A 72,089-nucleotide genomic window follows, 5' to 3' on the forward strand; every position below is an offset into this window, starting at 1 on the left:
AAATTAAAGGGGGGATATTCTTTATAAACATTTCGCCGCTAACTTTTAATTTGAAAAATTGAAATCTCTCTCTCTCTCTCTCTCTCTCTCTCTCTCTCTATATATATATATATATATATATATATATATATATATATATACTATATATATATATATATATATACTTTATATATAATCCAAATAGAAAGAGTTGATATCACACAGTCAAAATAATTCAATAAAAAAGCAGGAAAATATACAGTTCCAAAATATATTTAAATCACTAGCTTTCTGGATTTTAACATCCATCCTCAGGTGAATACAAATTAATAATGAATGAATAAATATATATATATATAGAGAGAGAGAGATTTCAATTTTTCAAATTATTCATTATTAATTTGTATTCACCTGAGGATGGCGCTAGTGATTTAAATATATTTTGGAACTGTATATTTTCCTGCTTTTTTATTGAATTATATAATATATATATATATATACATATATATATATATATATATATACATGTATATATATGTGAACATTGACTACCTTTCAAAATGGGAATATTTTAGATAAGATTCAGTTTTATGGTAAATTTTCCGGATAGAACAGATTTCGGCCAAAACCGTACCTTGTTCTTTGTTATCTAGAATATCCACATATAAATTATTATGATTTCAGGGGAATCTAAAGGAAATTCGTTTTGATTAAAATCAAGTACAACGTTGATTTTTAACAACGAAGAATCACAGTTTGTTAGTATTCTGTTCGTTATAACATGTTGAAATAGGAATATAAATGAAGTCTCACGAGATTCGGCGTGACTGTATTTCGGAATATATCTAAAGTACATCATAATGATTTAATTTCTGTAAATATAGTTAGTTACCATTCAATTGTTTCGGCCTTTCCAGCACGCGGAATTTACCGGAAACGCCCAAGAAGTTGCATTTGTTTGTATCCTATAACTATGTCCCTCGGCAGTACACAGTACGTCCAATATAATAACTGTAATCATTTTCTCAGCTGCAGCATATTTTATTTATCACACACATACATCTTTAAATTAATTGTCATCACACACTTGTATCTGTTAATTTAAAATTACATAAACATGTATGTAAAACTATCACAGTTATGCTTTGAAATCAGCTAATCTTTTTCAGTTTATAAATTTGTGCAATCATTCAGTCAGGTTCAATCATTGTGCATTTACAGTAAAGTTAAGAAAAGTAAAAAGTGAATAGTATATATACTGCAGTACTTATAATTTATTGCTGACCATAATATTGAATCACATTTACATACTAAAAATAAATAATCTCATGAAAAATGTACAGTGTAAATGCATTGAAAATAAAGTTTCGTATGGAAACATCTAGTCATTTAATCCTCTTGCGAAAAGTCGAAAATACATGTTCGATGATAATAAGGACGATTTTTCTTCTCTTTATGAGTAGCATTCGTCTTTTGTGGATCGTTCAAAGTGGCCGATTGGTGAAAACTGGAAACAAGTTTGTTCATTTATCTTCGGATCTCTAACAGTTGGTCACCCCAGCAAATATGAAGAACCCCAACACCCAATCGGAAGTCCTCGAATGTCTCGCGCACTCGACATAGATCTCGGATGTAATACGATGGCATCCATGAGCGAATTTGATGCATTGCTGTGACGTCACAATTGACAATGCATCAAATTCGCTCATGGATGCCATCTATTACATCCGAGATCTATGTTGAGTGCACGAGACATTCGAGGACTTCCGATTGCCTCAACACCAGCTAAACAGAGAAACGTCCTGATCAGGGTTCCGCTTACGTTTTGAAGGGGCGAAATTCATAGCTGGATTACTTACGGAACCGGAACTCGTGTCATTCTATACGAACCATTCCGTCCTTCGTTCATATTCTTAGAGTGACACTGCTGGTCTTCTGATACACAGAATATGTCCCCGAGTTTTGAAAGCACACGCCCACATCAGAAAACTCAAGAGAAAAAACGAAACTCGAAAAAAAAAAAACGTGTCCATTTAGGGATCAAACATAAAATTTTCAAGAGGCTTGCGTCGTAGATGTTTACAAAGTTTCTGAATGTCCAAGCTCATTAGAGACTTTTGAATGCCAAGCTGCAGGCCACAAAAAGAGCGGCGAGCAATCCTTGCGCTTTCAGGGATGAACTGCCACCTGAAGTAAAAATCAATAAATTAATTGGTGATTTCTCGATCTATGTACGAAATAATACGAGACAATGGCGTAGGAACTACTGGCATTAACATTCACTTTTAAAGTTAAAATCTTTAATCAACCATGCTTTTAAATTTCTTATACCATAAGTAAAAGTAAATTAATCTTACAGCGAAATTCGTTGGCTGGAGGGGTCTTCACCCTCAGCCCCTAGTATAATAATTCTAAAGAGTATTCGTTATTTTCCGATAATTAAGTTAATCTTATCTTTTCCCTCCAAAGATTTAAAACACCCCGTCCCCTTTGGTAAAATCCTGGATCCGTCACTGTGAACGAATTATGGCTGTCTACTTACTGAGCTGGATGTTCAGGGTATACTCCATGGCTCTCTCGTAGCCGTCATAAGCGGCCTCGCACCTGATTTCCTGGTTCTGGTCGCTACCAGTTAGAGACAATGCCATGGAGCTCACGGCATCTCCGTATCCTAAAACAACACAGCACATTAAAATCTTAATCTTATCTTGACTTTATTTCAGTTTTCAGATATTTGTTATGGGTTGTATAGCCCGTTTCCCAGCTAGTTCTTCGTCTTCTTTAATCGCGACTAGACTCACCACTAGATCTGACATTGGTTGTGTAGTAATAAGCGTTTTGCGTCAGTTCCATTTGGGTTGGGCCTTTGAACCACTTGAGATAGGGTGGTGGATTTCCGTAAGTGGCACGACAGGTGATGTTGACCACATTTCCTGATTGTGGTGAGTTTTCCCAATATACGGATACATTATTGGGTAGGACTAAAGTAGGAAGAAATTATCATATCAGAAAAAATAATATCAGTAGACAAATTATTTTTTTAAAATTTCAAAATTATTTCCCGTCGAATCCTATACTAACCGATGATACACATAAAATGACAGAAATATCCCATAGCGAGCAAAAAAAAAAAAAAAAAAAAAAAATACTTTATAATAAAGTGGCAATTTGTCATGGATATATTAGCTGTCTCTTAAACATCTAAAGAAACTTTAATGGTACTTACTGACAGGAGTGAAGGATATTTCGCGGGTCACTGAGCCGATGGCGCACTGATAAAGGCCCTCATCCGTGGAGGCCACGTTGGAAATGGTCAAGTTAGCTGTGCCGGATATAGTATATTTATTCTGGATAGAAGTCACAATGTTGGTGCCGAATGTCAAAGAGTCGTAACCATTTCCAGAGCTCTGCTTCTGTAGGTTTAAATATATTTTTACTTTTAGTACTTTCGTGCCTTTGATTGTATGCTATTATGGATGGAGTACAATGCTTATTTTTTCGTGCAAATAACATTAGTATCGTTTTCATTAGAATTAATTTTGTAATTTGTTTACTTTTTTCCAAGACACGCTGTCTGATCCCAAGTTGGTTGCGATGCAGGCGAGCGTTCCGGTCGATCCAATTGCGGCAGAGGTGTTGAATGGTTCAATGACAAATGTTACGCACTGGCTCACTGCAAAATGAGGGGTAAAATTGTCATTTGCTTTGAGGATATAAGATAATTCAGATTTTCATGATTTTTTTTTACCAGTTATCATTTACATCTCCGAAAAAAAGTTTTGTCTCATCCACATAAAAAAGAAATACATCCCTGGTTTTTATATATATATATATATATATATATATATATATATATATATATATATATATATACTAAATAAGGCCTTTTGATGAAAAAAAAAATGAATTTTTATTTTTAGAACCGTTCAGTCAAAGACGTTTAGCAGATGAAAATTCGAAATTAAAAATGTGTTAATTTTAAATAAATTTTGTAAACTTACCGCCAATAAGAGAGGCTACGAGAACCAAACTTCCAATCATTTCGAAAATTTCTTAAGTTTAAGCTCGTTGTAGACCAAGAGTATGTTTAAGGTGCGCTGACCACAGAGTGCTAAATAGTTTGGGATGCGGCAATATATATATATATTCTCGTTTCCCTGGTGACACAGTGTATCTTGTTTCGAGGCGTCCCACGTAATATCTATGTCCCCCAATCATATTAAATCAGGTATATACATATTCGACAAGGCAGCTAGTTATCATTTTTGTGACATATAATCCCCCAATAATTAGCTTCTAATTTTTTGAGATTATTCCACTTCAGTTAAAATTCGTATTGTTTACTTTGAGTAACGCAAGTCTATTGTATACCAGGAGATCGTTACAATTTTCATTAATTAGCTTTCCGGAAGACAAGCTGTCTCTCTTTTGGACTTAATCTATATATTCATATATATATTAGTATATGTATGACGGTACTCGATGACATTTGTTAAATCTGATCGCATTTCACAAATATTCGAATTATTGCGCCTGCAGGTTTGAAAAGATATTTTAAAATGCTTATGAAAAGGTATATTGTATGCATGGTCATTTGTGTGTGTGTGCGTGCGTGTGCGTAAATCTCACAAATCCTAAAAAGAATACAAAATTGCGAACAGCCTCTGGGAACATTATAGGTGGGTTCAGGTGTCTAGGAGAAGTATGTATTTATCTATTTAAATTGCATGTCAAGTTTTTTTTTAATCAGGAAAAACCTGCAGTATGTCAAACAAAATATCCAAATAGATATATCATTTAATCTGTTTATTGGTTGTTGTTGTTTTTAAATATCAATCCAATGCGGGGGGAAAAAAATTCAAGAAATCTATGGAGTCATTCCAATAGGCGGATATAACACCATGCATAGAAATAAACTGCAAAATGTGTAATCAAAGTCAATAATTGTTCATAATCCCTTTTTGTAATTAATTCATATATTCATTTAAAAATTGATTAAACTAGATATAGATTTTGGAAGTAATATAAATCGAATAATCTATCAGGACATTATGCTGAACGTATCACATGGGGCATATACAGTTTGCACGGAGGACCCTTGCACACATACAGGTTTTATTTATTGATCAATTACAAAAACATACATTGATGAATGGCACTTCGCATCAAGTTGGTGAAGTTGTATATGAATGGCAAATTCTCGAATAAAAGTAAAACAACACACAAAGCAAAACGAAACTTACTAGTCGAGTATAATGTTCGCCTATTTGCATTTCTAAAGAACTGCATTACATTTTTAACCATCAGACAGGATTTTAAAAAATGTGTCTCAGATATGGCGTGTTCAATACGGCGGCGTAGAAAGGCCAAATAAAAAAATATATTATTCGTTCGGACGAATTAGTAATTCGTTCGGACGAATTACCCATTTGTTCGGACAAAATAGAAATTCGTTGCAATATTATACAAATCTTGATTTATATGCGAAAATCTTGATATATATTTAAAAATCTAATTATTCATATATGAAAATCTTGATTTTTATTTGAACACACACACACACACACTAACACACACACACACTAAGATTTTCGAATATAGATCAAGAGTTATATAATATTGCAATCTTTTACACGGCATATTCAAACACAGTCTGAACATTAGAACTATGTTTGGTTTTTTTCGGCATTATTTATTTATAATTCCAATCTTATTTATTACAATTGTTTTGATTGGACAAAAATAAAGCTGAACAAGAGTTTACACATCAATAAATCCGAAAACGCGATGTATTCATACACGCCCGAAAACAAACAACATAGTGCGGGGAAACTATTCAAATTTTTGCAATTGTTAATAAGGTGAATGAATTGGAATTATAAGAATCAAACATTCTTTTTGAAGAATTTATCGATGTGTAAACTCCGGACATTTTACTCACAAACTTAACATAGAAGTGCTTCGCACTTTTATTCAGTTTGTGAGTAAAATGTCCGGAGTTTACCCATCGATAAATTCTTCCAAAAGAATGTTTAATCCTATAATAACTAAGTTTCCTTTATATCCGTGTATAAAAATGTCTCATTTGTACAAAGAAATTCATTGCACTAAATCATATAAAGCATAGGAATGAATTGCCTCAATATACATTAATATTTCAATGTGTGTATTCTGCTCAATTTATAATATTTACATTCACTGAAACTTTTCCCTTATATTTCTTTTGAAAATAACATTGCTTTCATCATACAATGAATGCATGTTTGCTGCAAACTAGTTCGATCCAGTTTTTTTAGTACCACCTGTCTGTGTAAATCATTACCAAATACTGAGCGTCATCAAGGTCAATTGACTGTTCCGTTTAATTAACTTATCGAATGGGTCAACCATATGATATTTTAGTACTTAAATCTGGTTTATATTTTTAAAGCATACATCCAATAAAATGTCTTTCTTTGTTGTTTCATTGGGTGATGAAGGTAGCAAGCATTGCAGAAAATATAAAATTAAATAAACCGCTCACGCGGGTTATGAATTTTTTGTTTTATCTCCAATGCTTGCTACCTTCATCACTCGATGAAACAACAAGTTTGATTGAAATCCATTGCTTGTCATTTGCAACTATGAAGACACATTCTATTTCAATCTTCAAACTATTTCAAACTTCGTGGCCTATATTGTGGCATTGTTCCGCTGTAAAATGGCTGAAATATTGCCAAAAACGGCGTAAAAAATCAACCAATCAATTGTGGCATTGTTGATATTGTTTTCTGGTGATCCCCCCATTTTATCTGAATTTAGAATAATAAAGTATATCTATCCGACGATGGGCTAGGTATGAAAAAGAAGAATTTGACACATTGTCAGAATGGATTAAAAGTGTAGGAAGAATATTAGCCTCATCAAAACAAAAGTACGTACCATCTATCCTTCTGTGTTTAGTAAATCAGAAGTGATAAAATAATTTGATAGGTTACGTGAGTAATATGTTTTAGTTCCAGCTTACAAAGCTTGTAACAACATTGTCTTTGTTTGTAAGGTTCATTACCACAACTGTGTTTTAAACGAACTTGGCATTAATTCCACTTTTGGTAATCGTACTTATACTCCAACTGCCCTTTCAAAAGATGAAATTCTTCAAAACCATGTTTACAAAATGGAGGTGACAGATGAAAACAATAAAAAAAAATTATCTATGTGTGCACACGTGCTTTACGACGTTGTCACCTTGTCTGCAAGGCGTAAATCACGTATCACAGCATATCTTTCATAATTCCACGTTTCCACTTTTGTTTTGATATTGTACTCAATTTTGCTGAGTTTGTTCAGTTTATTCCAGCACATACTGTCCTTTATCGTTATTTGGGTAAGGTACATGATCGATTATCTCTAGAAGTTGATCGCAAACCCCAAAACTTTCTCCGAAAATCGCCCGTCTTTGTTTTTGTTTTTTTTAGACAACATGTTATGACAAAGGCAACAACAAGAGCTAGACACGAGGGCTGCCATTACTCAAACCAAACTGTATATATATGGCGCGATTTTATTGGATGCCTTGGAAAGTGAAAGCGTGATATTTTGAAGGCTTAGAAATGCGACTAAGTCCGCCAAGGGGGAGATGAGAGTAAGTGAATCGGACACTTGGCTTGCGAAGATATGATCCCGTTTTACAAACCAACGAAACATTCTCTACCCAGAATTCCGTGCGCTACGAGCACTACACAAGTGAAGCTTGCGTAACACACCCTCTGGTGAGAGAATTCCCAATATCTAAATCCTGTTTATAAAGTTTGTTGCTTATTTGACAATATCTATTCACCGGTCGCTGTCCCCCCCCCCCCTTTTTTTTTTTTTTTTAGTAATTAAGGTGTTCACTTCGGTCCTTCAGATGAGACCACAAGGACTGAGGTCCTGTGTCACAGCAGGTGTGGCACGATAAACGATAAAGATCTCTCCCTGCTCAAAGGCCGTAAGCGCCGAGCATAGGCCTAAATTTTGCAGCCCTTCACCGGCAATGTTGACGTCTCCATATGAGTGAAATATTTTCGAGAGGGACGTTAAACAATATACAATCACTCAATCGTGACCTGCAGGTCATGTATTGAAGCCCCGCCCGTTTCTTGGTCGTGGATGACGGAGATCGTAAAAACAGGTAACCTTAACATGCATGTATTTGTCAAAACGAACGTGTCCACGAGATCGATGAATCCTCGATTTACTCAACGCCTTTATCGTTATCTCGTGATAGCAAACCTGTGTAGATAGCTAAAATGGCGTCTCCTGCAACTCTCAGAGATTTGAAGCAGGTAGTGAGAGACGGAATGAGTACAGTTTTGTTTTGTTTTGGTTACAAAACAGGGATAGTTGATGCCTTCATAGAAATACAACAACCCTGCACTGCAGAGGAACTCAGTCAGAAGTCGGGGAAAAAGTTACGGTAAGTAGCAATTCAACGTCGTGCGCTTGATAATGCATTGCATAACAGGTATGTTATGTTATATTTTTTATGTTAAATGTTGATAAAGACGCCGTTGTTTTCTTTATTACCACGTGAGAAGTAGGCGAAGACAATACATACATGATAAGAATAAAACTGACCCAAGATGTCCGGCAATTAAATTACTAGTAGTCAAGATTGAACTTGGATCTATTCCTTTCATCTGGGATGAACTCCAGTAGTTTACGTTGCGTAAGTTACAGCACCATGGGAGATACATTAACCAGGTTAGTTTGAAAACATCGCGGTCGCGGTAGCTCAGTGGTAGAACGTTCGCCTCGTAACCGCCGCGTCCAAGCTAAGACGTTAACGTACTAGTAGGTAGAGATAGCTCCTTCAGCAAACGCTCGGCATTTAGAAGTGATAATCACGGAACAGTCGCGGCAGGCGGTGGCACGATAAAGAACCGTCACTACTACGACATAGGTCTAAAGTTATGGTGTCCGGATAGGCCCATGTGCAAAAGCGTAAAAGCACGTTTCTTAAAACGTATTATCACGCTAACACACAACATGCCGTCGCGCTAATACACAACACGCCGTCGCGCTGTCACGCTAACACGCCGTCGCGCTATCACAAAACACGCCGTCGCACTTATCACGCTAACACACAACACGCCATCGCGCTGTCAATCTAACACGCTATCGCGCTAATTCACAATCAAACGCGATTTACTATGCAAAATCGCGACGGCGTGTTGTGTGTTAGCCTGGCAGCACGACGGCGTGCTGTGTATTAGCGCAATAGCGCGACAATGTGTTATCGTGAAAGCGCGACGGCGTGTTGTGTGATAGAGCGACGATGTGTTGTGTGTTAGCGTAATAAGAAACGCGTTAAATTACGCTTTTGCACATGGCCCTATCCGGACACCATATAAAGTATAAAGTATAGTTTATTAACCTCCCTATAAAATGAATACACTCTATCATATTGCCCGACAGCCAGTCGTACGTGCAGGACGCCGCCATTTATTTCATATAATTACAAGTAACACAAAAACCGATTGCTTTGCATTTAGCTTTGTACAAATGACAAGCTAAGAAAATTGTGCATGAAAATATTGTAACTCGACAACATACATGTAATATTCTCCCGCAAAAAACATCAGGGCCGGCCAGAAAAAAAACTAGAATTAAAATGATGATATTTTACCAATGAAAAACTCTAGAAAACCTGTGGCCATTGCCAAGTACCAATGGATGTAGGGAATTTATGTACGGACCTCACAAAATACTAATTATATAAACATAATATACACTGAAATGCACTAACTTTTTCGGTACAAAAACATCAGAATTATTTACTGGTATCTATCATGCACGGTCTATGTTTTACATGATGCTTTCTTCCTAACTTACGGCAGTCAATTATGGTATTGAATAGCATACGTTCAAGGGGGAAAAAAGTCACATTGATAAATATGTTTTTCTTATGCAACATCAACACCGTATAATATGCTTATCTGATAAATGCGTTCGTATTGTTACTAATTTATATTTGTGTATATATAAATTCGGTCTCGCACAAAAAACTTTCATAATTATATAATCGACCGCCTCCATACGGCTGCTAACAAACAAGACGTTATCAAATGCTTTATAATGCGGAGTTTTAGCAGGAGGCATAATATCTATATTTTTCACGGAGAACGGAACTACATTTCATCTAATTGTAGGGTTGTAGAAGGGGGAGGGGGTGACAAAGCCGTATTTGACATTCATGTCTGTCCAAGTTATGATCCGATTAATACCGAGAATTTTAAAAGTGATATGTTAAAAAACCCAAACACCCTGAAGTAAATGCACGATGAATATTGAATATCGTTTTGGTATGCTCAAGCTAACAGCCCGTTGGATCCCCAAATCCCTTCTCGATGAGCAAATGGCAACCAGAGCATCAGTATGCAGCGCCTTTTGTTGAAGCGTTTTAGGTTAAAAGATGATTTTCTTTTGACGTTTCTTTTAACAGATACCTACAAGAATGGCTGAGCGGCATGATAGGAGCAGGAATCGTCAAACTTCACGAGGGCGAAAAATACTCTCTTCCGTACGAGGAATCTGTATTACGACAATGGGGTCACGTTTCCACTGTCCTTCCGGTTTTGTTTGAGCTATTTCCCAAACTGGAAAGTGTCATGTCAATGGATGGACCGAAAGGTTTGTTTGAATTAACATGAACACGCACGCGCACACACATGCACGCGCGCACACACACACACGCTCGCGCGCGCACACATACACACACGCGCGCGCGCGCACGCACACACACACACACACACACACACACACAGAGTAAATACCGTATAAGCAGAATATTTAGCGAGGGTTTAATTTTGGCATTATTAGCGAGAGTAATGAGATCGCAGAAATTGAATATCGCTAACAATTCATTCCATATCGGAGGTAATAGTCATCTTTCCTTGAATTATAAAGTCGCTAAAATTTAATCTCGCAAAATATATAAACCCATTCTTATTGAAAAATTGCTATTTAAAGTGTCTCCAGGGCCGTAAATTACATGGAGTCGGAGGAGGCAGCTGCCTCCTCCAACTTTTGAGCCAAAAAAAATTAAAATTTAAAGTTCATTAGAATTTATGTTGTTTCCAATAACTAAGAACATGATACCTCCCTTAAAAAGCATTCCAAATCTTTCTTTTAGAATGAGTTAGTCAAGTAACATCTTAGAAGGCCCTAGAATCAAGGATTTTGCACGAAACGTGTTCAGTGTGCACAAAATGTGCTCAGCGTCTGGGGGCCTGGGCGGCCCCCAGACCCCCTCCTAATTTCCTGCCTCCTCCAAATTGAAGGTTAATTTACGGCCCTGGTCTCACAAAAATTTCCACTCACACGGTATTCTGACCCAGTTGGTTAACGTTAGCGATAGCCTAGTGGTTAGTAGTTTGTTTAATCGCCCATAAAATCATCAACTTGATATACAGTCCTCAGATTTAGCATTATTTTGACCACCTTTGCTAACTTGAGGCCACAAAGAGGATTTATAAAGAAAAGTTGTTTAAATTACATTGATTAATGCCGGGCAAATTTCAAGCAAACTTGACACAAATTATCTATGAGTGAAGGAAAATCAATTTTGATATGCCCCCTTCAAAGAATAGGGCATATTTTTTAAATCTTTGTAAAAAAAAAAAAAAAAAAAAACACACACCATGTTTTTCTATTAATATCTTGAGAGTTCTTTGCTTGACCAGTAAAATTCAAGCACAGGTTTGCCTTAAAAATTTATGACACCTATTGCATTTAAGGTCAGAAGATCAAGGTCACCAGGTAAATTCGGTATTGTCTGATCAATATTTTTTAGAGCATTTCGACAGAAAGTCATTAAACTTGTTGACACAAGTTGACGATGACAAATATTGCACTTAGGGGCTGAATATATCTTTTTTTTCTTTCTTTTTCTTATTTTTTTCATTTTGTCATCTGCAGGTTATGGATATTATAAACCAATTCTCCAGTGGTTGGACACGTACCGCTCAACTGAATTCCTTAAGGTTTGGAACCAAAGTTTGCTGATTCCAGTACTGGAATTAAAACAAGGTTTAATTAACTGTCTTTCATTAACAAATCACTATCAGAATATATAACAGATACGTTTCATATGAAGTCTGAAGCATTGAAACATAGATTTTATATGATGTCTGGAACATTCAAATATATATTTTATATGATGTTTGGAACATTCAAATATATATTTTATATGAAGTCTGGAGCATTGAAATATATATTTTATATGAAGTCTAAAGCATTGAAATATACCGGTATATCTTATATGAAGTCTGGAGCATTGAAATATATATCTCATATGAGTCTGGAGCATTGAAATATATATTTTATATGGAGTCTGGGGCATTGAAATATATATCTTATATGAAGTCTGGAGCATTGAAATATATATCTTATATGAAGTCTAAAGCATTGAAATATACCGGTATATCTTATATGAAGTCTGGAGCATTGAAATATATATCTTATATAAAGTCTGGAGCATTGAAATATATATTTTATATGAAGTCTAAAGCATTGAAATATACCGGTATATCTTATATGAAGTCTGGAGCATTGAAATATATATTTTATATGATGTCTGGAGCATTGAAATATATATTTTGTATGAAGTCTGAAGCATTGAAATATATATCTTATATGAAGTCTGGAGCATTGAAATATATATTTTATATGAAGTCTAAAGCATTGAAATATGCCGGTATATCTTATATGAAGTCTAAAGCATTGAAATATACCGGTATATCTTATATGAAGTCTGGAGCATTGAAATATATATTTTATATGATGTCTGGAGCATTGTATCTATTAGATTGACTTTCTCTGATGTGTTTGACAGAGAAGGATTTTACGTTGTTGGATATTGGGTGTGGTTATGGGAAGCACACCATGGAGGTGGCCAAACTGTATCCCAGCTGCACTATATACGGGATCGACACGGACCAAGTCTCCATAGACCAAGCCAAAGAGGCACTTTCACAAGGTGGTCCTCAGAACATCCAGTATAGTTGCATGAATGCGGCCGAACTTCCACCGGATTGGACAGACAAATTTGATTTCGTCATAATGAACGACGTTCTCCACGATGCACACGGTGTAGACGACATTCTGAAGGAGTTTAAGCGAGTTCTCAAACCAGATGGTTACGGAGCAGTGTTTGACCCACCTGTGTCATCGTACCCCGAAAAGCAAGCTAACGACAAAACGGCACAATTCTTTATGCCTCTCAGCCTTTTCTCGTGCCTTCCAGTGAGCTCTTTGGGTGATGGTAATGGTCTGGGTATTGGTTGGGGTTACGAAAGTCGGAAAGAGAAGATTGAAGAGCACGGATTCAAATTGATCAAGAGTGGCGATAACGACATTGACACTGTACAAGAGGGCATTGTCTTCCACAAGTAAAGATCAACATTCGTAAAATATAACAGCCTAAAGTGACTTTACGCAAACGGATTCCTTGGGTTTTTTCTATGTGGACTATAACACAGTGCCACATATATCAGTGTTATACTTGATTATTCAGTATTATGAACTTAAACAGAATTAACAGAGCAAGTATACTGATATAAAGGTTGACATTATATATTCACCTATACCACAGTATCATACCTGATTATTTAGCTATAGCTGTATGAACTTAAACAGAATTAACAGAGAAATTGTAATAATATAAAGGTTTACATTATATATTCATCGAGAATATGAATATGAAATAATTTGCAAAATAAAATAACCGGTGCATTTACCCTTTTGGAACATGTAACCACCCCATTCGTTGTATACCATTGCAGTGTTTAAAATGGGTTAATTGTGCCTGTATTTTGTACCGTACGAAGATTTACAAAGATGTCCCTTGCATTAACCTTTTTTCTATCATTTCGGTTAATATAACTGAAAGCGCTAAAAATAGGACAATATATTCGTTATACTTTCATGTAAATTTGATTGGTTTAGAAACATTTGTTGAAAAGCACTATTACACCACTGCGTGCATGAACCACGCCTTCCGAATAACAGTACATAGCAAGCATGACAACGGGTAACAATTATAAAAATTGTTAACTGCGCAGAATGATTGCGCGTACGGTTCAAACATTCAGTATAAGAAGAAGAAAAAACCAACCAACCAAACAAAAACAAGAAAGAAACTAACATGTTTTGTATAGTGATGTGAAATTATCACCCCATGAAAAACCATTTTTGAACAAGCGACTTCGCCTCGGTCAACAGTGGTTTTTTTCGCAGGGTGACAATTTCATATGTTACCCTACAAAACATATAATATTCCTATAGTAATATTCAGGCGTCACTATATATACTTCTGCTACCAGCACCATGGAAAACTACCTGTTACAGGTATCAATCAGGCGGTGCCTTGAATTGGATTTTGCAGAATGCACTAGATACAGGATCGGTGCAACCCTGCTCAGTATTATGGAGCGCCAAATTAACATAAACTCAAATAATTGAAGATATCTTCAATTATTTAAAGATATCATCAATTCATTTGATGCGCGCAACAATTTGATTAAAGATCTCTTCAAATAATTAATGATATCTTCAATTCTGAATTATTGCTCGCATTAATTAAATTGATGATAGCATTAATTCTTCAGCTGAATTGATGCTCTCTTTAATTGAATTAATGATCTCTTCAAATGAATTAATGATATCAGCAATTGAATTGATGCGCGCTACAATTCAATTGAAGAGAGCAATAATTGATATAATGCGCGCATTAAATCAATTGATGCGAGCAATAATTGAATTGATGCGCACATTAATTCATTTGATGAGAGCAATAATGGATTTAATGCGCGCATTAATTCAATTATTGATCTCTTCAATTGAATTAATGATATATTTAATTCATTTGAAAAGGGCAATAATTCTTTTAGAGAGAGCAACTATATAATTAAAGATATCTTCAATTCAACATATCCACAATTGAATTAATGATCTCTTTAATTGAATTGTTGCTCTCTTTAAAAGAATTGATGCACACATTAATTCCTTATACAATAGCATTGTAAATAATTAAAGATATCTTCAATTGAATGCGCGCATTAAATCAATTATTGCTCTCATTGATTCAATTGATGCGCGCATTAATTCAATTGATGAGAGCAATAATTGAATTGAAGCGCGCATTAATTCATTTGATGAGAGCAATTATTGATTTTATGCGCGCATTAATTCAATTAAAGAGAGCAATAATTGAATTGATGATATCTTCAAATAATTGAAGATATCTTCAATTATTTGAGTTTATGTTAATTTGACGCTCCATACAGTATACGTGTTGGATCCTGTCGATTTTTTTCGAGTGTATAAAAAGCTTCCAAGATGTATCAGATTCGCCAAACAGTACACCAAGATACTTATAAGATTATGGATAATTTCTCCAATATCCCTCTATACAGGTACCCTTTATGTGGATTCAGTGCTTTTAAAGACATTAAATAGTGAACTTGGACTTGCATGTTCGAATGCTCTATGGATGAATAATGACAAATCGTATTATAAATTACGTTTACTGAATCCGAATAACGTAGGTAATCTTTGAATAAAAAGATAAGATATCTCTTCTTGCATTAACCAATCTCAAGTGACCTTTTCAGGTAAATAATCACATCTAATCAAGATTTTATACTCACCTGTATCTTGAATCATAATTATTGCATAAGTACAGTATAAGACCGTGTTTTTCTTTACCCCCTTTCCCGTATACGTTAAACTTATCAGACATGAGATAATATAAAAGGGTAAGGAATGATTTGCTTTCCGTACACGGTCAGCTAGCTGTTCAGCTGCATATTTAAGCTTACAATTACAAGTGAAAACAGTTCCCATATATGTATATTCATGTGGGAGATGAATTATTGAGTGATTATGATTCCACGCACAAGTACTCTGAAGTTGAAATAAAAAATATGCTAGAGTTCCTCATTGACAATATCTTCGTGGTCTTTGGTGATCAGGTCTTCCAACAGTGTGTTGGAATTCCCATGGGCACGAATTGTGCTCCTTTGTTAGCTGACCTCTTTTTATATTCATATGAAGCAGAATTTATTCAAAAACTTCTACGTGAGAAGAAAAAATATCTCGCTGTGACCTTCAATTCGACTTTTAGATATATCGATGACGTTTTGTCTATTAACAACGATAGCTTTCATTCATATGTCGATTTGATATATCCCTGTGAGCTGGAAATAAAGGACACCACAGAGTCGTCCACTTCTGCTTCATACTTAGATATTTTATTGAAAGTAGACATTAACGGCAAACTAACAACTCAACTGTATGACAAACGGGATGATTTCAGCTTCTCCATCGTCAACTTCCCACATTTATGTAGCAATATTCCATTATCACCTGCATATGGTGTTTATATATCTCAACTGATTCGATATGCAAGAGCTTGTTCTGGGTATAATCAGTTTTTAAATCGAGGTAAGCTACTGACAAACAAGTTGATGGTACAGGGATTTCAACAGTCTCGATTGAAGTCAGCATTTCGCAAATTCTATGGTCGTTATAACGATCTAGTTCATCAATACAACCTCGCATTGGGTCAAATGCTGTCTGACGTGTTTCATACCGATTGTTAAGCCGTTCTTGGCACACTGATTTTGACTGCGGATAACTCCGTTTACCTGATCAGGATATGGGGCTCACGGCGGGTGTGACCGGTCAACAGGGGATGCTTACTCCTCCTAGGCACCTGATCCCACCTCTGGTGTGTCCAGGGGTCCGTGTTTGCCCAACTATCTATTTTGTATTGCTTGTAGGAGTTATGAGATTGATCACTGTTCGTTATATTCACCTTGCATACAATGTGGAGCTGTGTCATTTTTCTTATTTGAAAAAAAAAATCATTACATTAGTTTTTATCAAGGTTAACAGTTAATTTGTCCTTCGTGCAATATACTGAAAAACAGACTATCGAGGTTTGAAGGCCTTTTATGGTTGAGAGAAGAATTAAGTCATCTGCAAAGAATGAATGACCAACTTCGACATTTTGAAGTCCAGGTGGGTTTGTGTTAAAATTCATAAGTTGTGTCAGTGAGTAGAAATATCCATAAATATATTGAAGAGGGACGGGGAAAGGTGATCACCTTGCCTGATCCCTCACGTAGCCACAAATGGTTCACTATATCTAGATTACTCTTTGCAGCAATGTCTAGTGTTGGAATACATCCGTTTTATGAGATTGTAAAATTTTTCACCTATGACTTTTTGTATGGTTTCGTCAACATATTTAATTCATGTTTCCCTGGCCCAGGCCTAGGATGTAACTAATTAATTGTGTCACATATTGTAAATATATCATATTTTTTAAAAATATCTTTGAAAATATGTTCTTTTAGTTTCGTTCAAACTTCAAAATCCTGTATCGTATATTCGCTACATGGGGTGGGGGTGTTAATCAACCAGTTCAAGCATACATTCTTGCCATTCTCAAGGGGGTGGGTGGGGTGGATGGGTCATCCAATGCTTTGTTACTTTGCACGTAAAAATAAGGAAAAATTAAACTTGTCAACAACAAAATGGGAGATTGGATCAGTCTCTCCTCCCCCATTCTATGTGCCTGCGTAGAAAAATAAGATTTCCATATCGGTCCATAAGATAAACCACACCTTAAATTTTGAATAGAAAGACGCACGAGTTTTATGATCAATATTTTTTTTAAAGAAGCGGACAGACACAGTCTACATCTTAGATTATTCCTTAATCTCCACTTCTCTAATAAGAAGAATGGCAAGCTGAGCTGAGACCAATTCTCCTATCCAGTTGATTCTAGAAGATCTATATTTCACAAAATCCCAGTGTATACATTAAACAAATAATATAAATAATGTGAGATATGAGTGCTTTACAAGACTTTATTTGAGGGCCGAACTTAAAGGGACTGCTTCACGTTTTTTGATCTTTTTTTTTTCGCTTAAATATAACCCATTTAAAATTGACAACTAAAATTTGGACCTTCCTAATGCAAGGCTAATCAATATTCTAGCCTTAAAACTCTGTTATGTGAACATGTTTATGTCTACAAACAAACTAGTGAAATGTTTATTTTGCAATTTAAAGCATCCAGATTTTGCATAAACACAAGTTAAAAATTCAAATAGCATAGGCCTATTTTACCTAAAGAATACTTGAAATGTACATCAAAAACTTAGATTGATAACCACTTTTGTAAACAACAAACTCTCTGAAATGAGCTTCTGTCAGAATGTATAAACTTCAGCTTTTGTTAGACCTTTCAAACACATTAGCCTGTAGATTTTGATAGGTAAAAGTGAAAAACAATCGTTTAAAAAAGGCACTGAAAAGTGAGCGGAAACATAACAGTACGAGTTATTTGAGAAGGGTCAAGGACGTAGGCAATCTCTACCCAGAGTTATCGTTCCTTACAGTGAGAGCAAGGAACGACAACTTTGGGACGTAGAGGGAAAATCCTCTAGACTTTAGATCTAACGAATGGAAAGACTCTGATGATTCCGAATGCAAAGTGTAAACATGGCAGGGAATGAGAAAAAAGATATTGAACTTACTTTTGAAATAGCTGGAAATGAAGACTCGCAAGTGTCTGATGAACCACTAACTTATATCATTGAAACTATTGGCAGCAGCAGCAGCAACGAAGTCAATATGGAAACCAATGACTCGCATTCGGAGGTATTTTTAGATCATGATCTTGTATTTGGTTATCAATTTATTGCCATTGATTTTGGCCTAATGAATGCTCTGCCTCATACTTGCCTCAAATCAAGACAAGAGTAGACCAATGGTAAGGTGGCAGACGGACCGTGGATATCTGAATAAGCTCAGTCAGTGGACTAGTGGGAAGATCACCAGGGCCCCGTTTTACAAAACAACTTACGACAAAGTCGCAAGTCTTAAATTGTATTGCACACTTATTAGTTTAAATGAGGGGATTAAAACGTTTCTGTAACTTAATTTTCAACATTATTTTTTTCACTGTTTTACATTGAGCGAATCATCTTACAATAAACGAGAGAATTCCAGTATGTAAAGTTGGCCGTAAGTCGTAAGTTCTTTTGTAAAATGCACCCCTGAATAGTAATACATACTGATATGTACAGGGGTCACAGATTCAATCTCCAATCCAGCCACGCGGTCTTTCTTTTTTTTAAAGAAATAATTTCTTTTCCTATTGCATAGTGATAACTACTGACATTTAACTTTTGTGTAAAAATTGATAAAACTGGTATACTAGTTTAGTATGGTCATTGTTAGTTTTATACAAGCGGCTCGTAGATTTACCCCAAAACACCCCAAAAATACCCAAGAACACCCAAAAACATAATTAAAAGACCCAAAAACAAAATTTAAAATAAAATAATTCCAATGTTATTTATTACAATTGTTTTGATTGGACAAAAATAAAGCTGAACAAGAGTTTATACATCAATAAATCCGAAAACGCGATGTATTCATACACACCTGAAAACAAATAACATAATGCGGGGAAACTATTCAAATTTTTGCAATTGTTAATAAAGTGAATGAATTGGAATTATAAGAATCAAACATTCTTTTTGAAGAATTTATCGATGTGTAAACTCCGGACATTTTACTCACAAACTTAACATAAAAGTGCTTCGCACTTTTATTCAGTTTGTGAGTAAAATGTCTGGAGTTTACACATCGATAAATTCTTTAAAAGAATGTTTAATCCTATAATATTGGTTAAAACTATGTTATTTACGCTGAAAACTGAACAATTTCGCCGTATATTATTTGAAATGGTATCAATATACATAAAAGAGTTATTTCAAGATCGATAACTCGGTTAATTTTCCCTGCTCATCGGAGTCACATGACATATAAATGTATATTTTATATTTAAATAAAATTAAACAAAAAAACAAAAACAAAAGAAGAAAAAAAAATTAGATTTTAACTGATATTTAAAAAAAAAAAGAGGAAAATTCATATTTAATCAATGATCGATATTATAGGCTAAATTATTACATCAAAGGAAAGCAATTAAACTTTAATTACTGGAGACCATTGCAAAGCAGATATGAGTAGATTGTAAAATAAACATAATTTGAAAGTAAAGAAGACTCATGATTGTGCAATCGGCGGCATCAAATAATTCACTGTTTTGATCATTTACGAAATATTCATATTGTTTGTTTTACACCAAATGCTATTGGTTAAATTATTTATTGGTTAAAATTTTTACTAAAAAATTCAATTTTTCTTTAATATATGAACGATATTGGTTATTTACTGTGCTGTTCTATGATATTTTTGGGTGTTTTGGGGTGTTTTGGGGTATTCTTGGGTGTTTTGGGGTAAATCTATGTTCCCTATACAAGTATCAAATACAAAACTGAATTTTTACAAACAGGTAGGTCTAGGACTGGTTCAGCTCAGACTACCTGTTACATAAGGGTTTGTGTAGTTTGATGTACATAACAAAGTTGGGGTTTTTTTTTTATAAGTGTTGTTATAATTCAATTTCTCAGCTGCCATGTTTCACTATTTCAGAATGTACAGTTTGTAGAAGTACCAGCTGACCAACTAGCTAACTTAGGACTGCTCGCAACAATATCATCTGACCAATCTAGAGATGACTCTAATCAAATTATTCAGTTGACCGCAGCTGATGATCTACAGAACATCAGTATAGCTACAGAACCAGGAACCTCTGGATTTCAGTTAGTGCAGGGTGGAGGTGAAAGTGATTTCGTTATGCCGGGAATAGAACCAACTCTGCAATACTTGACAGGTTGTTAATTATATACTGTGTCTCTCAAAGGATGCAGTACAAATCTAGATACATCACAGTGATCACACACATCCATGTTTAAGAATTAATGTAGTTCCACCCTCCAGTGATGTCATAAGATTTCGCAAAGTCAATGATTTAATAAGATTTATGCATGCATGACAAGAACATAAATTTTGTTGGAGTTATTTTAAATAGCTGATGCAAAAAGTTTTGTTAACCATAAAATATTTCAAAAAGTCTAAGTTATATATATGAATGACCAATTATATATTTAAAAATATTGAATCCAAGGGCAATAACTCTGTTTTCATCAAATTGTTTATCAAGTCCATTAATTTATGCAATAAATTTCCTTTATTTTTCACAAACATTTTGTATATTTAAGAAACAGTTTCATAAAAAATTTTTGAATACTATTATATCGTTTTAACCAGTTCTTGTGAAATTTTGATAATGCTGTTTAAGAAAACTTGAAAATTTCTGATGTTGATACAGGTATATGTGTACTAATTGATAAAAAAAATTATTAATATCACAACACACTTATTCTATCATTTTTTATTTGTTACTAAGATATATTATTTGAAGAATAAAAAATCAAATATAAGATTGAACTTATAATTCTAGAAGGGTGGAATTACCTTAAAAGTACTGGAAATTCATTCCTTCTTCTTACCATTTATTCATTTAGCTTATGTTTTTTAAAAGGCATATTGCCAGTTAGAAGGTACATGCATTTATATATTATTGTATATATACAAATTATTTGATATTTAGTTTGTAGTCATTTTTAATTTACTTTGTTCAGAAATTAAAGCAATGTAAAATTTTGCTTTATGAGAATAAAAATGTTTCTTGAATTTTCAGGAAAGATAAGTTTTGCAGAGTTCAGTCAGCTGATGGAATCTGGAGAACCTGATGCTACTGTTGAACTAGATAATGTTATACAGACAATAGAAGTAACAGATGTTGTGACAGATGTAAAAATGCCTGAAGAGGATGCACAGGAGGAGGAGGAGGAGCCAGAGGACAGCACCAGCCAATCAGAGGACACCGATAGCTTATCTCCTAAAAAGAAAACCCGTACGTTCAATTCAAACTTTGCTTCCCATTTGTTTACATAGTCAATTGTGACACACTTGTTTGAATTATTAACATTAGATATATAATGTTAAAATACTGTATAAATACGATGTAATCTTAGCATTAATTCAACATTAGGCACAGTATGCAATTTCCGAAATGCCCAATACCTCTTTCCCTTTGTTGAAGTCTTGCATATTGGGAGACACAAAATTTATTTATTATATACATGCAATGGATGCAAATGCTTAAATTACTGTGTTCATATGATTACCATCATATCAGGTATGCAACCACCTTAACTGCTTAACTGCTTAACTTAATCCTTTTGTATATAGTATATACAATAAAATATGTTCAAATCAATCAAATCAACTGCAAGGAAACACAAATTTAGTACATTTATGAGTTTTTGAGAATAAAATACCTCAAATAAAAATCGAAATTTGAACCACCTTTCTTTGTTAAAAATATTGATTGTGTTGATATATACTTTCATAACTTTTATCTTTATCTACATAATCAATCTATGATAACAGTGTGCGAAACTAACTTTAAAGTCCTATAGACTTTCGGTCCATAATCATTTTATTTCCTATAGACCACAACAAATTCCTATAGACCGAAATTTATCATGCAATATTCATTGTTATTTAAAAATAAATAATAGACACAAATTCGGTTTGGTAATTTGTTCATTGTTTAATTATATTTTTTTTCAATTTCATGCACGTCAAGCTTTTCAATTAGAATTTCGTTTTCTTTTTCATTTTGTTCCAGCTCAGTTTCACTGCCTGATTCTTCATCTAAGTCACATTTACTACGTTTCATTTTCTCATGATTTTCTGCGACTTAAGCCTTGCTGGAACTTGTTGTACTGACCGCTTTCTGTTTGATTCAAGTGCATGCACCTTCCACATATTTTTAAAACTGTTCAAAAAGGACATTCCGAATTTGCACGAAAATAGCGTACATTGAAGTCAATATCAAATTGACATCCCCCCTATTGAAAATGGAATAATCTGATTCAAATGATTTGTAATTACATTGTGGAACATTTTATTACAGCTAAGGGGTGAACAGAAACATCAGGATACTACATATAAACTGGTCCAACTTCTCATACATGTTTAATAAGCGGCTGGGAGCCAGTTTTTTACTCAGAATTCCTCTAGACAAGTCGGTCTATAGCTATTTTGATCGTTATAGACCAACTCAATTTTCTATAGACATTGTCTATCGGTCCATGGTTAATTTCGCACACTGGATAAGCATATAAACCCATTGGCAGTACCCTCCGAAGTGTTCAATAAAATAGTAAACATTCCTCCATCACAGAAGAGCTGATATCTCAGAAATTGTGTATAGGCTGTGCAAAGTACGTTATATGATCAGAGACAAAAAAAGTCACTAATTCTCATAGAAAGTTCTAAGAAAATATATAGTGTCAGATCATTTCATTGCAAAGCTTAAGTGAGCTTTTCTGATTGCAATTTTTCATCTTTCACCCCCCCCCCCCCTTTCAATTTCAAAAGGAGATGATAAAGAAATAATAGGTTTGGACGTACGTTGAATCTTAAGAAAAACTACCAGGAATGCAAAACAAGGCCAAAAAGATTATATGTGAATCCTAGTACCGTGGTACATACTTCTCAGAAATAGGGTAGGTAGGTTGGATTCTTTTATCTTATTTTTTGTAGATGAAGTAGGGCCATTGAAAAGGTCTTTAACTCCAGTGATATTTACTGATAAATGAAAAATATGTGTGATGCTATGTTACTTTTAAAATATTAACGTGTAAATTGAATGTTACTCAAAACTGTGATCCATGTGTATACTTTTCAGTGTCTTATATTTCCTAACATAACCAACATTTGTGGGGGGAACTAAGGGCAGGTAATATTATTATGATAATTGGATCCTGATCTCGAGCTTAGAAAATTACTGTCAGGGATGGAAATAAAAATAGGGTCGGGTGGGAAACCAGAACCACACAGTTATCTGTTTTACCTCTGATAATGAAATTGAATTTTTAAAAAACACAGCATTTTCCATAGCCAAGTCAGGGTCACAATGAGGGACTTCAGTTTTTTGTGGGAATGCATAAGAAAAAGTTGATAGATATCCTCTTCTCCAGAGCGCCAAGGGTTAGAATCTGTCGAATTGATGTTTATGCATCTTTGGGTAAATAAAGTTTGTTTACACCATAACCCCTAGGGCAAATTCAACTACTCAGGTGAGTAATGTGGGCCATGGGCCTCTTGTCTTACTTTTGACATTGAAAGAATACATAAAACTACAGAAGAGATTTTTACATATCTTTGCAGGTAAAAGAAAAAAGGTAAGATTTGTAATAAAACTCAGCTGCTATGCATTTTCTACAAATTATACTAACATAAAAATATTAGTTTTATTAATAAACTTTTTCATACATTCAATTACTTCATTAAGGAATGATTTTAATTCCCTTCCCTGTAAATACATGAACTCAAAATTGTGTCCAAAAGACAGGAAACTGACTAGATGTCTTCATATTTGTGCAGCCATTATCCAGTCATTTGGATTTTCTTGATCCAATTTTCAAAAATCTTCTCTACAACTGCACGTCAGTAAGAAAAACTAAATGCGTAGTTATGTAGAGCGTGATGGCCTGTACTGAAATTGTAAATTTCATGATCCTTAGGGTAGAGGTTCTGACACCAGGGCAGGGCCACACGTGGCATATAATGTTAATGTATAAAACATTTAGGTAACATATTCTTTAAAATGCTATTGATGCTAATTTTAAACTGAATAGTTATTTAGAAGGAGCCCTTCACCAAAATTGTAAATTTTATGATCCCAGGAGTAGGGGGTTTTGGTTCCAAAATGGGACCAAAATGATCGTAGTGATTATGAAAGACCTTGTCGTTAATTTTGTTGATACTGTCCAAAAACTAAGAGATGTAAAAGGGGGTATACCAACAATGTGAAGCAACCGGGTTCTGACTTTTGGCCGGGTCCAAAACAGTCATGTAGAGTTAATGTAACATATACATGTATTGTGTAAAATCATGAGTATAAGTACATTGTACAGTATTAGTACATTGTACAGTGTGATTACATTGTACAATGTGAGTACATTGTAAAAATGAAAATTATTTGACAGTGAATTGTGAATTATCTAAAAATGAAATATTTTCTGAACTATGCATGGTCCTATGGCATAGTTTGAGTTTTGGTCTACTTAATATGTACAGGTACATGGACAGGCTTTCTGTTTCAGAAATATAATGATTTACCCATACATCTCGAGGGTATGATGGGAGAAGCTAATCTCAAATTTGCAAAAGGAGATCATGAGGAAGCCATTTCAATTTGCATGGAAATCATCAGAATGGGTAATTTTGTCATTTTCTTACTCTGCTTAATGCTTCACGAAATGTAGGCAGGCATGAAGCATTGCAGTTCATACTGTCATGTATGTATATTACTTGAAAGATGAGATATGAATGAATCCCCTTGTGTGACTATTAATTTGCCACATCTGTCTAGGATGTGAATTTGTGATAGAAAGGTGATGAATGTGAAAGACTTTCACTTAATGCTGATGACAAAAGAATTGCTGCTTTGATTCAATAATGAATGCTTTAATTAAGTGTTACTATTCTGTCCTTGAATCAAAATGGAATTTTAAGAATTCAAAGTGTAAAGAAGTACTCAATACGCCGGTTCCAAGATACATCAGAGGTTTTTTTTCCTTTGGAGAACTCCCATACATAGTAAGTAAAGTGTGAAACAAGTTTTTTTTACATGCGGGAGTGGGACAAATATTCATCACTGCATATTTTGAAAGTTCTCAGTAAGTTTATCATACGCTGTCTCATCACCTGAATTCAACTGATACACAAACTAAGTAAGTGATAAGTATTCAGATAGTAAATAGATACATGGGATTTTATTATATCACATTATTTCGTTGGTCGTAGTATCATATCCAGAATATTACTTGCAAATATGACATTGTTTTTAAGTTTCTACTTTGATAAAACATTTCTTTTGATAGTATTTTGTATTTCCTACATTTACATATTTAAACAGAAGCCGCTTTTAATACATTTTATCGTCTTCCTCACTGACCAGTGATTTTTCAACATTTTTCAAAAGGGTCCTGTGGCTTTCGAATTGGGAAAAATTGTCAGCATTTTGATCAAATTGGGAAAACCTAGTTATTATTGTAAATATGCTATATATATCATATCAAACAAGAAATCAAACACAAATTGATGTCATTCTTCTTTTATTTTACATATATAACTTTCTTTTCTTTAAGCTCTTAAAATTTTCAACTATTCTTTCTAAATCATCTAGAATTGATGCATCTTTGTCATATCGTACATAAACTATTCACATTGAACTTTATTCTTAACAAATACATTTTTCACCAGTTTTTATTATTGGTAAAAGTGCAAGTTAAATTGGGAAAAAATTAGTAATTTTTAGGAGGGGAAAGGGCCTATATTCGAACCTAAAATGGGTCTTAAAAAATCACTGCTGACTGTCCTACTTAGGCATTCAGTGTTCCACAAAATGTACCTCCTACACAGAAGAGCTCTTATTTTGAAACTGGCATATTGACATCTGTGCAATTTTTTTATCGTTTCCGTATATACATGTAGAGGCTTTTATAGGAGTGTTCTAGTCATCGATTTATTTATTTTTTAGCTCCTGAGGCATACATGCCTTTCCAGACCCTGGGCATGATTTATGAAGACCAAGGGGATCTCAAGAAATCTCTTCAGGTTCTACTAATTTTCTCTTAAAAATATTCATTAGAAAATATACCATTTTTATGAAAAGCTTGGCTAATTAAATATTCAGGAAACAAAAATATTATTTAATGTTTCGAAAACTAGATTGAAAAAATCTGCAAGATGCATGGATTCATATCTGAAACAAAAAGCTGAATATTGATGTGATATACAGTTGAACTTGGGTATCTTGAACACCGATATCTCGGATACCATAGATAAGTCGAAGTGATTCGGAAGTCCCAATCACTTATTCTTTAAGTATTTTACCCTCAATGTTTCAAATCCTCTGATATCTCAAAGTTTTTTCTCGGGGCCCACAGAGTTCGAGATTCATGTAATGAAGTTTGACTGAATATAGATATTGATTATTTTGCCCACAGTATAGTTTAATTGCGGCCTACTTGAACCCGGTGGACCGTGACGGCTGGATTAGACTGGCTGAGCTGAGTCTGGAGCTGCAGGACAAACAGCAGGCCATCATCTGTTATTCTAAAGGTACAGATACTGACTTATTTAGAGAAATGAAAGACACCAGGGTAACAATATTTATCTATTTGAAATCAGATACTGTATAACAGGTTAATATCGCAGTCGGAAAACATCACGATTTTTTTAATTTAGCAACAAATCGCAGTCAGTTTAATTTGGTTTAATTCGCTGAAAAAACAAATCATAATATCCAGAACCCGATTTCTTATCAATATGAAAGATAATTTCACTGAATGTTAAATTCACAGAAATTTTGTTTCAGCGAATATAGCGAAAATTAACTCCGTGAGTTAATTTCCTGCTATACAGTATTGGATAAGGCTGATAGTGTTCCATTTCAGATGGAGTAAATTTTTACAATTATCTTGCACAATACAAATTCGTACATCTAAATTATAATGGGAGGGGGGGGGGGGGGTCCAGTGTGGTTCATTTTCCCTGTACTGGTTCTTTGTATCATTACATCTACCTGTTGAAAAACATTTACATGCTCTGAATAGAAATCGTTTTCACCATGCAGCAATCCGAGCGGATCCTCAGAATCCCAGTAATCTTGACATATTCTGGAACAGAAGTCATTTGTATGAGGAGTTAGGGGAGAAGAAAAGAGCCCTAGAGGGATACAAAGCCATGATGAAAATTGCACCCCCGAAGGATGGAGATCGGTATATGGAACTCGCTAGGACAATTACAAAGGTAAAGATAAGTATTGACATCACAAAAAGTTCACGTACCATAAATGAGCCTTGAATCGGGAGATAAATACATATACACATTTTGCGTATATATATGGATGTATGTGTGTATATGCAGTGATTCATTTTGAAAATGGTTATCATGAGTCCAGCGGACTCCCCTTGATTACAATAATGAGTCCCATGCTAAAATCAATGAGTCCAAATTTCATTATTTCAAACAAACAGCCTGACAATCACAGGTATAAACAAACCAAGTTAAGGAAGAAGCTTAGTGTTGTCACCCCCTTCTAGAGAATGAATATTTCGCTTTTTATTACAAGCCATCATTTGCAGAAAATGCTTGTTCGTAGCTAGTTCATATTGCAAAATGATTTTCAGGTGCTTAAAGTTGAATGATGGAAGTTTTTATTCCTAGCTACTTTGTTCATGCCATTTAGTTTTTTTTTGTTCTGTGCAAATGCTGCAGTAAATAATTTTTTCTCCATTTTCTTCATTTTTCTCAAATCTTAGCCAAGAATAAAGTGTAAGTCATTTTTGACGACATTTTTTTCACCTTGTGAATTTTCTCAACCTCTACTTTGTTTTCAGGACTGACGTTTGATTTCGGGGACTCCGCGTTTGTTTTTTACCCGTATATAGTTACTGACAATATTATCATTCACATCACTTTGCAAAACTGTTGTTAACTTTCCCTGATTAGGAAGTTTTAAAACATTGCAAAAATCGATGGAATCGGATTATATGCGAGGAAATTCTAGTTCCCAGTTTTGTTTACCCGCCATAATGCCTTATATATCATTTGGTTTCATTGGTTAATGCAATGCGAGTTGACCAATGAAATATCAATATTCTTAATTCGGAATATCTTGGGTGTGTAGTACGTTCTGGAGCTTAGATTTCATACTAATTACCGGGGGAAAATGAAAACATTTTCATATAATTTCGAATGTTCATGCGTCCGCCGGGATGCACCGTTATTGAAATCATGCGTCCTGAGCAAATTCAATGCGTAATTTACGCAGGACGCACACCAAAATGAATCACTGTATATGTATATGTGTATATATGTGGATGTGTATATACGTGTAGCTGCAAAACTGTAGCTCTCTGAGAAAATAATGAGAAAGATGACCTGTCCCAATATTTTCTCAGAGAGCTACAGTTCTGCAGCAAATATATGTCTAGATGTATATGTGATATATCAGTTTGATATAAAATGTGATTGTTGAATAAACATTACAAATAAAAAAAATACATATGCACATTAACTGTTTTAAAAAAAAAAAAAGCAAGCATTCTGTAAGTATCATATAGCAATACATATCCCCTACCAGTCCCAAGTCATCTGCATGATATTCTGCGGGAATAATCTTATGCCAACGGTTCATAGATAATATGATAGAAATAAATGAATAATAAAAAAAGATAGGAAAATAGAATTTGATAAGTCTATGCATATTTCCAGGACCATGTCTGGTCTGAGATTTTAATTTTATCGCTTTTTTCATTTCTTTAATTTTAATACTCAAAACCTGTCAACATGCAATCGAAGATGTCTTTATTGTCACATGAAATAAGGCTTCATTCATATCCTCAGTTCTGTTGCTGTGTTAGGAAAAGCATCACCTTCAGTATTCCACTGAAGCATATCAAAATCAGCATTTTCACTTTTATTTAGCATCTTTAACATTTACAACTTTCTACCCATGCTTCTGTTGCCTCTTGATGTCCAGATCTTTTGTGTGTTTGAATAAAAAGTCAAAACATTTATAATCAGATATTTTTGGATGAGTGGGTGATATTTTTTGATACCAGAAAATATCATAATTTTGATTTCTTGTAAATAGATGAGGAAATCAGATGAACTCCATCATAAATTTGTATGCCTTAAATCATATAAAACCTCGCATAATAAAAAAAATACAGAGAACTATGATATCTCTATTCTATTCAGAATATAAAAGTCTGGAAAACTACATTTGGCACAATGTCCCATATTTCTCCTAAAAATCACTCAGCTGTGACAAAACTTGTATTTGATTTGTAAACACACATTAGTAAACTACATACTAAATTTCAGTTTTCTAAATCAAAGCATGATGAAAAAAAAGTACAGAAAACTGAGTGAGACAGACAGACAAAGAGGAAACTTATAGTCCTCTTCGGTTCACTGGTAGAGGACTAAAAAGGACTTTTATTCCTATGTGAGAAATACATGTGAAATTGGCGAGCATCATACACATAAATATTTCTCAAATCAGCCACTTTGTTTGTGTACAAGGTGTATTTCTAGGCTAATTTGTGATTGTTACTTATTCCTCATGCATTTTCCATTTGCAGTTTGTGAATAAAAGTCGTTACAACTAAAAGCTAGCTTACTGTACACATACATATATATTACAATTACCTTTTAAAATTCATCGCCCTAAAACCTGATTTTTCAGCATTATTATGAGGAGGATGATAAAGTGTCTGCCATGGAAACCATGAAGAATGCTTTTGAATCCAATTCTGAAAATGTTACTGCAGAAGGTGAGTTTAAATTGATTTTTTGTTAGCAGATGCAATTATTTATGATTCTTTCTCAGCAGTTTCTGTAGTGCACAGAGACAATGCCATATTGTCTTGAAATTGAAAGAAAGCAAAACATTCAAATTTACCGAATAAGAAAATGATTAGATTTTTTAATAGAAAAAGGTCAGAATTTATCTCTCTATTGAGAATTTTTTTCTTCTTGTCTACATGTTGTAGGAACAGGTTTGTTTATTTTGTTGGTCTGTGTGTGTCTGTTTGCTTTTATTCTCATTAACAGAATTATTCCTAAAAGTGCATTGTGAATTTCTATAAAAAATGAATTAATGATGGGCCAATCTGATTAAAATCTGAGCCTTTGATTCGCTCACGTAGATCACTACTCAAGGCCTTGTATAGCAGTATAGGGGAGTGGGGGTAACTTTGATGTGAAAAGGAGTCTCTCAATATTCATATTTTCTTTATTTCAGATGTGAATTTAATTATGGAACTCTTGATGACTCAGAAAATGTTTCTACAAGCTATAGAGGTAAACTTTTAATGTAATCACATCTAACGAGTCCATGATTTCTTCTGAAATCCTCATTGATGTTTTAATAACAAGATGGTGATTTATTTTTCTGCTTCGTTCAGGTGCTTGTAAACCACTGTGGAGTGGTGTTTAATTTGAACATCAACAGAGAATGGAGCAAGGACGTAGCCTTAAACACCTCACTGATAGAGAATGGAGCCGTGAAAATCGTTTCGTAAGGCCAAGTTAATAACTCTGGGAAACTGAAATGAAATTTCAATTAGTATAACTTTAGATATGCTTTCAAATTTGCTGTGGAATTGAGTCTTAGCCATACAAATCTAATTTTCAAACTAATGTAATTTTTTTAGTGCTTTGTCAGTCCACAGCATCAAGAAATACCTGGTATTTTCTATGAGATTGTATGACAACAGTGGTTTTCTTTTTTAGTGTTGCTATCCCAGAACTGCTCCCTATTGACCTAAGAGTCAAACTTGGAATATGTTTGATACAGAATAAATTAAATGGCATAGCACAGGTGAGATGTCACCATATGAAAACCCCGGAAACTTGGTGATAATGTAAGGAGGAATGAAAAAGAACCCTTGTTTTCTCAAATGATAAGAACATGCATCTGAAAAACAGCTTTTACAGACATTTCCTGCAACAGAAGATTTTTTTTCCTTAATTTTTTTTATTACCATTAGCCAGTTTGAAAGTGAAAATAAGGTGTGCTTTATACTTGTTTATATATAAAATTCATTGTGATGATTTTGATAGGATGATCACAGACAATGACTTGAATAAAGAAAGCTTACCTTTTAATGATGTATTGAGAAGAAAGCTAGAGTGTATATTTACAGGTGTTGTAAGCAGGGTAAACTTACATTTACAACTGACGAAAATCATCGCTATTTATAGGTTGTTGTGACACCGCTGTTTAACGAAGATATGGAGGAAGTTGGAGATTTATATTTAGATGTAGCTGAGGCCTATATGGATCAAGAATATTTTGCAGAAGCTAAATCAATTCTCCAGCAATTAGTGCACTCTGAAAATTTTAATCTGGTTTGTACATTAAAACTTTTTGTAGTGTGAACTGATGATATATTTTGTAGTGTTGACTGATGAGATATTTTGTAGTGTTGACTGATAGAGATATTTTGTAGTGTGGACTGATGAGATATTATGTAGTGTTGACTGATGAGATATTTTGCAGTGTTGACTGATGAGATATTTTGTAGTGTTGACTGATGAGATATTTTGTAGTGTTGACTGATGAGATATTTTGCAGTGTTGACTGATGAGATATTTTGTAGTGTGGACTGATAGAGATATTTTGAAGTGTTGACTGATGAGATATTTTGTAGTGTGGACTGATAGAGATGTTTTGTAGTGTTGATATGACTGACGAGATATTTTGTAGTGTTGACTGATAAAGATGTTTTGTAGTGTTGATTTGACGAGATATTTTTGTAGCGTAAACAGATGAGATATTTTGTAGTGTGGACTGATAGAGATATTTTGTAGTGTGGACTGATAGAGATATTTTGTAGTGTGGACTGATAAAGATGTTTTGTAGTGTTGATTTGACGAGATATTTTTGTAGCGTAAACAGATGAGATATTTTGTAGTGTTGACTGATAGAGATATTTTGTAGTGTGGACTGATGAGATATTATGTAGTGTTGACTGATGAGATATTTTGCAGTGTGGACTGATGAGATATTTTGTAGTGTTGACTGATGAGATATTTTGTAGTGTTGACTGATGAGATATTTTGCAGTGTTGACTGATGAGATATTTTGTAGTGTGGACTGATAGAGATATTTTGCAGTGTTGACTGATGAGATATTTTGTAGTGTTGACTGATAGAGATGTTTTGTAGTGTTGATATGACTGACGAGATATTTTGTAGTGTGGACTGATAAAGATGTTTTGTAGTGTTGATTTGACGAGATATTTTTGTAGCGTAAACAGATGAGATATTTTGTAGTGTGGACTGATAGAGATATTTTGTAGTGTGGACTGATGAGATATTTTGTAGTGTTGACTTGACTAATGAGATATTTGTAGTGTGGACTGATGAGATATTTTGTAGTGTTGACTGATAGAGATATTTTGCAGTATTGTCTGGTGAGATATTTTGTAGTGTGGACTGATGAGATATTTTGTAGTGTTGACTTTACTGATGAGATATTTTGTAGTGTAAACAGATGAGATATTTTGTAGTGTTGACTGATAGAGATATTTTGCAGTATTGACTGATGAGATATTTTGTAGTGTTGACTGATGAGATATTTTGTAGTGTTGACTGATGAGATATTTTGTAGTGTGGACTGATGAGATATTTTGTAGTGTTGACTGATAGAGATATTTTGTAGTGTTGACTGATAGAGATATTTTGTAGTGTGGACTGATGAGATATTTTGTAGTGTGGACTGATAAAGATATTTTGTAGTGTTGACTTGACTGATGAGATATTTAATAGTGTAAACAGATGAGATATTTTGTAGTGTGGACTGATAGAGATATTTTGTAGTGTTGACTTGACTGATGAGATATTTTGTAGTGTAAACAGATGAGATATTTTGTAGTGTGGACTGATGAGATATTTTGTAGTGTTGACTGATGAGATATTTTGTAGTGTGGACTGATGAGATATTTTGTAGTGTGGACTGATGAGATATTTTGTAGTGTGGACTGATGAGATATTTTGTAGTGTTGACTGATAGAGATATTTTGTAGTGTTGGCTTGACTGATGAGATTTTTTAGTGTAAACAGATGAGATATTTTGTAGTGTTGACTGATAGAGATATTTTGCAGTATTGACTGATGAGATATTTTGTAGTGTGGACTGATGAGATATTTTGTAGTGTGGACTGATGAGATATTTTGTAGTGTTGACTGATAGAGATATTTTGTAGTGTTGACTTGACTGATGAGATATTTTGTAGTGTTGACTGATAGAGATATTTTGTAGTGTTGACTTGACTGATGAGATATTTTGTAGTGTAAACAGATGAGATATTTTGTAGTGTTGACTGATAGAGATATTTTGTAGTGTTGACTTGACTGATGAGATATTTTGTAGTGTTGACTTGACTGATGAGATATTTTGTAGTGTGGACTGATGAGATATTTTGTAGTGTTCACTGATGAGATATTTTGTAGTGTGGACGACTGATGAGATAATTTGTAGTGTGGACTGATGAGATATTTTGTAGTGTGGACTGATAGAGATATTTTGTAGTGTTGGCTTGACTGATGAGATTTTGTAGTGTAAACAGATGAGATATTTTGTAGTGTTGACTGATAGAGATATTTTGCAGTATTGACTGATGAGATATTTTGTAGTGTGGACTGATGAGATATTTTGTAGTGTTGACTGATAGAGATATTTTGTAGTGTTGACTTGACTGATGAGATATTTTGTAGTGTAAACAGATGAGATATTTTGTAGTGTGGACTGATGGGATATTTTGTAGTGTTGACTGATGAGATATTTTGTAGTGTGGACTGATGAGATATTTTGTAGTGTGGACTGATGAGATATTTTGTAGTGTTGACTGATGAGATATTTTGTAGTGTGGACTGATGAGATATTTTGTAGTGTGGACTGATAGAGATATTTTGTAGTGTTGGCTTGACTGATGAGATTTTTTAGTGTAAACAGATGAGATATTTTGTAGTGTTGACTGATAGAGATATTTTGCAGTATTGACTGATGAGATATTTTGTAGTGTGGACTGATGAGATATTTTGTAGTGTGGACTGATGAGATATTTTGTAGTGTGGACTGATAGAGATATTTTGTAGTGTTGACTTGACTGATGAGATATTTTGTAGTGTTGACTGATAGAGATATTTTGTAGTGTTGACTTGACTGATGAGATATTTTGTAGTGTAAACAGATGAGATATTTTGTAGTGTTGACTGATAGAGATATTTTGTAGTGTTGACTTGACTGATGAGATATTTTGTAGTGTGGACTGATGAGATATTTTGTAGTGTTCACTGATGAGATATTTTGTAGTGTGGACGACTGATGAGATAATTTGTAGTGTGGACTGATGAGATATTTTGTAGTGTTGACTGATAGAGATATTTTGTAGTGTTGGCTTGACTGATGAGATTTTGTAGTGTAAACAGATGAGATATTTTGTAGTGTGGACTGATGAGATATTTTGTAGTGTTGACTGATGAGATATTTTGTAGTGTGGACTGATGAGATATTTTGTAGTGTGGACTGATGAGATATTTTGTAGTGTGGACTGATAGAGATATTTTGTAGTGTTGGCTTGACTGATGAGATTTTTTAGTGTAAACAGATGAGATATTTTGTAGTGTTGACTGATAGAGATATTTTGCAGTATTGACTGATGAGATATTTTGTAGTGTGGACTGATGAGATATTTTGTAGTGTGGACTGATGAGATATTTTGTAGTGTGGACTGATAGAGATATTTTGTAGTGTTGACTTGACTGATGAGATATTTTGTAGTGTTGACTGATAGAGATATTTTGTAGTGTTGACTTGACTGATGAGATATTTTGTAGTGTAAACAGATGAGATATTTTGTAGTGTTGACTGATAGAGATATTTTGTAGTGTTGACTGATAGAGATATTTTGCAGTATTGACTGATGAGATATTTTGTAGTGTGGACTGATGAGATATTTTGTAGTGTGGACTGATGAGATATTTTGTAGTGTGGACTGATAGAGATATTTTGTAGTGTTGACTTGACTGATGAGATATTTTGTAGTGTTGACTGATAGAGATATTTTGTAGTGTTGACTTGACTGATGAGATATTTTGTAGTGTAAACAGATGAGATATTTTGTAGTGTTGACTGATAGAGATATTTTGTAGTGTTGACTTGACTGATGAGATATTTTGTAGTGTGGACTGATGAGATATTTTGTAGTGTTCACTGATGAGATATTTTGTAGTGTGGATGACTGATGAGATAATTTGTAGTGTGGACTGATGAGATATTTTGTAGTGTTGACTGATAGAGATATTTTGTAGTGTTGGCTTGACTGATGAGATTTTGTAGTGTAAACAGATGAGATATTTTGTAGTGTGGACTGATGAGATATTTTGTAGTGTTGACTGATGAGATATTTTGTAGTGTGGACTGATGAGATATTTTGTAGTGTGGACTGATAGAGATATTTTGTAGTGTTGGCTTGACTGATGAGATTTTGTAGTGTAAACAGATGATATATTTTGTAGTGTTGACTGATAGAGATATTTTGCAGTATTGACTGATGAGATATTTTGTAGTGTGGACTGATGAGATATTTTGTAGTGTTGACTGATAGAGATATTTTGTAGTGTTGACTTGACTGATGAGATATTTGTAGTGTAAACAGATGATATATTTTGTAGTGTTGACTGATAGAGATATTTTGCAGTATTGACTGATGAGATATGTTGTAGTGTGGACTGATGAGATATTTTGTAGTGTTGACTGATAAAGATATTTTGTAGTGTTGACTTGACTGATGAGATATTTTTAGTGTGGACTGATGGTATATTTTGTAGTGTTGACTGATAGATATTTTGTAGTGTGGACTGATGAGATATTTTGTAGTGTAAACAGATGAGATATTTTGTAGTGTTGACTGATAGAGATGTTTAGTAGGCTGCAGTTTGGACTTGTAAAGATGTTTTGTAGGCTGCGGTGTGGTTGCGACTTGCGGAGTGCCTGAACTCCCTAGGAGAGTTAGAGGGAGCAGTGGATGCTTATAGTAAGGTTGTGGAAATGGCACCCTCTCACATCGGGGCTAGAATGTCCCTGTCTACACTGCAGCAACACCTTGGGAAGCATGAGGAAGCATTAAAAGTGTTGCAGAGAGGTGAGAGCTCTGTATAGGGAAGATATTACGTATTAAATACCGAAATCTAGAATTTTATATCTTCACACTACAAGATTTGTCTGTAATGTTGAGACTGGTCAAACCTTTTTATGTTTTCAACCTAAACCCAAATATCCCATATATTTCAAAAATGTTACGATGTACCTGTATCTTGTGTATCCTTTAAAACAGACAAGACATCAACATTTTACTTCATAAAACGGGATGATTTTACTGTAGAAGCATTCTGTCAGCAGTTACACTGTATGTCTCTGATGTCACAATGTAAACTTTGAAAAAAGACCCATGATAACATCACAATGAAATGTGTATAGAATGCCAGAACAGATGCACAGGGTTAGAAGCATCGGTTACCTTTACTGCATCTCATACACTCTTAAATTACAGACCTCCAGAATTTCTTCTGCACGATAATGTTATGATATATGTTAATAAACTGATGTATTTTTCAGATGAGTCTGATGGTTTATTAACCAAACAGGTGATATTTTTAATTTACTTATTTTGTATCCACAATGAGCAGATTGATTAATAAGCCATTACATCTTCAATAAACTTGATTACTAAGTAAATATATCCATGTATAGTTTTCAAAGAACTTTACCAGTAATCAGTTAGATGTGTTGAATTGTAGGAGAAATCTCTGTTGATGCACAAGTGTATGTTGCTTCACGCCCAGGGAAAATTTGATGAGTTCCAAGATACCTGTAAATCATTGCTGTTCAACATGTTCAAGAATTTGAATGACCCAGACTTCATCAAAGGTTTGCGTAAACAGATAGTGGTAAAAAGAAACCAAATAACTGTTGTTTATTTATTGAACTTTGTTATTTTGATATTTTTACCAGAGTACCAATAATAAAAATAATTTTAACATTTCTTTCATCCCTTGTATTTTAAGAAAATTCAGCCAAAGTTTATATGATCTGTGGAGTGTTTAGGAAACCTGATTCTTGCATTCAGGACTTTCTTACTGGTCCAAAGGAATTTTTGATGGTCAAAATCTTCAGACCATCAGTTTTCTAAAACTCTAATTGTTGTAGGAGAAGCACTGTATCTTTAGATTCTGCCAATGTGAAGTTTTCAATACTACTAAAGAAAATAGTTTGAAAGTTTATAATGAATTGAGTGAAAGATTGTGTAATTTTAAAAATTGTGTTTAAAACTAGCAGATGTTGTACGAGTGTTTGATTCCATTTCAGCTGTGTATTGCTGTAGATCATATAAAACCAGGCGAGAACTTCTTCAGGAGCATTTCAAACAAGGCTATAAAGGTACAGCAGATGTCAATGATTTTAAACATACAGATAATGTGGAATCAATAGAATTCGCGGTGGCTCAATTTTCGTGGAATTCGTGGGTACCCCTCACCCACGAATTTACATCCTCAACGAATAAAGACATCTAGTATACAAGAATCTTACAAATATATAAATCCACGAAATTACGTCCCCACGACCCGTAAAAATTCAGCAATCCACAAAAATTGGCCCCCACGAATTTAAATGATTCTACAGTACATGTACAAACAAATGTAATAAAAAAAAAAAATGTAAAAGAGTAATAATGCTAATCCTCAAGTACAAGTGTACATATTACAGGTTGCTGTTTTTTTCGGTACATATACCAATGGTAGTCGGACGTTTCGGCCCAAAGACACTTCGGCCCAAAAGTTGGACGTTTCGGCCCAAAAAATTGGACACTTCGGCCCAAATATTTTAGACAATTTGGCCCAAAGACATTTCGGCCCAAGACATTTCGGCCCAAATTTTTTTTGTATGAGACACTTCGACCCATATTTTTCATTTTATTAACATCACCCATATTATTGAGTTTCCACAACATTATAGTAAATTGACACTTCGGCCCTGTGACATTTCGGCTCTCAGACACTTCGGCCCAACGACACTTCGGCCCAAATGTTAAATAATGACATTCATGGATCAATTTCTTTGGATTTTATATAATTTGTTTTTAATTCTTCATTATATTGGTTACCTGTTTGTGTTTTAATTGCTTGTGTCAACCATAATGAAGTTTCTACAACTTTACAGTAGGTCGACATTTTGAATTCGGACCAAATGTAAAATAAAGACATTCATCAATGAATTCCTTCGGGTTTTAGGTATCTTGTTTTTATTTCATGATTACCCGTTTGTGTTGTAATTATGTAGAATCGGTACGATTGAAGTGAAGCCTGGTGAAACGCGGCCATTGTTAAAAATAAACACACGTGGTTTGGCACGGGCCTACGTATACCCCAGATAAGTATGAGGAGCTAACTATGAGCAGTTTGAGAGAAGCCATTTGACATCCAATCCATATCATTTCGTTGCTTATCATTCCTTAGCTGCCATTAGAACAAGAAAGATGTCAGACCTGTGAGACTTTAACTTTCATTATAAATACTATGATGTTGTTTTGAAATGTCTCAGTTAAAAAAAATTGGGCCGAAATGTCTCAAAAATTTGGGCCGAAACGTCTGGACCGAAGTGACGATATAAAAAACCCAAAGAAATTGATCCATGAGTGTCATTATTTTTAACATTTGGGCCGAAATGTCATTGGGCCGAAGTGTCTCAGGGCTGAAATGTCACTGGGCCGATGTGTCAATTTACTATAATGTTGTGGAAACGCAGTGATATGGGTATTGTTGGCAAAATGAAAAATATGGGCCGAAATGTCTCATACGAAAAAAATTGGGCCGAAGTGTCTAAAAAATTTGGGCCGAAGTGTCCAATGTTTTGGGCCGAAACGTCTGGGCCGAAGTGTCATTGGACCGAGGTGTCAATGGGTCGAAATGTCTTTGGGCCGAACTGTCTGACATTCATACCAATCACGTACATGTCTATAAGCATTTACCGTATTACAGATCATCCCCAAGTGCCATAATCTTCTGTAGTTAGTTTCTTTTTCTTTATTATTTTTTTATGTCAATGTGTTACTGCTGTTAATTTTGACTTTCTTCGTATTATTCTGCAAGTCACATTTTATGTACTAGAATATTATTTATAGGTAATTTTTGCAAGACTAGCCATTTGCCAAAATTTTGTTCTCATGAAAAAATATCACACATAGAAGATTTTCAATAGCAGGAAATAATGATTCACGAAAGTTATCTCTCTTTAATAAATACATCATTGTAACCACGCAAATATAAGGTCTTACAAAATAATATTTAAACCCCTCCTATTGTTTGGTGATATTCGTTAATTAAAAGGGACCAGTGCAAATGTTCCTCTCTTTCTTTTTTTTCAATGCCGGGGATGTAGTTTATGGCCTGTCCTTCTGTCTGTGGCAAAAAACTTTAACCTTGGTCATATCTTTTACACCATAAGAGTTGGAGCTTTCATATTTGGTTTGTGTATTTCTTGTGGCAAGATCTTTCCTAGTGACCTTAACATTGACCTTTGAACTGGTTCAATTTTGTTGTAATCTGAGGGCATCAGTGTTTCACAAACACATATCTTGTTTCACCAAACAATTACTAATATCTAAGGATTAAATATTCTGGTTGTTTGTATTTTGCTGACTGTATAGAAATTATTACCCCAATGCTTCCAATATCTATACAGTCTACTGTGGATGAATTAAATTTCAGGTGAATAGCTGATATTCTTCATTATTTTCAATTTTAGTTTAGTTTATAAATATTTTATTCAATATAGAAAAGGATCGGACAACAGTCTATAAGCCTATAGATTAATGATTTATTTTTGTTTCAGAGAGCACAAAATCTGAGATTCCTGTTGATGATTTGTGGGATTTATTTGTAAAGGTATGATTTAAAAGAAGAAAAAAGAGCAGTTTAGATTTACATGTAATTATCACTAAATGTTACAAGAAATTAAACCATTAATCCGCATGACAGTGTTGAGGAACTTGAAGAATTCTTTAAATGTATATGTGGCTATTAAAACATCTTTGTTTTAGCTGTGTGAGATGCTGTTAAACAATAAGAAGTATGAAGACCTGCTGCAAGTCACAGCCCTAGGAATGTCTTGCCCGTATTTCATGTTAGAGCCAAGGAAATTAAAGGTTAGCAGCAAAATGCACCCCTTGTAATATTCTGTTCTTATTGCAACCCATCTGTCCGTCTGTCTTCACCTTCATTATGACAAGATGTTCTCAATATAGAAACAAAGGTAACTGATTAAAGGAGGATACTAGTGATAGGACATCGGTTAATTTTCATTATCGATCATCGGTTGAAATCGGTTGCTGCTTCCGATGCGATTTTACAGATTATGATCGGAAGAAATGTTTTTATTTTAAAGAGCACAATCTTACAAAGTGTTTCATGTTTGTTTTTTTCATTTACATACACTGTATGTATATTGATATATCTACACATAATTATAATCATATATAAAGTTGTGTTTGTTCAAGAGTTCATTGCAATTTTTGTGTTTCATTATTTCAAATGCAGCTTGCATCTTGTATGATCCTCTTAAATTTATATCAAATATCCATTCTCAGTGATCGTGTAGCAAGTGACAGTGTGGTGAGAATTCCGTCATCGAAAGCAAATTTTATTACTTCATAAATGTTCTAATGCACTAGTCACACACTGCTTAGAGATTTGGTTCCACAGGTCGTGAGTTCAACCCAGAGCAGGGGCATTATATTTTGATAATGGGTGAAAAATAAAGAAAGAGGATGTATCCAAAAAATCAAAATTTGAAATTAACAGCATCAAGTGTGTAAACTGTATTTTTATTTGCTTTACAAGGAACACTTGTGTTTTGTAGCAAACAGAGTTCATGTGTTTGATAGCATGTCTCCTGACCAAGAACGAATCCTTTGCCTTCAGTCATGTTAGAGAAATTTGCATAAAGGTGAGTCATATCTTTCCTCTGTCTACTAAAAATCAGGAGTCAAATCTCAGTCAGGCAGATATATTTTGTTGCTTTTCTTTTATTTTGCAGGAAGGAAACAAGAATCAAGTATGGAATTTACTGAATCAAGTTTTACTGATTGCAACAGAAAACAGACACAATCGGTTTTACCTGCGATATCTACTGAATGTTAGTATTTACATATTCTAAATACATTGTATATATAAGTATGAATGAGCATTTAGTTCTATCTTGAATGGAATTAGATTTTTAAGAAATGTCTTTTGAACAGAATATCTACATGCATGTACCAGACTTTAGGCACTCTAGATGACCACTGATTTATACGATTAATTTTTTTTTATCAGAATCCCGACCACGTACCAGTTGAATTGATAAATGGCCACAATGCAGCATTATCAGGAACTTACAAGTATGCTCTTGGTGAGTGGGATAAATACATTCTCTACAATGCACAGTATATCCATCACCATGTAATATTATTTCATTAAAAAGAGGTACATGTATGTTAATCAATGTTTAAGAAGAATTTAAAGGACAAAACAAGCTCAGAATTATTAAATCATTTAATAGGGGAGTGTTGTCTCAGAATACAAATTTAACTGTCATTAACATGTATCACTGGCAGAATTACAACTACTTTGAATATACTTTTTTATAGTTGTTTTTTGTTACTGTATTGTTTGGATTAACTGTAATTCTGTTTATGTTAGGTATATGTAGGTTAGACTGTACTCTTGTGTTGAAATGCAGTGGTTTTTATACACCTGTCATGTTATGGTGTCGTCCATCTGTCCGTCCGTCTGTCTGGACTTTGTGGGAAGGATACAAACCGAACCATAAGCTCCAGGATTATACAACTTGGCACATTTGATTACCATGATAAGAGGAAGATGCCTATTGTTTTACAAGGTTAGAGGTCAAAGGTCAAGGTCACAGTATCACTTAGTAGGAAAACCTTGTAGGCAGAATACAAAGAGAACCATTAGCTCCAGGATATTACAACTAGGTACATTTGATCACCATGATGAGAGGAAGATGCCTTTTTAGGTCACCTGAATTCATTCAGGTGACCTATTGCTATCTGTTTTTGTCCGTCGTCATTCGTCGTGCGACGTGCGTCGTGCGTTAACATTTGAACATTTTCAGCTTCTTCTCTGAAACCCCTGAACCAATTTCAACCAATTTTGGCATATAGCATCTGTGGGTGGAGGGGAACAAAAATTGTGAAATTCGTGGTCCCTGCCCCCCTGGGGCCTGAGGGGTGGGGCAAAAACCATCAAAATGAGTGTAATTTTAAAAAATCTTCTTCTTTACTCCTGGACATCAAGAAGCCAAACTGTGGGCATAATTATAATGAGTGTTGAGCCCTCTACCAAAATTGTGAAATTCATGGCCCCTGGGGCAGGGGTTCTTGTGTTAGGGTGGGGCTCTATTGGTCATATAGTGAAAGTGTAGAAATTCTTTGAAAATCTTCTTCTCTGTCTCTGGGTATGAAGTAGACAAACTAATAGCATGGTAATGATGAGCAAGGATGCCTCTTTATACCTCCCGCAACAAGTTGTGGGGGGGGTATACTGGAATCGGGTTGTCCGTCTGTCCGTCCGTCCGTCTGTAGACGTAATGGTTTCCGGGCTCTAAAGCATTATCCTTTCCACCTACCGTCACCATATCATATAATTGATTACCGTCAAGCGAAAACCACCCTTACAGCGAATTACAAAAGACCGGTTGAGTTTTCAATTGCCTGCTGGATTGATCAACAGACTTTACAATTTGGTCAGCAAAGTATCACATTTGGTCTGAATTTAGGTCACAAAGTTACTCAGGTATGACAAAGAATTGACAACTTTTTTTCTCAGTGTGAGTGACAACCCTATAAATAAGATAATTTAACACTTCAGTTTTACTGATTATTTCAGGAAAAAGAATTTCTCTAATTGTATAAGTTAATAATTTCTTTGTTAAAATATCTCTCCATCTTATTTTTTTCATGGTTATAAGCTGAATAGGTGTTGTAAAATTCCTAAAGGTAGATGTGCACTAACCAACCCTAAAAACTATAAATAGAATAGAAAGTCTGAACTTAAATGGTTAGCTACAATAACAAGAATTCTATTGGTCAGAAACAGTAACAATAGAAGAGTTTTCTGGAAGTTTTCTTTGTGTGATATGAATGGAATAACCTCAAATATAGATTGACAAACAGACGAATGGTACATGTACATGTGGACACTTTGTGAGATGTCTAATGAATTTTTTTAAAAGTGAAATTGATAAGAGTTTAGTAAAGTTCAATTTAATCAATAAAAAAATTGTATTTGAGAGAGAGAGAGAGAGAGTGTGTGTGTGTGTGTGTGTGTACCATTTTCTTTACTTAAAGTAATCAAAAGTATTTTTGAAAGAAAAATATAATCAAATTTGATTTTATTCCAAATTTATTGATTTAAAAACACTTCAAATAATGTTTCAACTGAGAGAGAGAGAGAGAGAGAGAGAGAGAGAGAGAGAGAGAGTGCACATTTAATTAAACATGTTAAAGTAATCAAATGAATACCTGAGAGAGAAATATATTCAATTTGATTTAATTGATGTTCACTTTGAAAAAAAAAAAAATTCTAGGGAAATAGCTGCAAAAGACACTGAAATCAACTCAGATTTACCTGTAAAAGCAATTTACACTTGAGTAACTTTGTGACCTAAATTCAGACCAAATGTGATTCTTGGCTGACCAAATTGTAAAGTCTATTGATCAATCCAGCAGGCAATTGAAAATTCAACCGGTCTTTTGTAATTCGCTGTAAGTGCATTGTGACGTTTATCGAGAAATCAAGCGGTAAAGTCGACGTCACGTTTTTACGATATGACGGCATGATTTTCTGCAACGTTGTTTTTTCAATCACATGTTAGGCGCTTCCTTGAGTAGTCATGGAACTGTCAGTATGCACTTTAAAACACACAAGTTTCATTTATCTGTTATATATATAATTATTATATATTATATCGGTTTAAGTGTTTAGTATTGATGTTAATTAGTGCTATGCATATACTGGATTTTCGTCGAAAATAAAAAATATATTTACAGGTATTTCCCTTTCTTCGGGAAATACAGGTAAAATGAAAGTCTATAGAAATGAAAATATTTCACCTGACATCCTAAATTTATGTGTGACATATACCAAACAGTCATATTTTTAAACAGACATATTTTTAAAGTAACGTTTATCTGGGTTTACGCCGCCGCCCCCCCCCCCCCCCCCGCCCCCCTATTTGAAATATTAGATCGATACAATATGAATTGCATGTATATAAAACAGCCGTCCGATTGTTTTGCTACCTGTTGGTTTACTTTCTGCGGTGTTTACAAGTTTTACAATATGTACTATTCCTTGATTGTGAACGTACATATGTATCTTACAATGCTGTAAATATGTACAAAATAGCATCGAATCCTAAAAATAGCCGATAAAGTTTACCATTGCGTAGCTATACAGCGATACGTTTAGTAATAATTATGTCGCTCACCTTTTGTTCGCACGTAAAAAAAAATGTTAAAAATTGTATTTTGGCAACACTAACCTGAAATTATAAAATGTTTTGCAAATACTAATTTATTTCCGAAATTAGAAAAAATCAACTTGTAGATTCAGCGTTCTGCCCTGTAGCTTTACTCTTTTACACACACACATCTCTCGAAAAAAAAAATGCTTGACAAATAATTGAAAATATTTCTAAAAACCTGATGATCAATCAAATTATTGTATTTCACTTATGACGGTTAATAAAATATTTTGTAAAATTTTTAGGATCTAGACAATATCAACAATGAATATTTTCCCATGAAAAATCTTACTAATCAGAACGCAGGTGCGTGTTCTATTTACGAAAACAGTGATGACGGTGAATCAGACGATATGTCAACCGATTTAGAGGCCCGGGTACACATGTTTGGGGAAGGGATTGCCAACTTACCCCATGATCCTTGTACAGAAGATGTGAAATAACGATCTTTAATTGAAAAGGGATGCGGGTGTGCGAAAAACTCTACATTTAGTTTTTCAGACATCAGAGAACACGCCATTTCCTTAACTGAGATGACAAAAAATGAAAGACTTTCATATTATGGCGAAGTTTATAAAGATAAAATCTAAATGTAGACAGTCAAAAGATGGAGATTCAATTAGAAAACGTCTTCGATACATTTATGAATTTAAGGATGTTGAAGTTTGTCGACAAACTTTTTTGATAACACACAGCATTGGCGAGTTTACATTGAAATCTCTGATACATCATCTGATCACAAATGGGTTGGTTTCAAGAACTCATGGAAATAAACATAGGCAGCCCAAGAATGCATACGGTTTTGATGTTTTGAGGGATGTTCCTCAGTTCATATCTAGTTATGCCGAAGAGCATGATCTGCCTCAGCCGGCAGCAGTCAACAGGAATATCGGTGTACACATAATTCTACCATGCAGTGAAAGCAAACAGTCCCTGTACAGAATATACGAAGATGTTTGTATCGATAATGACAAGACAGCAGTAGGGCTACTGACGTTCAAAGGCATCTGGCAGATTTGCTGTCCAAATATAAAATTCATGTCACCCAAGACTGAAGTATGTCCTATCTGTGAACAACAGAAAGATAACATTCAATCGGCGATGACAAAAAAAACGACAAGTTAGCTGCTCTGGACAAATATAATCTAATTAAAATCAGATCCTAGGATACGTTCACAATCGCTTACACAGAGTATACGGCGCAGATCTAAGAAGTCTGATTTTAATTAGATTGGGTCAAATATAGTGCATATTTGAATGAAGTGAAAGTAGAACGACAGGTACCTTACAATAAATAAAATTCACAGACCATTAAAAAGTGTGAAAAATATCTTATAAAATGTATTAAAATACTGTATTACAGCAAGTGTGTTTAAAATCCGTTGTTGTAAATACTGTGATATTTACCGATAATAAGAACTGCATGAGCAACCAGTCCTGGTACAAACAGCTTCGCCGATGTCAACAGAGCTTAACCATGTCCATTTATATACCTTTGATTACTCGCAAGCTGTATACATGAAAGGTGAAGATCTATACGGAACAGTGATCAATCTCATAACTCCTATAAGCAATACAAAATAGATAGTTTGGCAAACACGGACCCCTGTACCGCATCATGTTTGTCAAGTTGGACCTCTCTACTTTGCTACACCTAGAAAGATTCAGTTGTTTGGTGTTGCTATAGAACGTAGCTTCTTGATTATTTCTGTGTACTTCCGTTTCTAAATTTAGACAATTCAATATTTTCTGGCGAACAAATAGTATTTAGAAATAGGTTTTGTAAATCACGTAGGTCAACTTCCTAGTAGATGAGGATTCGACACCGGTAAAAACGGAACACACACCAAGGTCGCTATTAGCGTAATATCTATGCTTCATTTTTGTTTTGAGAATTTTGGACTGGGTGAAAAAGAATGCCACCTACAATGTGATAACGCTTCAAGTTAAAATCCAAATTAAATAATTAAAGATAGTAATGACGAAATAAGAACGATTGTGTAGTTGCACATGTATTATGAGTCTTTCAATTTTTAAAGAAGCATTTTCATTTTACTTTGAATGAGAAAACAAATATAAATTCATGTTGACGTACTTACTTTGTAGAACGCTGAGTGACAAACACCCCCAAATACATTTGCACATGTAAGTCCCATACCATGGCAAAAGCTTAGTGGACGTCGGGTCAGTTATTTTTCGGGGGCCCATTTTGGGTCTGAATTTCGGCCCTTTCCCCTCCTAAAAATTGCCAATTTTCCCCCAGCTTAGCTTGCATTTTCCCCAATAATGAAATGATGAAAGGAAAATGTATTTGAAAAAAATAAAGGTTCGATGTGAATTATATACATAAAACTTACATATAACAAAGTGTTATGGGAATGATGATTTGGATAGAATAGTTGAAAATTTTAGAAGGTTAAAGAAAATTAGATAAAGATAATATAATGTTTGATATGATTTTAAAACTTATTTACGATAAAATTGATTTTTCCCAGTTCGACTAAAATGTCAACTATTTCCCCCAATTCGAAAGCCACAGGACCCATGTAAAAATGTAGAAAAATCACTGCGGGTTTGCTTACTTAAAAAATTATACAGAAGGTCAGAGGTTGAATCTTGAATCAGTTAGCATCCGTAGTCAGAAAGGGTATTAGAAAATTCAGACACTTTGTTTTCCAAGCAGATAAGCCAGGTAGAGTACGCTATTTAAAAGAACGTTAGGTGGGTTTTTTTTTCACATAAGAAATGGATTGTAACAAGTCTGATTTATTATGTTACCACATATCGATTTTTTTCGGCTGTTACATGTAACACCAATCCTGAAAGGGGATACATTGTACTTGGGTGATATGTGTGGATATTGGGGGGAGGGGGTTGCGGCGACTACGGTATAATTCGCTGACTTGCCATCTCAACAAAAAAATTCAAACCTTAATCATTTTCAAACAAGGTACTGATACATGTATATATAATTTCCTCTCTGAATTAAACTCTTATCAATGATTTACATTTCTCCTATATATTGTGCACATTCTTCTACCGGTATTGTTGTAGCTAAAGAGGTGCCAGACTCACCCGGAACAGAACTAAAACTGCTGAAAGCAGGCGTGGATATAGATGCCATCCTTCCTCCAAGCCATTCCGGCAGCTGGTTTAACCAGAGAGAGAATGCAATACTTGTTTCAATTTATTAGACCTATTGTTAGGGCCCCGTATAAGGACGTAGTCGCCCCCTCTCCCGACACCCAGGGCGAATAAAAGACTATAAAAACTAGCCTATTTTGAATCTGTCATAATCTAAATAATTGTTTGAATGTTGATAAATGTATACCTATATATCAGATGATAAAAAAAACTTCAGACTCATGTATTTTGATTACGTTTGAAATAGTAGCAAAACGTAACAAAATACAACGTAAATTTCCAAAAATCATGACGTCAAACGACTCGATGCAAGTTTTTACCAAGTTTGATGGGGATTTTAAGGTCATTATCATTGGGCTGTAACGTAATGTTACATATCAACAGAAAGAGGAGAAATTCTTCTATCTAAAACATCTAAAAGGTGAAAAAGTGATATTTTTCACTTAAGGGTGGTTTTTGCTTGACGGTAATCATATATGGACTACCCATGGAATGAAGATGTTCCCTATCGATTTTGGGGTCAAAAGGTCAAAGGTCAAGCACACTGGACATCGAAGTAGCAATATGGTTTCCGGGCTCTAAAGCGTTATCCTTTCCACCTACTGTCACCATATCAAACATATGGACTACCCATGGGATGAAGATGTTCCCTATCAATTTTGGGGTCAAAAGGTCAAAGGTCAAGTGCACTGGACATTGAAGTAGCAATATGGTTTCCGGGCTCTAAAGCGTTATCCTTTCCACCTACAGTCACCATATCATATATATGGACTACACATGGGATGAAGATGATCCCTATCGATTTTGAGGTCAAAGGTCAAGTGCACTGGACATTGAAGTAGCAATATGGTTTCCGGGCTCTAAAGCGTTATCCTTTCCACCTACAGTCACCATATACATATGGACTACCCATGGGATGAAGATGTTCCCTATCAATTTTGGGGTCAAAAGGTCAAAGGTCATGCACACTGGACATCGAAGTAGCAACACTCAGAAAAGAGGTAGTTTATACCCATTACCAACACCCTTTGGGAGATTGGGGTAAGCGGGGGGGTATTCTTAGTGAGCATAGCTCACAGTACCTCTTGTTAAAAATTGTGAAATTCATGGCCCCTGGATCAGGGGTTCTGGTGCTAGGGTGGGGTTCTATAAGTCATATAGTGAAAATGCATTATTTCTTTGAAAATCTTCTTCTCTGTCCTTGGTTATTAAGTAGACAAACCAATAGCATGGTTATGATGAGCAAGGATGCCTCTTTCAAAATTGTGAAATTCATGGCCCCTGGGTCAGGGGTTCTGGTATTAGGGTGGGGCCCTATTGATCATATAGTGAAAATGCATTTTATTTCTTTGAAAATCTTCTCCTCTGCTGCTGGGTATTAAGTAGACAAACTAATAGTATGATAATGATGATCAAGGATGCTTCTTTCAAAACTGAAATTTATGGCCCCTGGGTCAGGGGTTCTGGTGCAAAGGCAGGGCTGACCACATAGCTATTCAATGTTTCTTCCATCCAAAAGTAAAATTCTTATATTTAAACACAAACCTAATTCAAACATTGGAAGGTTGTTACATGATACTCAGGTGACCTATAAGGCCCCTGGGCCTCTTGTATTTTTCAAGGTCAAAGTCACAGTATCACTTAGTAGGAAAACTTATAGGCAGTATACAGACCGAACTGTTGGGGCTAGGACCATCAAACTTGGTACACATACACTTTATGCCAAGTGGAGGATGCTTATTGTTTCTCAAGGTCAAAGGTCAAGGTCCTAGTAAAAGGACACAGACCAAACTGTTGGGGCTAGGATCATCAAACTTGGTACACATACATATTATGCCAAGTAAAAATATTGCATAGAGAGTACATGATTTGTCTTCTTTTTATGATGCAAAGAAAGTATATCACACCCTGATGATTGCTATTACTACTTGAAGCCAAGTTCTACAAATCATGGTGTAAGAAAAACACGCTATATTAGCTTTTCACGGGCGTATTATGTACCATTGGTGGTACTCTTGTTTCTTCACAGGAGAATATGTGGCTGTACTAAGACACTGTCCTGAGGACCCCCTTGTCAACCTCTGTATAGGACTGACATTTATTCACTTGGCAGGCCAGAAGTTTTCTTCCAAGAAGCATTCTCTTTTCTGTCAGGTAAATGCAGTTATCAGTGCTTTTGTCACTGCTGTAGTTAAAATTTAACAGGAACTATACAGTTAAACGTAATTATAATGAACACACTTATAACGAATTTAGGCATATTGTGAAGTGATATTTATCTCGTTATGAGAGGAAAGTAATGAAAATATTATTGGATATAATGAAGAAACATTAACTGTTTTTTTTTTTACTGGCCCTTGAGTTTCACTGGGTTTTTTTTACTGGCCCTTGAGTTTCGCTATAACTGTGTTTTACTACATACTGAGGATAATTTTTAAAATTCCATGGTAATATGACTTATGCTTTTTATTAATATAGGGTCTTACTTTTTTGAACAACTACACCGAACTGAGAGGTGAATGCCAGGAAACATACTACAACATGGGCAGAGCTTTACATCAGCTAGGTAAGATCATTGTATACAAACACATGAAGCTTTATGTTACTATTGTAAAGTGGAAATATACATTGGGAGTAGCTAAAACCAGATACCGTAAATGTGCATTATTACATTCGGTATTTACAGTCCCTGAAACTTTACCATTTTTCTGTTCATCCACCGTGCGCTCTCTGTTTACACTTTTGCGGTCACAAATCGTTCCTCGTTCGCTCACCGTTCAGTCTTTGCGTTGTCATTCAGAACACCAGAATGAAAGGATCAATCTTCATAGCAAGGCGAAAATGAGAACGTGTGCATAAGAATGAAAATTTTCTTATTATATCAGAAATTTAAGTTTGAAGTGCAAAATATCAGGATAATCAAATGTGAAAATTCAAGGAAAACTTCAGATCACTCACCAATATCAAAGAATAGAATAAAGCATTTTTATTGTTACAGAACTAGATTATTGTCTGATTAAAATGGTGGGGGAATAGTTCTGAATGAGAGAAGAATATAAGAGCCTGCTGTTATGAATTCAACCCTTATACATGTACACATAGTAAAGAACGAGTGCTGGTACATGTACAAAAATGAGGGAGTTTCAGTTCATAAATACTTCAACCCCCCCCCCTCCCAACAAATTATCATTATAGCATTTTCAAGGTTGGGCAAAGGCACAATTCATTATCATTATTTTTTTGTTTGACTTGACAAGTATCTCAGACAAATCAATCTTCCACTTAAGCCCCTCCCCCCTTTACTTTGAAAAAAATCTAATGCTACATTTCATTGCACATTCATGCCCAAATTTCAAACTGATTTAATAAGTATCTGATATTTTACGCCTATATTTATGAAAGACATTGTCAATAAATGTATCTGCTACTTTCACCAATTTGAAATTTGAAACTTTTGCATTGTTTGTCTCTAATGTAAAGATGTAATTATTCTCTTACATTTCAGTCCCACAAATATAAATAGATTCTTTAAATATTCTACATGTATTTCATTACAATAAACAGTTTTATCTGCAAAACAAATATACAAATATTGCACAATCTAAATATAATTCATGGTCACACTACTTGTACTTATTTCGTATGTACGAGGGCCCTCGTACATAATTCTGGGATTATTTCCCAGGTCGATGTACATGTAGTTACAATAAAGTGCAATTTCTATATGATGAATCTTTGCATATTTTAAGTGCAAAAGGATTTGTCATTTCAAATTTGCTAGCATTAAACTTTTTCATAATTATCTGTCTCGTTAGAAGACATGTTTAATTTAATGTGATGATTGATTTATGTTGCTTATGATGTATTCTCACCATTGACCAACAGACAAAACTGATTTATGCAGATAAATCAAAAGGAGATTTTAAGTGCAAAAAGGCCAAGCTTAACACACTGCATGACGAGCACTATGACCCCTGTTTTCTTTTTCATGGTATATTCCCTTTCAATGTAGAAATTGAAAATATAATTCCAAAAGAATTGAAAATATTTCAAAACTCAGGTTTGAATCTCTTTAATGCAAAAGTAGGGTTGCATATTTACTGAAACTACAGTCGCTGAAACACTCTACTTGATCGGTGAACTCATGGTGATATGAAGGTTTATTTTCACTTTTGTGTAAGCATTCGTCTATCATTTTGTCCTCGTTATAAAGATCAATCCTTTCATTTTGGAGTTCGATTGATAACGCAAAGACGAAAGACTGAATGAACTATGAGCGAATGATGAATGCATTGTGAACTTGAGCGGTTGGTGAATAGTGAACACAAAACTGAACGGAGAGTGCACAGAGAGCAAACGGTGAGCGAATGGAAAGTAGAATGTTTCAAGGACTCTACTTTTACACGTAAACATCCACCTTGTAGTAGTAATCATGATGTGATACTAAGAACGTACATGTATATCTTCATATCAATATTGTCATGAGTAATGCTTTGGGTTTATTACCTGAAGCAGTCAATATACTTACTTAGTCCTCTTCGTGCTGGTTTGCACATAAGGCTTCCACTAGAGACCTCCAGTATGCTCTGTCTTGAGACCAAGTCTTTATTTGTCCCCAAGTCCATCCTTGTTCCTTCATCTCTCTTTCTACTGCTCTCCTCCATGTCTCTTTTGGGCGACCTCTTTTTCTCTTCCCTGCTGGTGTCCATCTTAGAGCAACATGTGGGATCAATGTGGGATCCATTCTCAAAACATGGCCAAGCCAGCGCCACCTCTTCTTAATTTCCTCTGATACTGCTGTTGGTTTAGTTTTGTTGTAAATTTCTCTGTTTGATATTCTATTTGGCCAAAAAACTTTTAGAATTCTTCTTAAACATCTCTGGAAAACATCAAGTTTATTGCAGATGGTTTTTGTGACTTTCCAGGATTCTGAACCATATAAAAGAACTGAGATTACATTGCTTTTGAAGATCTTGATTTTCGTGTTAAGTTTGATTTTTGAGGAGTTCCAGATTTTCTTTAAACTTGCAAAGGCTCCTCTGGCTTTGGATAGACGGTGGTCAACATCGATCAACATCGAAGCAGTCAATATAACCATGGCTAAATGATATATTTTCATTTCAGGATTGACTTATGCAGCTGTCCACTACTACAAAAAAGGTCTGTCATACCCACCTGTGGTAGAGGATGAGGAGGTGAGTAGAAATGTGTGATATACTCCCCTGTAGTAGAGGATGAGGAGGTGAGTAGAAATGTGTGACATACTCCCCTGTGGTAGAGGATGAGGAGGTGAGTAGAAATGTGTGATATACTCCCCTGTAGTAGAGGATGAGGAGGTGAGTAGAAATGCGTGACATACTCCCCAGTGTTAGAGGATGAGGAGGTGAGTAGAAATGTGTGACATACTCCCCTGTGGTAGAGGATGAGGAGGTGAGTAGAAATGTGTGACATACTCCCCTGTGGTAGAGGATGAGGAGGTGAGTAGATTTGTCTGACATAATCCCTTGTGGTCGAGAATGAGGAGGAGAGTAGATTTGTCTGACATACTCCCCTGTAGTAGAGGATAAGGAGGTGAGTAGAAATGTGTGACATACTCCCCTGTGGTAGAGGATGAGGAGATTAGTTGACTAGGACTATTATTGTATTTTGCGGCACACGCTCTACCTTAATTACAATTAGTAGTATGAATTTCCATTTTATACCCCACAATTTAAAGATCTAATAATCATATTTATTGTCTCTGCTCTGTCTGTTGTAATCTGCTGTTTATGTACATAGTAAACCATAGACATGACTTTTGACTTTTTGTATAAAGCTTCAAACAAATTGAAGTCATGAAAGTCATACTTTGAGGTCAGTGGTCAATTAGGAATATGTCACTGCTTTGTTCAGAAGTCTAATTTGAAACAAGCTATCTTATCCCTTAATGAATGACTGAATCTTGTTCATATTGCCTTCCTTTGAGACATGTTTTATCAATGCGTTGTTTATACCAACTTCAGCACACATTTTTCAAATGTAAACTAAAGACATATTTTTTAAACAGTATATTCTAGATTGTGAATCGTTCATCTAATTATGTGTCTTCACAGAACCGGTTTGATCTAACTCGACAGCTGGCTTATAACCTGATGCTGATCTACAAAAACAGCGGGTCAGACGCCCTGGCCAGGCAAATTATGCACCAATACCTGGTTATCTGAGGTGAGGATTTACATACAGATTGATTGCAGAAATATACACACATGTCTAGAGGTTTGGGCATGCTATTAACAATGTCCACTGTATTTAGTTTTCAGTGCATGTTGACCACAGTAATGAATTAGACATAATTATAAGTCATGGATATAACGATATCCGTGTCAAAGATTACATCATGGATCCGAGAGTCCATGTTTATTGTTTGAATTCAGTAAAATAAACCTGTAACGAACATGTTTAAAACAAAGTCATGCTTATTGTAAATTGTTATTTATTCCCCAATGAGAAAAAATAACGAAAAATTTATCAAATATAACAAAGTGTGGTTATAAGGAACTGTTTTCTACTGCCTTGGAGGTTCGCTATAAATGTGTTTTACTGTATAATGAAGTTTGGATATGATGAACTGTTTTCCACTGCCTTGGAGGTTTGCTAAAAGTGTGTTTTACTGTATAATGAAGTTTGGATATGATGAACTGTTTTCCACTGCCTTGGAGGTTTGCTAAAAGTGTGTTTTACTGTATAATGAAGTTTGGATATGATGAACTGTTTTCTACTGCTTTGGAGGTTTGCTATAAATGTGTTTTACTGTATTATGAAGTTTGGATATGATGAACTGTTTTCCACTGCCTTGGAGGTTTGCTAAAAGTGTGTTTTACTGTATAATGAAGTTTGGATATGATGAACTGTTTTCCACAGCCTTGGAGGTTTGCTAAAAGTGTGTTTTACTGTATAATGAAGTTTGGATATGATGAACTGTTTTCCACTGCCTTGGAGGTTTGCTATACGTATGTTTTACTGTATAATGAAGTTTGGATATGATGAACTGTTTTCCACTGCCTTGGAGGTTCGATACAACCATATTTTACTGAACAGTGGAATCATTTAAATTTTAGAGGCAAAATTTTTGTGGATTAAATTGCTGTTTTGTTTGGATGAGATGTTGAGATATGGTTTGTTGTTTAGAGATATTGAAATGTTGAGATATGGTTTGTTGTTTAGAGATATTGAAATGGTTACATTCATTATTTGTTAGTTTTACATGAACAATCATCTTTTGGAAAAGGTGACCTTAATTGATATGTACCCATCTAGAGCCATATTCTACATATGCATGCAATGAATTCTCCATTTAATTTTGTTAAACATTAGGGAAGACTGCTTACTCAGAAAACCCTGTTCATTGCTTACCACACAATGTAAGTGTATGAGGATCAACCACATTATGTTCTTACTCCCTGTTATTGATTAAAAACAGTTTGTTTTGCCCCAAGAATTGAAGGTTTGGGGGATATAGTTTTTGATCTGTCCATTTGTCTGTCTGTGGCAAAAAACTTCAACCTTGGCTATATCTTTTACACCATAAGAAGTAGACCTTTCATATTTGGTATGTGTATTTCTTGTGGCAAGAACTTTCCATTAACAACAAAATCTTTGACCTGGTGAACTTAAGATTGACCTTTGACCTACTTTTCGAAAATTCGAATATAAGCCATATCTTTCAAATAGTAAGAGATACTGCTTCTATATTTAGTATGTGCATTTCTTGTGAGAAGACCTTTCCAACTATACCAGATTTGTTGACCTTGTGACTATGACCATTGACCTAGTTTTTGGAAATTTAAAAAGAAAAACTACAATGTCTTACAGTTCCCCTTTGTTGTAATCTGGGGGCATCAGTGTTTCACAAACACATCTTGTTTTTTTTACAAAACAAGATTTGAAAAATTGCCATGCACTAGATATGGGGGCAGGTCGATTGCTGTAAAATCAGTAATTTTCGGGGGGGGGGGGGGGCATTTTTGTTGTTTTCACAGTATGTGTACATTCCCGCAAACTCAAATCCTCAATGACCAAGAGAAACTGAACTACATATACATTTAGATGAAAGCTCTATAACCACTAAATCGAATTCCAACATTCATATTTTGAAATTCTATTCCAAGAAAATAGAAGTATTTGAAGGTGTGTGTGATCTGTATTTGCAGATTCTCAAGTAAAGGTAATTTTCTTTGGATGGCTTAATCATTGAAGTTGTAGATTTATTATATATACATGTATATAAAATTTAATTCTTCAACAAAATAAACTTAGATTCATTAAATCTTTTAATCAAATTCTGATTTATTTTTTTTTATCATTTGAACACCAGTAGTAGAAGAATATTCACAGTGATTATCATCCTAAACATTGTATTTCATTGAGGTTTTGTGTGGGGTAGAGTTACCATGGAATTGATTGTCTCCCATGAACAATTCCACAGTTCCTATGTATCGTGAATTAATTTTCAACTTTTTGTAAACAGAAAATTCATCAGAAGGGGCAATGGTACTATCAGATTCACAGCACAAGAACAGAAGTCGGTGCATAGAAGTCTAAGAGGATGTCGCATGTCATGAAATCAACATTTCTTCAAAGAACTTCAATCTCAGACACACACTTTGAAAATGAAAGGAAGAATGCTGCTGATGTTTTGTGCAAACTTCAACTCCTAAAAATGGAAAAGGCATAACACCAGTGAAGTCAAATTCAGATTTGATTTCCAGAGACCTTGACTGTAGGCTTAATGTGAAACAACCTTGACCTACATATTAGTGTGATCCTTTTTCCAACAAAGGTCAAAGATCTCTCAACTGGTCAAGAATCAAGATACATGATTGGTTGATTTTTTATACTGTTTTGGCAATATTTCAGCCATTTTACAGTGGTTTCAAGATACATGTATATAGGCCTAATGTGTTATATCTGTGAGGCTTTGGAAACCCAGATGTCGTCTGTCAGTGTCGAATGCAGAATGATGAGTGAATGTAAAACCCAGATGTCGTCTGTCAGTGTCGAATGCAGAATGATGAGTGAATGTAAAACCCAGATGTCGTCTGTCAGTGTCGAATGCAGAATGATGAGTGAATGTATTTCAGTTGTTAAAGAGTTATCACTAGAAATAAATTGGTGAGCTATACAAGTTTATGAGTTAATTCTTCTATATCACTGCATGTCAGCACTCTCCGATCTGGGGCAACTACAATTATAATAAAATGAGAGGGATATGAGATTTTGTAAAGGAACATACATGGACATGTATAAAGAAATCCCAATGTCTATAGGGACTGATAACAGAAAATAACCAGAAATTGCCACAATATGAGGAGATATTGCTGCTATTTCCAAGTGTGAAATAATGGTATCATTGATAAACACAAGAGTGTTCATGAAGTGTGTGAGAGTTACATGCATTCGCTGCTAGCCAGGTGGCTTTCTATTCTAAATATCTTGCTGAATTTGAAATATTTATCAATTAGTTGCAGTGAAACTCCTTGTTCCTGCTTTTCTCTGTTTCATCAATAGAAAGCCTGTTAGTAATTGCACATAAATAACCATCTCTTCCAATTGAACCTTTACTGGAACCAATATAAATGCAAACAAGTCATTCATTATTTTATAATAGCTGCAGATTTGATGGGGAAAAATCATAAATCTGGGAAGTAGTCGTAAAGAATTAGTGACTAATGGTATTTTATAGCAGACTATAAATGTGATTTCTTTGTAGCAGTGAACTTTAATGACAGAAAAAATGTCAGTTGATCAAATCTTACAGAAATACCGGTAAGGCATTTTTTTTTGATAACTCAGTTTCTAACGTATTAAGAACTTGTGTGTTTCAAAATTGAATTCAGTATTTTATTTGGAAGTTTATCAATCAATCAACAGTTTTGGAGAACACCACACATGTAAAAGTATTCCCTAGGTATGACCAATGCCACGCCCACATTTGTCTTGGATCCCCCACAGAAGATATTGAATTTCCACAACCCAAAATTTGTATGCATGAAGGCTAATTTTTTCATAAATGCTAGAGTCTCAGGAAATCTGGGTTGGGGGGGGGGGGCAGCCAACGTGCCCCCCCCCCCCCCCTCCTAAAATTTTCAAATTTAAGGTAAATCGCAGTATCTTGTTTCGGAAAATGTACTAAACGATAAAAGAAGCAATAATTTCTTCCACTCCCGGAGAAATAAATGACAAAATCCTTTGATTTCTTGAATTACTTTATTGGGAGAACTTAATTTTTTTTTTTTTAAAACCCCTTAAAATTTGAGTCATTTTATTAATTTCACCTTATTAAAGTGATAGAAAATAATACAACTGACTTAATAGGAGAAATATTTCAAGCCCCATAAAATCTGTAAATTCCGGGGGCTTCGCCCCCCCTCATAAAATGGCGCCCCCCTAACCACAATTCCTGGTTCCGCCCCTGTTACCTCTAGGATCATGAAATCAATTTTGGTAAAGGACTACCTACTCCTTTTAAATGCTTATCTTAGTATCAATAGCATTAAAAAAAGGGTATTATCTAATATAAATGTTTTGCACATATACACTATATATACCAAGTTTGGTCTCTCCCTGGAGTCAGAACCTCCACCCTGAGGATCATGAAATTTACAATTTTGATAGAGGTCTTCCTGATCTACATCACTATGCATTTAGTTTTTTTTGCACGTGTGGTTGTAAAGATTTTTGAAAATTGGTCAATTTTGGCAATTTTGGCCCCTCTCCTAAAGCCGCATGGATGAAAAAGTCCTGAAATTTACAATTTATGTCCCTCTTGTCCCAAACGTACTTCATTCAATGGGTTGATAATCTAATATGGAGACGTCACCACTGCCGGTGAAGAGCTGCAAATTTAGGCCTATACTCGGTGCTTATGGCCATTGAGCAGGGAGGGATCTTTATTGTGACACGGGATCTTGGTTTTTGAGGTCTCACCCGAAGAATCTCCCCATTTAGTCGCCTCTTACGATAAGCAAGGGGTATATACTTAGGATCTATTCTAAACCGGATCCCCACGGGAAGAACACTGTTCTTACCAATACTAACTTTTGTCATAGATTGATATAGATCTCGTTATATAGACAGAAACTCATTATTACGACTTTTTATCTCTATTACGACTTTCTTAGGTCGTAATTATGACATTTTGTCTCATGATTACGACTTTTTTACCATCAGTTGACACCCCCCCCCCCCCCCCCCCCCCAATTTTAAAGGCGTAAAATGCGAATCAAAGGCATTATAAAGCAAAATTAAGGCGTAATAACGCGAAGTAAAGAAGTAATAACGCAAAACAAAGGCGTAATAACGCGAATGAATGGCGTAATAACGATAAACAAAGGCTTGTTAACGCGAATGTAAGGCGTAGTAACGCGAAGTAAAAGGCGTTAAAACACCTTTCAAAACTAGCGCAATAACGTGAGTCAAATGGCGTAATATCGCAAATTAAAATGCGTTATTAGTCTTTTGAAAGGCATTATAATGTGAAGTGAAAAGGTTTAATAACGCAAGAAAGGCGTAACAACGTGAATCAAAAGACATTATGATGTGAATTAAAAGGTGTTAAATTCGCGAGGTCAAAAAGCTTAATATCGCAAAGAAAATGCAGACAGGATAGGGAAACCCTAGGGCGATCGTTTTCCGCCCTCAGTATGGGACTGTAGGGGTACCACCTGGGGCCTCCCGAGGGTGAAGCCACATTTCAGGGGGGAGGGGGGGTCGAATGAAACAAAACGGATAGAGAACAATCTGAAAGTCAAACATACAGAATCCTTAAAAGGAAACACATATAGACCTTTAAAGGTAATTGTGCTTAGCTGAAAGTACCAAATATTACATCATGTAGGTCATAATGAAGGTTAATGACAACTTAAAGGAGTATGCAGGCAAGACAGGGGACCCCTAGGACTATCATTTTCCGCCCTTGGTATGGGGCTGCAGGGGTACCGCCTTTCAATCATGTAGAAAGGCTAATGATAATTCCATCTGATCGAGCTAATGTTGTAAATTTATTTCTTGCTAAATACCAACTCGAAATACAGTGTTATTGTTTGTATCAAATATTCTGCACAATGCACTATAACTGAACACAATATTCAACGTACATTGTTTGTATACCTTTCATTCTCATCATGCTTTTCTCTCGCGTTATAATACCTTCTGAATCTATTTTGTCTTTGTTTTGTGTTATTATGCCTTTGCTTTGCGTTATTATACCTTTGCTTTACGTTATTATGCCTTTGCTTTACGTTATTATACCTTTGCTTTACGTTATTATGCCTTTGCTTTACGTTATTATGCCTTTGCTTTGCGTTATTATGCCTTTGCTTTGCGTTATTATGCCTTTGCTTTGCGTTATTATGCCTTTGCTTTGCGTTATTATACCTTTGCTTTGCGTTATTATGCCTTTGCTTTGCGTTATTATACCTTTGCTTTGTGTTATTTTGCCTTTGTTTTGCGTTATAACGCCTTTGATTCGCATTGTTACGCCTTTAGAAATATTTTTAGCTCACCTGAACCGAAGGCTCAAGTGAGCTTTTCTGATCAATTTGTCCGTTGTCTGTCGTCGTCGTAAACTTTTCACTTTTTTATCTTTTCCAGAACCACTAGGACAATTTCAACCAAACTTGCCACAAAGCATCCTTGGGTGAAGGGGATTCAAATGAAAGGCCATGTCCCCTTCAATGGGGAGATAACCACAAAAAAATAAGGTGGGGTCAAATCTTCTCAAGAACCACTGGGCCAGAAGAGCTGAAATTTACATGAAAGCTTTCTGACATAGTGGAGATTCAAGTTTGTTAAAATCATGACCTCTGGGGGGTAGGGTGGGCCACAATAGGGGATAAAAGTTTTACATGCAATGTTTAGAGAACTAAACTTGGCACAAATCATCCTTAGATGAAATTTGTTAAGAGAAAGGCCATATCCGTCTACAAGGCCATACGATAATTGATGAATTTGTAGTCAAGTTTAATAATTAAATTTGAAAATTTGTGAATTTTAGTCTTTACTTTTGAAAAGTGGGTTGTTTTTTTTACTGAACCAAGCTGCTTGTATAGTGATAGTTTTGCTCAAGTTTGCTTATTGCTGTGAAGTGATGCTCAGGTGAACGATGTGGCCCATGGACCTCTTGTTTATTTTTTTGTAGTTATCCTAATCAGCTTTCGTACCCAAAGGAAACAAACTGCCATTTAAAAAAATCACGTCACTGCCTGTCTGACATGCCATGAAAAAGTAAAGATAACGTACAGGACCCAGTTGCACAACGACTAGTTAACTAAAACAAACAATTAACTTGTCATTAATTACATTTATATAGTGATGACTAGACTTTAACTGGGTCCAGCACTTTACGGGTATTGGTTGTGTATTATAGACCTAGTGATGACTAGACTTTAACTGGGTCCAGCACTTAATTATAGATTACAGTTCGTAAACTATAGTTTACAGTCGATAAACCTAGTTTATCAACTGTGAAACTATGTTTAACTCATTTTTGTGAATTTGGCGTGCCATAGACAAAACTTCAGTAGCATGCTGGCGACCGTCTGATCCCCGATAAGGACGACAAAACTTCAGTGATGTCCTCATGTGAACCAGATTTTTTTTTTCTCTTTCGGAAAATCTCGATCAAATTATTCAATGTAAATAAATAGTGTGATTTCAAAATTGGTTTATTGAAAGTTTATATTGTAGTGATATTAAGTACAATATTTCCTATATCGACCGGGTTAGCTCTGTGGTTAGATCACCTAAATACTACTAGTAATGCAAGGGTCCCTGGTTCGATTTCCGATTGATAAAAAAAAAACCTCCCCTTCTTTAATTTAGTAGACCTTAGTGTTGACTTTCACTTGCTTCAGCCAGGAACTATCAAAAGAGGCCAACTTCGAGGCAGACCTTGTTATATAAGGTTTGTTTGGTAGGAACAAGATATGATGCAAATTAGTAGTTCCTGAAATGTCACAAGAAATATAATGATTTTGAGAAAAGTTGCATACATATATGACCTTAGGCTATCGAAAATTCCTCTCAATATTAGTACAGTATATATATATATATATATATAAGCAGCAATCAAACTTCTATGAATTAATATGTTTATTATATTGTAGCTTTCATTGTATACATCTGTGGAATGCCAAATTAACATAAACTGAAATAATTGAAGATATTTTTAATTTTTAGCTCACCTGAACCGAAGGTTCAAGTGAGCTATTCTGATCACATTTTGTCCGGCGTCCGTCTGTCTGTCTGTCCGTCTGTCTGTCCGTCTGTCTGTCTGTCCGTCTGTCTGTAAACTTTTCACATTTTTGACTTCTTCTCCAGAACCACTGGGCCAATTTCAACCTAACTTGGCCAAAAGCATCCTTGGGTGAAGGGTTTTCAAGTTTGTTCAAATGAAGGGCCATGTCACTTTCAAAGGGGAGATAATCACAAAAATGCAAAAATAGGGTGGGGTCATTTAAAAATCTTCGTCTCAAGAACCACTAAGCCAGAAAAGCTGAGATTTACATGAAAGCTTCCTGACATAATGCAGATTCAAGTTTGTTCAAATCATGGGCCCCTGGGGTTGGATGGGGCCACAATAGGGGGTCAAAGTTTTACATACATATATATAGGAAAAATCTTTAAAAATCTTCTTCTCAAGAACCACTGAGTCAGAAAAGCTGATATTTACATGAAAACTTCCTGACATAGTGCAGATTCAAGTTTGTTCAAATCATGGGCCCCGGGGATAGGATGGGGCCCCAAGGGGGGATCAAAGTTTTACACACAAATATATAGGGAAAAACTTTAAAAATCTTCTTCTCAAGAACCACTAAGCCAGAAAAGCTGAGATTTACATGAAAGCTTCCTGACATAATGCAGATTCAAGTTTGTTCAAATCATGGGCCCCTGGGGTTGGATGGGGCCACAATAGGGGATCAAAGTTTTACATACAAATTTATAGGAAAAATCTTTAAAAATCTTCTCAAGAACCACTAAGCCAGAAAAGTTGATTTTTACATGAAAACTTCCTGACATAATGCAGATTCAAGTTTGTTCAAATCATGGCCCCCGGGGATAAGATGGGGCCCCAAGGGGGGGGATCAAAGTTTTACACACAAATAGATAGGGAAAAACTTTAAAAATCTTCTTCTCAAGAACCACTAAGCCAGAAAAGCTGATTTTTACATGAAAACTTTCTGACATAATGCAGATTCAAGTTTGTTCAAATCATGGCCCCCGGGGATAAGATGGGGCCCCAAGGGGGGGATCAAAGTTTTACACACAAATATATAGGGAAAAACTTTAAAAATCTTCTTCTCAAGAACCACTAAGCCAGAAAAGCTGAGATTTACATGAAAGCTTCCTGACATAATGCAGATTCAAGTTTGTTCAAATCATGGGCCCCGGGGGTTAGATGGGGCCACAATAGGGGATCAAAGTTTTACATACATATATATAGGAAAAATCTTTAAAAATCTTCTTCTCAAGAACCACTAAGCCAGAAAAGCTGATTTTTACATGAAAACTTTCTGACATAATGCAGATTCAAGTTTCTTCAAATCATGGGCTCCGGGGGTAGGATGGGGCCACAAGGGGGATCAAAGTTTTACATACAAATATATAGTTAAAATCTTTTTCTCAATAACCACTGAGTCAGAAAAGCTGATATTTACAAGAAAACTTTCTGACATAGTGCAGATTCAAGTTTGTTCAAATCATGGTTCCCGGGGGGTAGGATGGGGCCACAAGTGGGTGGGGGGGGGGGGGTCAGAGTTTTACATACAAATATAGAAAAAAGCTTTAAAAGAACCATTGGGCCAAAGAAGTTGACATTTACATGAAAGCTTTCTGACATAGTGTAGATTCAAGTTTGCAAAGGGTAGTTTGGGCCATAATAGGGACCAAGGTTTTACATGCAAATATATATGGAAAGTCTTCAGATATGGGCCAAGGTGACTCAGGTGAGCGATGTGGCCCATGGGCCTCTTGTTTAAAGATGTCATCAATTCATTTTATGCACGCAACAAGACATCTTTAAATAATTAATGATATCTTCATTTCTGAATTATTGTGCGCATTAATTGAATTACAGATAACATCATATTTTTCTGCTGAATTGACGCATACTATAATTGAATTGTTGATCTCATCAAATGAATTGATGATATCAACAATTGAATTGATGTGCGTTACAATTAATAATAAATTATGATCGGTGATATGGCATTTTTAAAAACGGTTTCTATGCGAGATTTGTGTATTCCATTGAAATATATAAACTCTGAAGTTACATATTTTATCAAAAATACGTCCGAAATACCCAAGGAATTGAACATTTAAAAATACTAGAAGAGGGGTACCGGAAGTCCTGTCCACAAGCACCTGTGGCCTGAACAAGTTAAAAATCACACATAGACGTGACCCCTCGCAGTGGAATTCAAACTGTTTTTAGTGAGTTTGTGTTTGGTTCAAAACCCAGAATTACAAAGTCTCAGAAAATCATCAGCAAAGTTGTTGAATATTTGAACTCTTCTTCATAAGTCCTTTCAAGAAACAAAATTCTTTGCCAGTACATGAGCTGTAGTTGCTAGAGTCTACATGTATGTTACACTACATTTATTTTTTCTATAAGTATGAGATAGTAGTATGTATTTTTATGTATGATATGATTGATAGCAAAAAAAAAACCCAACAAAAATTGTGAGAAAAAGGAAGGGGTGGGGTGCCCCCCCCCCCCCCCCTTGTGTTCTTATTGCATGGTAGGACAAAATTTTCAGGATGTTATATATATATATATATATATTGTTTTATTCTGTTAATCTTGATTTTAAGACTGTATTTGCTGTTATATTTTACTATTTTCAAAGTGTGCAAAGAATAATTGTAAAACTTAAATTAAAAAATGGGGATTTACGTTTTCACCATTTTGCAAAATATCTGGTCAACTATGGTAAAATATGTATTTTTGTTAACCTTAGATATAATTCTAAATATTTTTAAAGAAAAACTGGTTTGTAAACAATTTAGATTTTAAGAATGTTTCAAAATTGCGATATTCTGTGATATTTTTCTGAAGGATGTGAGCAGATTAAACAGCAATTGTGTATGTTTTCAATTGAATATCTTTGAAAATTCTCTCAGTAAATGAATATCTATTGGTTTTTATAAATTATAGCTTAATATGATGTGCTTTGGTGCATAAATTAATAAAATATGAGATCATGCATCCTTGTGTTAAAATTTGGCTTTTGCATTTGCGGGTATATGTGCTCTGTAGCACATAGTATGAAAATAAACCTGCAAAGGTATGTCTAATATGGTTTTTTTTGGTTGTTGTTAGTTTATGAGTTGTTAAAGTTATTTAGATGAAAAAAAGTTTGATTGACTGAAATTTCTAATAGTATTTACCTAATTTAAAAATTTGGTCTCTAAACCCCACTTTTTAAGGTTCCATTTTGAATTCAAAGACAATACCTTGAAAATCATGTGAAATTTTCGAAATTGACATTACTCCTAATATGTCCTTTTAAACTCTCTAATTTGATAAGAGGAATTTTTTCGTATATCAAGTGCAAAAAGGTAATGATTTCCATTACTAGTATCAAACTTTTTTATCGGTAGTGTTAGAAGACATGATTATGTATCTATTTTATGTAATGAAGTGCAAGAAGATCATGTTTAGAACACTGCAGCCCAATAACAAGCGTTGCGACCCCAGTTTTTCTAGTTAATTTCCTAATTGTCCTTCAATGTAGAAATAGGGACCTCCGTGGCGGAGTGATAAGAGCATCGCGCTCAAAATCACACGGCCTCTCACCTCTGGTCGGCGCGGGTTCGAATCCCGCTCGCGCCGGCAAATGAGAAATTGTTGAGTGTGGCGGAAACAAGGAAAACAGCAAAACAATCAATCAATGTAGAAATGAAATATACACTTCCCAAAAAATTGACATTACTTCAAATCTTGGGGTTTAAAGCTAGATTTACATGATATATGTACATGTAAATACGTGAACATATATATATATATATTCTTTTCTATATATATATACATATTTATATTCTTTTTAAGAACAAAAAACAGATCAATTCCGAAATTTAGTGACAATTTAGATGAGTCATACGCAAGTCGAAAGCTGACGAATGCGATGTAAAATGTCTTTCTTTAATCACCAGAATTTGGTAACCTGTAATTGTAAAATGAGCAGCAATAGTTTCTCGATCATAAATATCAAGGTTACCCAGACGTTTGGAAGGCCTGTAGACAGGACCAAAATTGGGTTTGAAAAAACGTTTGCAAAAGAAATTATAATTGCACATGTGAACTATGTGGCCCATGAACCTCTCTGAGTCAGCCCAAAGTAATCTGACCTTACCGTAACGTAGCGGCTCATATTCCGTTTTACAGACATTCACATAGCTTCATTAGATTCAACAGATTTACAAAGTTTATTGTGTGTGTTTGTGTTGGCCGCTTTCCATTACTCGCTTTTATCATTTATGATGCTTAACTACTGTTTATGAATATGAGGTCGCGAAAAGAGCGCCTAGCGCAAAACAGAAGACGAGAGTCGTTAATGGACTATCTAGTCACCGTACTTCAAAATCAAGTTCGATATATATTTCTTGGTGATTTTCCAATTTCCAAACGGCGGTAAAATGTTTTGTTCTCTGTTGTATAACAGGATAATGTGAGAACCAGAGGTGGTGTTTGACGCGAATGGATGATGAATTGATATCGCAATTAATTAGAAAGAAATGCGCCGAATCGATTACAGAGATAATCGGTAGATGCCGCAGATTTCACGCCATGCAGTTAGAAAACGGACCGCTGTTCACTTTAGTAAGTTATTTTGTATTTTACACGTTTTCATTTTTCTGTATTTCATATTTTGTTTGTGCTGGTTTTTGTGATGGAAAACTTTTAAAGATAAGTCTGTAGCATTCTATAACTTTTGTATTTGAGTATTTACTATATTTTGCAGTTTTTCTCATACATTTTCATAATTGCTGGGTTTTGTTTTTGGTAGTTGTTAAAAGGATTGAAAATGCTTGTAAGGATTCCTGTACCGTATAAATCAATTAATACTACATGCACAGTCAAAACTTTAAAAGGTTCAATACTTGGTTCTGATTGCATAAATCAAAAACAACCATGTTTTACCTATGATTAATTACTAGAGGTTGGCAGCAGGAGCATATCAAAGAGTTCGAAATTAAAAGATTCGATCTGTTGAAATTATTTTTATTGATTCGTAGAAAAGTTTCTTAGGTTGCGCAGTTTTCCATATCTGATTGAAACTACTCAGTACTACTAAATGCTTTCCCATTTGGTAGTTCTGGAATGAATTGGCTATTCAGTTGATCAATATTGACAAACAATATTCTTTTACAGGATTCCATCTTCAACGAAGTCCTTTAAGATGCGGAAATCTAATTTATTCCAACGGTCGTGAAAGAATCAAGTGAGAGCATGTTGCCGCTCAATACCAGCGACGCTAATTTCGTCCAGTCTGATGCCATTTTTGTGACGTCACCAGAATCCAGCACTTCAGTAGATGTCGAGTCGCGGAAAAACGATAAGGAGGCTTTATTTTACATTATCACAGTGCTTATGTTTTACGCTGTGAGTATTGTCATTCTGATGGTGAAGTACCTGCGTCAGGAGAAACAGGAAGCGGAGTACACTAACTACTATTATGAGTACGTGTCACGTGACAAATTTCAGGACCCGCTATATCAAAACTCGCTCAGTGTACAGCGAACAATGAGGGCGGTGAATGGCAGAAAAAGTAAAGTTGTTCCTAGAGAGGATATAGCATACACTAGATTGGCATTTTCAGAAACAAGCGTCTAGAGCAAGTTTTTTGGGTTTTTTGTTTTTTTGTTTTTTGTTATCGGAGGGATACCAAATGTGCTGAAGGGTTGGATCACGTGACATATATACGTGTACTCTTTCGATAAAGCAGCAGGAAGGGTATATCTTGTCATGTAAGAATGTAAATGAATATGGAGAAAAATGTGAAAATACAGACCCTGACTGTCTAGGATGTTTTCAAATAACAGTCTACTTCCTATGTCCTGTAATATCGATGGTATTTGAACTTCTTTTTTTTTTGACAGTGTAGATGAAAGTCTTAAGATTAGAGAACAATACTCGTTGCGGAAAACATTTATTCAAATGGATTGTTGTGGAGTGCGTGGCTATAATGCACAAGAAGAGTGACTCTAAGTCTTCAGTACAAATATTTTTAATGGTTTTGTCAGTATAAATTTTGTTAGTATTTCTGGATTTTTACATCCACAGACTAGGGATCAGAGTCAATGTAAGCAATCGTTACATTGAACACCCGGTTACAAATCGGGCTTCGCCATTTTTACCTTTCACCGAATTTCATGGACTTTATTCGAATTTGTTGCTACAGTGTTACTAATAATTTTAACGCGTCTTTCTTGTGTTAGTTATCAAGAACCCCAGAAAGTCAACGCTAGTTCTTGTAACATTATCTAGAGCTTATTTCAAAAGACCATTGGTGTAGACTTGTTTCCGCGGAGTTTAAATCACTTCACAGAGTTTAAATAACATCACAGAGTTTAAATCACGTCACAGAGTTTAAATCACGTCACAGAGTTTAAATCACGTCACAGAGTTTAAATAACATCACAGAGTTTAAATCACGTCACAGAGTTTAAAGCAGTCACAGAGTTTAAATAACATCACAGAGTTTAAATCACGTCACAGAGTTTAAATAACATCACAGAGTTTAAATCACGTCACAGAGTTTAAATCACGTCACAGAGTTTAAATAACATCACAGAGTTTAAATCACGTCACAGAGTTTAAATCACGTCACAGAGTTTAAATAACATCACAGAGTTTAAATCACGTCACAGAGTTTAAATCACGTCACAATGTAAACCAGAGAACGTACCAACGACATCTAATAATCCGTCACCTGCAATGGGCGAGTCGGTTTTGTTGTTATTTGGTATAATTCACCTTTAAAATGTGTGGAATACTTGTATTCCATGTTATTATTCGTATTCTGTTCTACTACTTTGAATGTGTGTAGGATTAACATACCATGACCTACCAAAATAGCTCATACAATTCAGTTTAACTTGTTTTTTATCAATTTGGAAAATCATTTAAATAGTATTCATAACTGCAATATCCAAAAGTCATACGGTTGATGGCGGGGATCGGGGTCATTTAAAACTTTGATGACTCGTACAAAGGTGAAAAATCAAGCTCAGTCAGGACGCCATAAAGCTCAGTCAGGACTCCGGAAGTATGTATAGTACCGAGCTCAGTCAGGACGCCGGAAGTGTGTATAGTACCGAGCTCAGTCAGGACGCCGGAAGTGTTCATGTATAGTACTGAGCTCAATCAGGACGCCAGAAGTGTGTATAGTACCGAACTCAGTCAGGACGCCGGAAGTGTGTATAGTACCGAATTCAGTCAGGACGCCTGAAGTGTGTATAGTACCGAACTCAGTTAGGACGCCGGAAGTGTGTATAGTACCGAACTCAGTCAAGACGCCAGAAGTGTGTATAGTACCGAGCTCAGTCAGGACGCTGGAAGTGTGTACGGTACCGAGCTCAGTCAGGACGCCGGAAGTGTGTATAGTACCGAGCTCAATCAGGACGCCAGAAGTGTGTATAGTACCGAGCTCAGTCAGGACGCCGGAAGTGTGTATAGTACCGAGCTCAGTCAGGACGCCGGAAGTGTGTATAGTACCGAGCTCAGTCAGGACGCCGGAAGTGTGTATGGCACCGAGCTCAGTCAGGACGCCGGAAGTGTGTACAGAATCAAGCTCAGTCAGGACGCCGGAAGTGTGTATAGTACCGAGCTCAGTCAGGACGCCGGAAGTGTGTATAGTACCGAGCTCAGTCAGGACACCGGAAGTGTGTATGGCACCGAACTCAGTCAGGACGCCGGAAGTGATTGATTGAATATTATTTAACGTCCCTCTCGAGAATATTTCACTCATATGGAGAAGTCACCAGTTGGTGAAGGGCTGGAAAATTTAGGCCTACGCTCGGCGCTTATGGCTATTGAGCAGTGAGGGATCTTTATCGTGCCACACCTGCTGTGACACGGGACCTCAGTTTTTGCAGTCTCATCCAAAGGACCGCCCCATTTAGTTGCTTCTTACGACAAGCAAGGGGGTACTGATGACCTATTCTAACCCGGATCCCCACGGGATCGCCGGAAGTATGTACAGAACCAAGCTCACGCCGGAAGTATGTACAGAACCAAGCTCACGCCGGAAGTATGTACAGAACCAAGCTCACGCCGGAAGTATGTACAGAACCAAGCTCAGTCAGGACGCCATAAGTGTGTACAGAACCATGATCATTACTCATTCAACATACTCAACCACGAGACAGATAATCATTAATGGCCGGAATCTGTACACACTTCTGGTGTCCTGACTGAGCTCGGTACTATACACACTTCTGGTGTCCTGACTGAGCTCGGTACTATACACACTTCTGGCGTCCTGACTGAGCTCGGTACTATACACACTTCTGGTGTCCTGACTGAGCTCGGTACTATACACACTTCCGGCGTCCTGACTGAGCTCGGTACTATACACACTTCTGGCGTCCTGACTGAGCTCGGTACTGTACACACTTCCGGTGTCCTGACTGAGCTCGGTACTATACACACTTCTGGTGTCCTGACTGAGCTTGATTTTGTACAAACTTCCGGCGCAGTGTTTTGTACACATATGAACTCCAGCACTAATGAAATCAAACTACTTGCAATTTGAATTAATTTCTACAGTCAGACTTCAATCATTGATAATTAGATACAAAAAAATTAACCCCGTTAGTACCATCCCGTCCACCTGACTTGCTGGCAAATATCCTGACCAGAGCGAGGCAATGTGCAACTGAGTGATACTGTGTGAGTTACGAAATATAATACGTAATCGTGTCTGATGGAGGCAATAGCTTTGTAAACAAAATCAAATTGCAGAGAGAGAGGGGAGAGAGAGAGAGAGAGAAAGAGAGAGAGAATGTTCAGAGACGAGTTTGTGTATTTCTTTGATCAATAAACAAACAGACTATTAGGTTTGTTCATTACTGGAGCATACGTCGTAAAGTCCCGTGCTCTGAAATCAAGAAGGTTCCCATCATATTGCTTTGCGTGTAATAGTGTGATTTATGGATTGAAGGATATGATTCGTAGAATAAATCGATTTGTACCGGAGAGAAGAAAATCCGCTATTTCCTTAAGAAGAAAAAAAAAACCAACAATTTCCTTTAAAAGCTTTTTTTTGTTTGTAAAACTACATGTCGTTTTCGTCGGTGTTTTTCCCCAGTGTAACTGTCGGCCCAAGGTCTGCACGAGTTCTATCAGTAAAACTCTAATTAAAAACGAAGTCATAAGAATTTTTTAATCACTTTTCAAACTAAAGATAAGTATTTTGTAAATATACCAGGTACAATAAAGTGAAAAACGATATACACTATTACTTTTTCCGTAATTCAAGTTTTTAACCATTGGCTCCGAATAGACCAAAATGGCTTAACAAGGCTAATTTAGGGTTGATCCCTTGACACATCCGTCTGCGACGAGTCGACGGTAATTTCAAAGACTGGTTATTTTCACTATTATCTCATGCAAATTGAAAACGAAAGACGATAAACTCGGTTAGCCCCAGGGGTGTGATTGTCGAACTGCAGGGGGTCACATGCCCCACATTCATGTAGTGTGTGTGTACAAGTATAGTAT

At 35.2% G+C, this 72,089-nt stretch overlaps 4 protein-coding genes and 1 long non-coding RNA gene across 6 annotated transcripts; 4 read left to right on the forward strand and 1 right to left on the reverse strand.

The window, feature by feature from the left end:
• Nucleotides 1-1,248: 1,248 nt before the first annotated feature.
• Nucleotides 1,249-4,020, reverse strand: LOC125669236 (V-set and immunoglobulin domain-containing protein 1-like). The gene is made up of 6 exons (XM_048903677.2): nucleotides 3,981-4,020; nucleotides 3,534-3,652; nucleotides 3,206-3,392; nucleotides 2,781-2,960; nucleotides 2,522-2,650; nucleotides 1,249-2,166 (listed from the first exon to the last, which is right to left on the reverse strand). The coding sequence occupies exons 1-6, from the start codon at nucleotides 4,018-4,020 to the stop codon at nucleotides 2,087-2,089; spliced, it is 735 nt and encodes a 244-aa protein (XP_048759634.1). The 3' UTR covers nucleotides 1,249-2,086.
• A 4,070-nt stretch (nucleotides 4,021-8,090) lies between these two features.
• Nucleotides 8,091-13,738, forward strand: LOC125668593 (uncharacterized). Its single transcript, XM_048902890.2, has 4 exons — nucleotides 8,091-8,416; nucleotides 10,445-10,632; nucleotides 11,920-12,030; nucleotides 12,836-13,738. Exons 1-4 carry the CDS (start codon nucleotides 8,250-8,252, stop codon nucleotides 13,393-13,395), a joined length of 1,026 nt encoding a protein of 341 aa, XP_048758847.2. The 5' UTR covers nucleotides 8,091-8,249; the 3' UTR covers nucleotides 13,396-13,738.
• A 3,854-nt stretch (nucleotides 13,739-17,592) lies between these two features.
• On the forward strand, nucleotides 17,593-57,486 carry LOC125668584 (general transcription factor 3C polypeptide 3-like). 2 transcript variants are annotated; one of them, XM_048902875.2, is made up of 27 exons: nucleotides 17,593-18,675; nucleotides 20,521-20,761; nucleotides 21,632-21,847; nucleotides 24,175-24,188; nucleotides 25,113-25,227; nucleotides 26,552-26,628; nucleotides 27,021-27,135; nucleotides 27,650-27,825; nucleotides 30,272-30,359; nucleotides 30,830-30,888; nucleotides 30,993-31,105; nucleotides 31,321-31,408; nucleotides 31,792-31,938; nucleotides 36,557-36,737; nucleotides 37,211-37,239; nucleotides 37,393-37,522; nucleotides 37,961-38,032; nucleotides 40,484-40,536; nucleotides 40,692-40,796; nucleotides 41,510-41,596; nucleotides 41,687-41,785; nucleotides 41,965-42,040; nucleotides 50,352-50,476; nucleotides 50,801-50,888; nucleotides 53,447-53,517; nucleotides 54,415-54,526; nucleotides 56,829-57,486. In XM_048902875.2, the coding sequence occupies exons 1-26, from the start codon at nucleotides 18,502-18,504 to the stop codon at nucleotides 54,523-54,525; spliced, it is 2,850 nt and encodes a 949-aa protein (XP_048758832.1). In that variant the 5' UTR covers nucleotides 17,593-18,501; the 3' UTR covers nucleotide 54,526; nucleotides 56,829-57,486. The 2 variants fall into 2 exon arrangements, with proteins under 2 accessions (XP_048758832.1, XP_056020277.1); XM_056164302.1 differs by lacking the exon at nucleotides 24,175-24,188 and having other exon boundaries at nucleotides 25,087-25,227.
• A 9,238-nt stretch (nucleotides 57,487-66,724) lies between these two features.
• LOC125668596 (uncharacterized) lies at nucleotides 66,725-68,625 on the forward strand. The gene is made up of 2 exons (XR_007367693.2): nucleotides 66,725-67,184; nucleotides 67,737-68,625. It is a non-coding gene; the product is annotated as an uncharacterized LOC125668596 (long non-coding RNA).
• Nucleotides 68,626-69,635: 1,010 nt separating this feature from the next.
• LOC130053881 (variant surface antigen B-like) lies at nucleotides 69,636-70,293 on the forward strand. Its single transcript, XM_056161528.1, has 2 exons — nucleotides 69,636-69,713; nucleotides 69,844-70,293. Exons 1-2 carry the CDS (start codon nucleotides 69,636-69,638, stop codon nucleotides 70,291-70,293), a joined length of 528 nt encoding a protein of 175 aa, XP_056017503.1.
• The last annotated feature ends 1,796 nt before the right edge of the window (nucleotides 70,294-72,089 follow it).

This window comes from Ostrea edulis, chromosome 4, assembly GCF_947568905.1.
Source record: "Ostrea edulis chromosome 4, xbOstEdul1.1, whole genome shotgun sequence".
In the NCBI taxonomy this organism is placed as follows: domain Eukaryota; kingdom Metazoa; phylum Mollusca; class Bivalvia; order Ostreida; family Ostreidae; genus Ostrea; species Ostrea edulis.

Bases quoted from the DNA above. Each gene is read 5' to 3' on its own strand.
- LOC125668593 (XM_048902890.2), top strand. From the start codon at position 8,250: ATGGCGTCTCCTGCAACTCTCAGAGATTTGAAGCAGGTAGTGAGAGAC. The intron at 8,417-10,444 runs GTAAGTAGCAAT...TTCTTTTAACAG, and splicing joins AAGTCGGGGAAAAAGTTACG to ATACCTACAAGAATGGCTGA. The intron at 10,633-11,919 runs GTTTGTTTGAAT...TGTCATCTGCAG, and splicing joins GTCAATGGATGGACCGAAAG to GTTATGGATATTATAAACCA.
- LOC125668584 (XM_056164302.1), top strand. From the start codon at position 18,502: ATGCAAAGTGTAAACATGGCAGGGAATGAGAAAAAAGATATTGAACTT. The intron at 21,848-25,086 runs GTACGTTCAATT...TAATATGTACAG, and splicing joins ATCTCCTAAAAAGAAAACCC to GTACATGGACAGGCTTTCTG. The intron at 40,797-41,509 runs GTTAGCAGCAAA...TGTGTTTTGTAG, and splicing joins TAGAGCCAAGGAAATTAAAG to CAAACAGAGTTCATGTGTTT.
- LOC125669236 (XM_048903677.2), bottom strand. From the start codon at position 4,020: ATGATTGGAAGTTTGGTTCTCGTAGCCTCTCTTATTGGCG. The intron at 3,653-3,980 runs GTAAGTTTACAA...CTCATTTTGCAG, and splicing joins CGTAGCCTCTCTTATTGGCG to TGAGCCAGTGCGTAACATTT. The intron at 2,167-2,521 runs GTAAGTAGACAG...TTTTTACTTCAG, and splicing joins TACCCTGAACATCCAGCTCA to GTGGCAGTTCATCCCTGAAA.
- LOC130053881 (XM_056161528.1), top strand. From the start codon at position 69,636: ATGTATAGTACCGAGCTCAGTCAGGACGCCGGAAGTGTGTATAGTACC. The intron at 69,714-69,843 runs GTATAGTACTGA...GAACTCAGTTAG, and splicing joins AGGACGCCGGAAGTGTTCAT to GACGCCGGAAGTGTGTATAG.